Source organism: Crocuta crocuta, unplaced genomic scaffold, assembly GCF_008692635.1.
Source record: "Crocuta crocuta isolate KB4526 unplaced genomic scaffold, BGI_CrCroc_1.0 scaffold154, whole genome shotgun sequence".
NCBI classification, from domain to species: domain Eukaryota; kingdom Metazoa; phylum Chordata; class Mammalia; order Carnivora; family Hyaenidae; genus Crocuta; species Crocuta crocuta.
Genome location: NW_027530545.1, coordinates 4,324,510 through 4,396,598, shown reverse-complemented (window position 1 = coordinate 4,396,598; position 72,089 = coordinate 4,324,510). Strand labels below are relative to the sequence as shown.

At 37.8% G+C, this 72,089-nt stretch overlaps 2 protein-coding genes across 5 annotated transcripts in view; one reads left to right on the top strand and one right to left on the bottom strand.

Annotated features, from left to right (window-relative positions):
- The window catches only part of NMI (N-myc and STAT interactor), a 16,962-nt gene extending 8,306 nt beyond the window's left edge, over positions 1 to 8,656 (bottom strand). The window contains exons 1-4 of one of the 3 annotated variants that reach the window (XM_077767776.1): positions 8,577 to 8,656; positions 4,937 to 5,007; positions 2,972 to 3,060; positions 2,179 to 2,274 (exon numbers count right to left, since the gene is read on the bottom strand). In XM_077767776.1, coding sequence (XP_077623902.1) covers positions 2,179 to 2,274; positions 2,972 to 3,055 — 180 coding nt within the window. In that variant the 5' untranslated portion in view covers positions 3,056 to 3,060; positions 4,937 to 5,007; positions 8,577 to 8,656. Of the gene's footprint in view, positions 1 to 2,178; positions 2,275 to 2,971; positions 3,061 to 4,936; positions 5,008 to 8,437; positions 8,455 to 8,576 lie in introns of those variants that run through there. The other 2 variants (XM_077767778.1, XM_077767777.1) reach the window with 2 other exon arrangements.
- A 46,630-nt stretch (positions 8,657 to 55,286) lies between these two features.
- Positions 55,287 to 71,458, top strand: TNFAIP6 (TNF alpha induced protein 6). 2 transcript variants are annotated; one of them, XM_077767833.1, is made up of 6 exons: positions 55,287 to 55,430; positions 60,095 to 60,232; positions 61,930 to 62,091; positions 65,513 to 65,741; positions 67,708 to 67,748; positions 71,164 to 71,458. In XM_077767833.1, the coding sequence occupies exons 1-6, from the start codon at positions 55,337 to 55,339 to the stop codon at positions 71,331 to 71,333; spliced, it is 834 nt and encodes a 277-aa protein (XP_077623959.1). In that variant the 5' UTR covers positions 55,287 to 55,336; the 3' UTR covers positions 71,334 to 71,458. The 2 variants fall into 2 exon arrangements, with proteins under 2 accessions (XP_077623959.1, XP_077623960.1); XM_077767834.1 differs by lacking the exon at positions 60,095 to 60,232.
- The last annotated feature ends 631 nt before the right edge of the window (positions 71,459 to 72,089 follow it).

The window sequence follows — 72,089 nt, the reverse complement described above, 5'->3', positions numbered from 1 at the left end:
TAAAGTAATCAGATGCTGATTCTTTAATATTATTTCCCAGATGCAATTATAAGTATATAATCTCTCACTTTTTCTAATCAATGTTTAAACTAGCCAATATTGGATGGTGTTCGATTCTAACGCCTACATCATTCCTGTGGACAAGTACCTCTTAAACAACTATACTAATAATAGGGTATCCTACAAGGGTATCATTTGACAGTACATTTATTCTCATTACAAAGTGGTGTAAATTCAAGTTGCATATATACTAAGTTTATTTTAATAGCAAACCCACATAATTTCATCCAAAAACAAAGACTCTCCAGTTATATGATTTAACATTTGTCAAATTTAAATTCCCCCTTCCCCAACGTCTGCCCATCAACTTTTTAACCATTATGAAACTTAGATTTATAGAAATGTGAAGGGACACTATCAAGATTCATAATCTGAAGGGTAAAGTTAAGTGGTTATACTTACCTGTTTAAAATCATTGGGATTAACAGACATATACAACTATACATAAATGCACGAATGAATCTATTGTCTGCATTCCTATTTCCCATGATTATATTACATGCTGAAAGAAAATGTGTGTGTTATTGCAAAGGGATTAGAAATATCCAATGAGTTATTTGACCTAACCTCACATTTGTTCTGTATCTTCACATGTAACTTCAGTAGAATTTCTGATTTCTATAAGTCCAATTTCAAAACAATTGGCAGTATTTGAGAAAAGGCAGAATGTTTCTCAATAATGTGAGAAAAGTCGACAGCTGTCTGGAATGAAAGTGCCTGACTCTGGTCTTGGGCACACTTGGCCAAGAGTAACTCATGCATGCTCTTTGGACCATAGTTTCAGTTATCTGTAAACTGGATCAACTGAGCTGACTGGGTTCCCAAGATCCTTTGAGTTACAGGACTAACTGATTCCATCTTTAGTCTGAGAAGTAACTAGAATTGTAACTGTGTCCTACAAGTCCCATAAACATGGGAAACTCCACTTCCTGGTATTCAATATCCTATCCCCCATTTCAGAAACAACATATGACAATGCATTAAGCATTTTAACTGTTTAAAGGAACAGTATGGGGGCGCCTGGGTGGCTTAGTCGGTTAAGCGTCCGNGAAAAGGGGTGAAAGTTACATCTAATTCAAATATAGTAAAATTTAGGAGAGGATGTAAATAGTGAAGATATACGTCCAATTATTTTTAACTGCGAAATTCATTTACGTTACTTAGATGAGAACAAAAAAAGAACTTAATGAGAAGACCAAGAATTTGATCCAAAAGTGACTGATAATGACCATCACTTTTTTGTTTTGCATTACCATATATAAATAAATAAAAATTTAAAAACATACACATAAATATAAAAAAAGCATATTATCAGAAATGTACAGCCAGATGAAATTTTACAAAGAGATCACATGCATGTGACCAGCACCTAGATCAGTAAACAGAACATGACCCCAGAAGCCCCCTTGGGTTCCCTTCCAGTGTCTACCTGCATCCAAGGGTAACGAGGATGCTAACTTTTAACATTCTGCTGTCATGCTTTATTTAAATGGAAGCATAATGGAAACCAATCTGACAATAAATTATATTCAAATAAATAAATGAATGAATGAATATGAAAGCATATGGGGGCACCTGGGTGGTTCCATCGGTTAAGCATCTGACTTCAGTTCAGGTCATGATCTCGCAGTTTGTGAGTTTGAGCCCCACGTTAGGATCTGTGCTGACAGCTCAGAGCCTGAAGCTTGCTTTGGATTCAGTGTCTCCCTCTCTCTCAGGCCCTCCCCCACTTATGCTCTGTCTCTCTCTGTCTCTCAAAAATGAGTAAACAACATTTTTAAAAGTTTAATTAAAAAATAAAAATAAATGGAAGCATATGGTATATCCTCTTTTATGTTTTCTGGCTCAACATCGTGTTTCTGAAATTCATCCATGTGGCTACATATAGCTGTGGTCAGTTTGTTCTCATTGCTGTATGGTATTCCATTGTGTGAATACACCCCAGAGTAATAATTCAATCTAGTGGCAAGGGATGCTTGACTTGTTTTCAGTTTGGGGTTATTACAAACAATGATGCCATCAATGACTACCGTGTTTACAATTCTGTGTAACTGAATAGTTTTTCCTGAAAAATGCTGTCCATTAGAAATGTGATATACAAAATAATTAAAGAGGTACCTGGGAGTTTCTGGTGGTCTCTTGTAACTTAGCCTCAAGACTTTGGATCTCTTTCTTTAACTGGATATTTTCCTTTGCAATTTTATCAATTAATCTCTAAAAAATATCAAATAGCACCAAAAAATTAAACAGCCCCTGACTTCATTTTTCTAAACAAATTAAAGAAACTAAATTTCTATCACCGTGATAAAGGCAAAGAAAGACATCATCATCGCCTAACAATTCTCCTACCACTGACAAGTAGTAGTATCTCCATTATGCAAACAAGGAAACTACCTTTCACACTAGACCAAGGTCATGGACGTTTTTATAGTAGGGCAAGGATTGAGACCCAGATCTGAATCTCACTTCACTATGTATCAACTCCTTGCCTGGTTATTTGTGACAACAATATGACTTTTAAATTGCACTGTAATTGTGGACATATGTTACTCAACAGCAATTTTAAAAATGTTTTGCTATGATTCCCACAGTGCAGCTGCCTTGACATACCAGACATATGGCCCTGGTTAAGCGGCTTAAGCTACCTGAGCCTCCATCTCCTGATGGATCTGATCAGATGATTGCTAACTAAGCTCTTAACTTCTCAAATCAAAAAAAGGAGGGAGGGAGTGAAAAAACAGCTAATGTTATAAGCCTTGTAAGAGAAAGAACAGAAAGATGATTCTTTTTGTAAGGTTTGAATAATGGAAATAAAAATTCAAAGTGATATTGGACCAAAACATACAAAACATGCCTCACTGCAAAACTAACAGATATATATTAATTGTTAATAGTACCCAGTAATTTTTACCTCTCTTTGTTCATCTTTCATAAATTCTTCATCTAACCAAAGCTCCTCGTGAACTTGGTTTTTGTTATCTCCATCATCTGCCATGATTCCTAATTATTACAAAAAGTAAATATTTTAAGAATTGTACATATACACAAATGCAAGAAGAAATAACTTTTATTTTTTTACAGAAGAAGAAATATACCTTTGCTCTATTTTTTCCCTACCATCAAAGTTTTTATTATCATGTGGCTTATATTTTGAACAATGCCTATATTTCAAATAACTTTCATACCTATGCATACATAAAAGGGTTCTAGAAATCCTTTGTCTTCTGGGGTGCCTGGGTAGTTCAGTCGGTTGAACGTCCGACTTTGGCTCAGGTCATGACCTCATGAGTCGTGGGTTGGAGCCCTGCGTTGGGCTCTGTGCTAACAGCTAGCTCAGAGCCTGGAGCCTGCTTCAGATTCTGTATCTCTGTCTCTCTTTCTCTCTCTCAGAAATAGATAAAACGTTAAAAAAAAATTTAGAACTCCTTTGTTTTTCAACACAATAAGAGAAAATAACAGGGGCCCCTCAGTGGCTCAGTCAGTTAAGCACCCGACTCTTGATTTTGGCTCAGGTCATGATCTCATAGTCATGGGCCTAACTCTGCATCAGGCTCTAGGCTACAGCTCTTTTTCTCTCTCTATCTCTATCTCTGCTCCTCCCCTGCTCATGAGTGTGCTAAATCTATCTCTCTCTAAAAAACAAAGAAATAAACTTAAAAGGAAAAAAAGACATGTCTGAAATTTAAAAAAGAAAAAAAGAAAATAATAGGTATTAACATTCCTTTGAGGTTCACATCTTAATCATAACATGGTGCCTCATATTAAAAGACTGCTACTTTGGTCTTTTCAAAGGTTTTGATTTATCTAATTCTTCCTATTGTATTCCCCAAATGTAAATGGAGTAGAATGTCCCCAAACACCCTTCCTCTGCATGTACAGAAATTCTCATCTGGAGTTTTCACAAATCCTCCCCAGTCCATACACCTGAATAGGAAAAAAATTACATCTTTACTTCTAACAACCTCTGACTGAAACATATCTTTTCAGATATGAACATAAGGCAACAAGGCACACAGTATTTGTAGCACCTGGGCAAAAGTCACCATGAGGACAGAAATACTTTCATCAAATATCGTTAATTGTTGCAGAAGTCCTGAAATACTGTTTGTGTTTAACCTTGCTTCAAGAGTATGGTAGCTATTAAACTCATTACTAGGTATTGTGATATGCTGTAATATCATGATATATCTATTACTATATCAAAAACTTGCCTTTATAATGTTTTCATAATGTTTCAATATAATTGGTTTCTTTTGTGATTCCATATATATTATTTTATACTTAAAAATATTTAAAGGCCTATAGGCTTTATCAGATTGGCAAGGAATCCATGGCACAAAAAAAAGTAAACAACTTTTGCTTGCACATGAATTTACTAAGATGGAGGTCTCAGATCAAAACTGAGACAAGGAATATCACAACTATTTTTATTGCTTTAAAAGCATATTAAAAACTAATTTGTGATATAACCCTCTAAAATTTCAAGAGCCAAATTCTCACTATTCCTGTAGAAGAAACAGGAAAAACATTTATCCCTCCTTAAAAATAAAACAGGATATTGGGGCACCTGGGTGGCCCACTCAGTTGAGCATCCCACTCTTGATATCCGCTCATGTCATAATCTCATCATTCATGAGTTTGAGCCTCACATCAGGCTCTGCCCTAACAGGGAGCCTGCCTGGGATTCTCTTTCCCTCTCTCTTTGCCCCTCCCCTGCTCCCTCTCTCTAAAAATAAATAAATAAACATTTAAAAGTAAATTAATTAATTAAATAAAATAGAAGACTGGCAACAACAACAACAACAACAACAACAACAACAACAAAAAACAGTGTGAACACTAGCAGTGTCCAAAAACAGAGAGGATCATGTAGCACCTGGATCTTGATTTCTCCTCTGTTCTCCAATAAACAGAACCAGGGCTCCTTGGACCAATGGCTGATTCTACCTAGGGGACAAGAAATACACAAGATAAGCCTGGAGCTTCCAACAATCAAACATATATAAAGGAGATTTTTCAAGTAAGTAAATACACAGAAGATAAAAGGAGTCAGGTTTTTCATTGCCAGGAAAGGTAATTATAAATATAGAAAGACAGAAAACTAGAATGAATGCTATGGATTAGAACTGGAGATATAAGTGTAATCTCATGATTTCCAATAGGCAGAATGACAGAAAGATACAGAGATATATATACATGCTGTACATATCTGTCCGTATATATATTCCCTAGCTCTGCCTGCTGAGAGGGCCGGGAAGAAAAGACAACAGCAATGAGTACACCTAGCCTAGCACAGAATTTGGTTTCTGATTCCATCCTCCACTACACGGAACCAGGGATTTTCAGAGAAATGGTTGATTCCAGGACAGGAACATGAAAATACAAAATAAGCACCTAATGGCACCAGAAAGCAAAGAAGCGCTCAAAGAATGATGAGGCCATGTCCAAAAGACATGAAATCCAGCTTGAGGAGGTTCTCACTGGCCAAATCTGGGAATAAGTTAAACATAAAAATAAATAACGACATTGAGTGTCATTATAAATTAAGTATAAAAAAATGTCCACTGGGGCACCTAGGTGGCTTAGTCGGTTAAGCGTCCAACTTTCGCTTAGGTCATGATCTCACGGTTCGTGGGTTCGAGCCCCGCGTCGGGCTCTGTGCTGACTGCCAGCTCAGAGCCTGGAGCCTGTTTCAGAGTCTGTGACTCCCTCTCTCTCTGACCCTCCCCTGCTCACGCTGTCTCTCTCTCTCCTAGAAATAAATAAAACATTAAAAAGAAAATGTCCACTGAGTAAATTAAAAATCTATGAGTGCATACTGATATTCATACACACATAAATTTCTGGTGAAATTTCAAATTACTTCTAATTTCAAAATACTTCCACACAACATATTAATTTCAAAGGGGAAAAAGTAGCTTTATATTGAAGAAGCCAGGCAGATGCCATCATAATAAAATAATCAAAGTAAATAATGAGATAAGCCAAAATCATCTGCCATCTGATAGGGTGCACTTAGAACACAGCATGACTTCTATGATATTCCTGCCAAAGATACATAATCTGAAACTCAGCATGAAGAAACATTAGATAAACTGGCCCGTTTTCTTCAAAAGTGTTAAGTTCATGAAAGCCAATGAAAGGCTGAGAAACTCTTCCAGACAGAAGGAGACTAAAGGGACATCACAACTAAACGCAATACAGGTCTCTGAATTGGGCCCTTTTGCAACACAGGATATTATTAGCACAACTGTCAAAATGTGAATTGGATCCAAGGATTTGATGGCAGTAATGTATCAATACTAATCTGATTTTGATCACTGAATTTAATTCTGGAGAATATCTTTTTTGTAGGAAATATATATTCAAGAATTCCAGAGCAATGGGTCTTGAAGTCAGAATCTTATTCTCAAATAATTCAGGAAAAACTAAGGTTGTCTGTATTGTACTTGTAACTTTTCTGTATGAGATGGTTTCAAAATATATCAGTAGCTCCCTATTGCACCAACTGCAGAATCCTTTTAATGACACTCAACAGTCATCCAAGGTCTTACACAATCTAACCAAAACTTACTTTCTAGTCTTATTCAGACAACTTCTAGACTAAGTACCCTAACCACACTGAACACTCCCAGGGTCCCTCCTTTCCCTCCTGTCCCTCAATATGTCATGTCCTTCCTCTACTCTCAACATTAATGAAATTCTACTGTTCTTCAAGGTCCATCCCAAATTTCCCCCAAGTTTTTAAAGACTTTTCTGATTCCCCTAAAGGACAATTACTTCTCCGTCTTTTATCTCTTTTGGAGAGCTTTAATTATTTGTGTGCCTGTGTCATTTTCATAACTAGATGGTTATGACCTTGAGGCAAAGGGCCATGTCCACTTCTCAGTGCATCGATTCAGAGCACAATATAAGCATACACCCTGAAAACACTCAATATTTACAGAATCGTGTGGTATCTTAACTAGTATTTGTTCTGCTCATGCATGTGAAGTTCTCTTATTATATTTCTGGAAAGCAAAAATGGCAACATCTGATTGCTTTTCTTTAAATCAATATTCTTAAGAGTTTGCAATAAAGACTCTCAAATATTTAACTCGTATCAATGGTCTACTAAAAACTCCCAGAACTTTTTTTGATACATTTAGTGTCTGGATACCCTCCCTTATTGCTTGAGTGGGGTGTATAGTAAGAGACTTCCTTTTATACCTTCAGATGGTAGGCAAAACAATGACCCAGTTTCCCATGCCTAATCCCTAGAATCTATGAATATGTCAGATTACAATTAAGGTTGTAGATTGAACTAAGGTCGCTAATCAGCTGACTTTAAAATATGAAAACCATCCTGGATCATCCATGGGACCAATACAAATCATCAGGGCCCTTAAGAGTAAAAGAGAAAACAAGTATCATATGTTTGCACGTATAGGAGGATTAGGAGGAACTTAACTGAGGAACATGGGGGAGAGGAAGGGGGGAAATAGTGGGGGAAAGGGAGANAAAAGAGAAAAGCCGAAGAACAGAGTCAGAGTGCGATGTGACAACAGGATAATGTAATGTTCAGAGAGATGCAGTGTTGCTGCCTTTAAAGATGGAGAAAGAATATCACTAAGCCAAGGAAGGTAGGCAGCATACGGAAACTGGGGAAACAAACAAACAGCAACAACAAAACCCACAATAAAACAGATTTATCCCAGAAGCCTCCAGAAAGGAAAGCAACACTGCAGACACCTTGATTGTAGCCCAGTGGGATCCAGGTTGGACTTCTAGTCTATAGACTTTTAAGATAATAAATGTGTGGGTTTTAAGCCACTAAGTCTATGGTCATTCTTACCACAGCGAATGAAAAAACAATGCAAATCATCACCATCCACCTATCACCTATTTTCCCAATATACTCATATCACTTTGTGCCAGGCCTGATAGAATGGAATCCTTACATATGCAGCCTGGCAGCAAATGACAGGAAAGGAGGGGAAGGAAGAAAGGAAGTGGTTTTTAATACAAAGGTGGCACACATATATAGTTTAAAGCAGAACAAAACAAAACAAAACTCATGCATGTTCTAGAGACAGAAAAACAGCGTATTCTCCTCCGGATATCTCTTTCCAGAAAACCCTTGCATATTCCAAAAAGTGAGGCACAACTGCCCAGCCCTGCACCTGCCAAGGAGAGTAAATCTTAAGGAATCAAATTTCCCCTAAGAACTACCTCGGGAGAGACTTACAGGAACAGTGGGGAAACACCAACCATTTTAAGTTTCAATTTCCAAAATTAAGCAAACCACACTAAGAAGACAGGGTCAGAGGCTAGAGCGGGGGAGGGGCTGGCGGTGGACAGACGGACGCGGCCCGCTTCACTCCCGCCCCTCACCCACCCCGGCGGCTGTGTCACCGTGGAGACCCGTTGGATCCCTGCCGGGCGCTGCCCCCCATCTTGCGGCCCCGAGACCCGCCTCCCTCCCCACTCAGGGCCTCTCTAGGAGCAGGGATGGGGGGAAGAGAGCGTCCACTCACCCGCCTCTCCCCTGCGACGCGGCTCCCGGGCCCAGCGCGGGCGGCCTTTCCGGAAACCTCGCTGGGGCCGAGGGCGGAAGGAGCGTCGCCAGAAGCCGCCGAGGTCGCCCGCTGGGGCTGCCTTATTCCGAAGTGATCAACAGCTTGGTTGTAAAAACCAAAAGCAACCCCCTCCCCCCCAAAACACACACACACACACAGAAAAGGAGAAGACGGAAAAGAAAAGGGAAAGGGAGGGAAGGTAAAGAGAAGGAAAAGGCACACAAGAAATTGTTGCTCGTATGGAGATTTTCTTTGAAAGTAACCACTGTTCCTGAAGCTTTTTCTGCCCCTGGGTCCTGACCCCCTAACTTTAATAAAATCACCTTTTTGCACCGGAAGAAACACAAAAACAAACAAACAAAAACCCTGTTGGAATACCAAATGTGGTATCTCCAATGATGAATTACTCACACGTTATAAGTATTTTCAGTTTCGATTTTTAAGGCGTGGTTCTTTTGATACAGATAATAAACTATCAGGTATCAAAGTACAGAGGAGTTGAGTGAAGTAGGTGTACATGTTAGTACAAATTTCCAATTATAAGATGAGTAAGTCACAGGGATATTACGTACAGCATAAGAAATATACTAAATAATATTGTAATAACACTTTGTATGATGACAGATGGAAACTAAGCTTATGACGGGGAGCATTTCTTGGTAATGTCTACAATTATCAAATCACTGTGATGTACACCTGAACCTACTAGGATATTGTAAATCAACTATACTTCAGTTAAAAAAAAGTGGCTGGTGGGAATGTAAACTGGTGCAGCCCCTCTGGAAAACAGTGTGGAGGTTCCTCAAAAAATTAACCATAGAACTCCCCTATGACCCAGCAATAGCACTGCTGGGAATTTACCCAAGGGATACAGGAGTGCTGATGCATAGGAGCACATGTACCCCAATGTTCATAGCAGCACTCTCCACAATAGCCAAAACATGGAAAGAGCCTACGTGTCCACCAACAGACGAATGGATCAAGAAGATGTGGTTTATCGATACCATGGAATACTACATGGCAATGAGAAAGAATGACATCTGGCCACGTGTAGCAACATGGATGGACCTTGAGGGTGTTATGCTGAGTGAAATAAGTCAGGCAGAGAAGGACAAATACCATATGTTTGCACGTATAGGAGGACTAGGAGGAACTTAACAGAGGACCATGGGGGAGAAGAAGGGGGGAAATAGTGGGGAGAGGGAGAGAGGCAAACCATGAGAGACTCTTGAATGCTGAGAACAAACTGAGGACTGATGGGTGTGGGGGGGAGGAGGAGGGAGATGAGCATGGAGGAGACCACTTGTGGGGATGAGCACCAGGTGTTATATGGAAACCAACTTGACAATAAACTATTTGTAAAAAAAAAAAAAAAAAAAAAGTGGCTGTTTTGTTTTTGTTTGAAAGGAGTCTGTCTGAAAAATGTTCCTGCAAGTTGCATAAGCACTCATTTCAGGATGTGCTTTTAAAAATCACCTTCTATATGTGTATATTCCTGGACATATTGTTGGAAAAGTGGATAGAAACCAAATAAGGTCAAAGTGGAAGTCACTCTTCAAGATAGTGACTCTCACAATAATTCATTGGTCATTATAACTTCAATCTACAAATATGTACAGCCAGAACAAGGTCAATTTTTGTGTGTCTTTTGCAATGTCCTCTAGGCTATTTAGTTGGGGGAAAAACTGTGGTGTTCACTTGGTTTCGGTGACCCATGTCCCTTGAAAGCTTTCTTACAATCTTTTGTTTTGTTGTGAAGCTTGTAAATAAATGTTTTACTAAGTGTGGTCTTCTCCTTTGAAAATAAAAACATCTGGCTTATTTCAAGAACTGCAGTATTTCTTAATCCTACACAAAGAACCACCCCACAGCTGCACTTGCTCATAAATAGAGATCAGGGAGGAGATGTATCAAAATGATTCCCAGGCATACAGTCTAGGTTATAGTGTTATACAGTCATATGTAATAATTAACACAGTGGGCTAAAATTACAGATGAACAAAAATCAAACTCATTTATATCAAGAATACAATGTGAATAAAGTTGCTTTAGTGCATGACAAGGACTTTTGTGCTCATCAGCCCAGGTAGAAAGTACAAAAACTCCATCTGTTGCAGCCTGAGAATTATTTCTGTTCCCCCTTAGAATTTTAGAGAGCATGAACTCTAGAGGTTACTTAGTTCAAACATTTCTTCTTTAATCTTATTTTTGTTTTTCATAAGACAAGATAAGCAGAGGGACCATGGCCAGAATAAGACTGATCTAATATTGACTCATCCTGTTAAGGGTCAAAGGATACAGGTGGTAGGGAAGCATTTGGGCCACCTACATACTAAAGCTGAGTCGTGTGTAAGTCTTCAGATCCAGTCCCCTGCCGTGTGATGGGGCTTCTAACGATGAATAGTCAGCTCCTGGAATATTATTATTAACAATCATAACTGCTAACGTCTACAGGAGACTCCTGGACATTTTACAACTCTTTATTTTGTCAACAATATGGGTACTACCTGAATGTGTAGATGAGGACACTAAGGCTTAAGGAGGTGATGAAAATCAAGCAATTACTATGTGAAGACATCAATATCATATTTTACTCTCAGCCATGAAATCAAGTGTCTCCACACTGTGTTCTATAATGGCTGAAGAAGAAAGAATTCCGTGGCCAAATATGACTGAGAAATGTTGCAAACTGGATTCACTTTTGGAGACTGACAATGCACATCCGCACATTAAGAGTTTTAAGAAGTAGGCACCCAGTAGGGCAGCTGGGTGGCTCAGTTGGTCAAGTGTCCAACTTCAGCTTAGATCATAATCTCGTGGTCCATGCATTAGAGCCCTGTGTGGGGCTCTGTGCTAACAGCTCAGAGCTAGGAGCCTGCTGTGGATTCTGTCTCCCTCTCTCTTTCTGCCCTTCCCCCACTCACACTTTGTGTCTCAAAAATGAATAAATGTTAAAAGAAAAGTAAGAGTTTTAAGAAGTATTGCAAGAAGAAATTAAAGTACAAATTAAAGAGTTTAACTTTATTCAATCTTGAATTCATCAAACTTATTTGGCCACTAAACCCTCCACCCCCTCCCCCCATTAAGCAGCTATTAAAATCTCAAAGAGTTTCTAATAGTGCAGTTTGAGTGATGCTTTACTAATGATGGGGTTCAGGACATGCTACTTCAAAATATGACATATTGAATACTTTAAACTGAAGGAGTTAGAAAAAAACAGTAGAAGCAAGAAGGTCATTCTGATCTTTTCCCCTGCCACCACATTCTCCTCTGCAACAGGCCGTGAACACTCCTGTGTGAGGTGCCTTCCCTATACCTGGAGGAAAGGAGCATTCTTATCTCTGAAGACAAAGGGACAAGGAGAAGAATCCTAACAAGCAGGACTTGCTACGTTTCCCCCAGTTCATGATTGCCTCATACTTCCTGATCTAACATATTAATATGTGACTGTCCAGTGTTCATTAAACCTAGCATAAAAATATACAGGCCTGTTTCCTTGAGTCTTCATTTCCTTACAAAGTTTCCCATGTCACATAAAACTTACATTAAATAAATGTGTATGCTTTTCTCCTGTTAATCTGTCTTTGTCAATTTAATTTTCAGAGCCAGTCAGGGATCCTAAGGACATACGGGAAAACTTTTTCCTTCCCTACACTAAATTATACCATCTCCTAATACAGAGATTAAATTATAATCAGAAAAAATTATTGAGTGTCTGTAACACACTCGATGAATATTGTGTCACCCATGAGATGTCTTGGATATCTTATGTAAATTCGTACTTCCATGATATGAGATGTATATTATGTTACATATTTATCTCCCCCACCAGATGGCAAGGAACTCCTCCAGACTTTCATGTAAACGCACACAAGCACACACACATACACACACGCACCAGTGTTACCTACAGTGTAATGTGTGCTATGAAGAGGTAAGGGATGAGAAGGAACAAAACACAAAGGAGGGAGTGGTCCCCTCTATCTTAGGAGATCAGGTTCCTCTACAGAAGAAGTGGAGATAAAGTTGACTCTTAAAGTTACAGGAGGTAGACTGAAACCAAGGGGCAGCTGAAAACTTCCAGGGGCATAAAACAACTCAAAGGGCACCAAGACTTTTGTGGGCATGCAAATGAGGAAACTATTTGAAACCCATTATACATTATGCTCTTCCTTTTAGAAAAGGTAGAGTACCTCAAGCTTATGCTGCTGTTGCCAAGATTTTGGTGACCTGGCTTGCAGTTCCTCCTTGGGGAAGTTGGAACACTTATAATGTTGCCAGCACTGTGCAAGATCCTGGGGGGGTACAAAGGAATTATGTAACATCATTCTAGTTTTCAAGATGTTTGCAGTTGGAATATATAAAAGTAAAGGAATGTTGTTAAGGAAGTGGGTCTTAAATGTTCTCACCACCAAAAAGTAATGGTCATTATGTGATGTGATGAAGGTGTTAACTAAAACACTGTGGCGGTGATCATTTGGCAAAATATAAGTGTATCAACTCAATAAATTGTACACCTAAAACTTACACAATGTTATATGTTCTTTATAACAATAAAGCTGGAAAAAATAGCAGGTGGCAGATTATTTGAAAAGTAAAGCAAAATAAGTATCCCACCCCTTACTCTCTGTCAAGCAAGCAATACTACATAGCTAAGAGCATGATTTGGTATCAGATGGAGGCTTAAATACTAATTTCAAGTGACTGAAGTTTCCTACCCTCGGTTCCCTCATATGTAAAATGGAGCTGTTGTGAATGAGATACATGCTACATGTCAAGGGCTCAGCGCCATGCCCCACCAGAGCTAAGCTAAATACACAGTAGCTGTCACCATTTTACACATTAGTGAGATTTTCTTTTCCATTTTTCTCTTACACATTTCTTCTGCTTTGTTTTCCTACCTAGAGAAGTACTTTTAAGACAAAGGTCATTTTTAAATTTCTTTTGTGTCACCTACAGTTACTAGTCCAATAACTATCCTAGGACGTGCTATACAACTACTTATTTCTAATGAATGGTTAGATGCAAGAGTAGGACGCAAATGCTCTGGACCCAATGTTATAACCCCATTGTGTGGGTTTTTGCACTAATGTGTATGAATAAGTTTGTATATGTGAATAAAGTGTTGTGCGATAGATCAAACATTTAAAAATACGAAGAGAAGGAGGAGGAGGAGAAGAAGAAGAAAGGATATTATCTTCTTGAATCTTCCCTGGGCCACTCATTTATCATGTAAACATAATTGATCAGTCAGAAAATTCTGTTTTGTTAAAGTACTCAGAAAACTAAGCTACTGGCTTTGACAATGCTGGAAGAGGGAACAATTAAGTGTTCTACTCATGAACAAGAGGCTCAAAAATAAAGGTCAATCCTTAATATCCAAGTCTGGAAGATAGCAAGCAGTAAACCTCAAGGGTATATTAAGGAGACTATTTTAAGGAAATCTGAGAACGATGCTGATGTTTTCTTGCTTGTTTGTCTTTTTTTTTTGTAATGTTTAATTTATTTTTGAGATAGAGATAGAGACAGCGTGAGCAGGGGAGGGTCAGAGAGAGAGGGAGACACAGAATCTGAAACAGGCTCCAGACTCTGAGCTATTCCTCAGCACAGAGCCCGACATGGGGCTTGAACCCACGAACCGTGAGATCATGACCTGAGCCGAAGTCGGATGCTTAACCGACTGAGCCACCCAGGTGCCCCTTGTTTGTCTTATTAGAAACTGAATACTGCTTTTGACAGAATGCTCTTAGGCTGAACTGATGGAAGGGTAAACCAAACTGTTAGGCTTCAACTTAAAAATCACAAGAGAGAAAAAAATTTTTTAAATCTTGAGGGGCACCTGGGTAGCTCAGTTGATTAAGCGTCCAACTCTTGGTTTTGGCTCAGGTCATGATCTTGTCGTTTTGTGAGTTGGAGCCCCACAGTGGGTTGTGAGCTGACAGTGCAGAGCCTGCTTGGGATTCTCTGTTTCCCTCTCTCTCTGCCCCTCCTCCACTTGCACTGTCTCTATATCTCTCAAAGCAAATAAATAAACTTCAAAAAAAAAAATCTTGAGATTATCAGGGTGTTTAAAATGAACATAGCCAGGGCGCCTGGGTGCTCTGTTGATTAACATCCTACTTCAGCTCAGGTCATGATCTCACGGTTTGTGGGTTCGAGCCGGGCATCGGGCTCTGTGCTGACAGCTAGCTCAGAGCCTGGAGACTGTTTCAGATTCTGTATCTCCCTCTCTCTCTGACCCTCCCCTGCTCACACTCTCTCTCTCTCAAAAATAAATAAAATATTAAAAATTTTTAATAAAAAATAAATAAAATGAAAAATATTGGGAAAATTGAAATGCTAAATTCTGATTGTGTTATCACAAAATCAATGAGAAACAATCAGGCAAAGCATCCAAATGGATCAATGTAGCCTCTCAGGAGGTCAGCTGTTAAGAGAATATGTATAAACATAATGAAAACAGCTTAGAAAAATGTTAAAAGAAATTAATTTTGCTTACCATCTTTGTTTTTTGATATGGGAACTTCTAATTTGTTTTTGCTTGAGGGGCTGTATGAGGAGTTCTAGAAATCACCAAAAAGCAAAATTTGGGTTGGTGCTTAAGTAAGTTGTTTCTGATTATTTTGTTGGTTTAAACAGTAATCCACAAAAGGTGGCAAATTACTGCAATAAGGAAGTTCACTGATCTATCCGGTGTACTAAAAACAGAGCAGGCAAAAGAGCTCAACTTCTTATTCTAAGTTAAGTTTGCCTTCTTGGTATTAGTGAACCTAGTTATAGGTAAGAACAAAATTTCCACTAAGATATCTCTCAGTATAGGATATGATTTTGGCTGATTTTCCTTGCAGCATGTGCCAAAGGTACAGGAAAGAGAAAACAAGTTTGTGGGCAAAAGGACGTCTCCTAGACCAGTACTTCTCAAACTTCAATGTCCATTTGGATCTGGGGATTTTGTTAACCATGCAGATCCTAATTCCACAGGTTTGGGGTAAAAGTTCTGTATTTCAGACATTGCTAGGGGATGCAGATGAGGCTGGTTCTTGAACTGTACTTTGAGTGGCGAGCCTGTAGACTAGCCAGTTCACTAAAAGGGCAGAGAGTGACCATAAACTGTCATTCCAGTGTAAGGGTGCCACATGGCTCTCCTTGTCCTGGCTTAGTCAGTGAGCATAGGACCCTCTTCCTCTTCCTGTTTGCCATCCTGGTGGGTGGGCCATGGATGGAAGACAAGGCATTTCCAAACAACCATGGTAGAAAGAGCCACAGCTATTTCCTGTCTTTGGTGCCATCTTCTTTAGAGAACAATGGCTCCTTATCTGCAGCTAGGATGCCATCACAGCTATTCTAAAATGGAAAGGAAGGAATAAACCATGAGGGTGAACAGGTCATGATGATGCAAAAAAATGGAAAGAGGAAGTAAGGAGAGGACAGGGGAAAAAAAAAAAAGGAACAAGACTAGTGTGTCTGGAAAGTTTGAAAGAAACATTCTTTCCCCTTCATTAATTATTCATTTCAATTTATTCTAAACAGTGTGCTCTAATATACAATGTAATAAGATACAATGCTCTCCCACACAACATTCATTTTAATAATATAATATCTACTGGGGCATTCTGGTGATGTTGGATACATAAAACCAGAGGTAAATTTATCCCTTCAGCACTTAACACTCCTCCAGAGAAATTATAATATAAAAACAGGCTTCATCCCCAATCAAAATAAAACAAAAAAGTGTCTTCCAGATCTTATTGCTTGGTGACTTTATGAATTGGAATGGAAACATTATTGCCTTTTGGGAGGTTGACCTTAGCTGTTTTTCAACCATTTAAAGACTAAGAACTCTAGCTTGGGTGCCAATATTCAAAGCAAAGTTTTCTCCAGTGGATGAACAATGGCTGGTAGATTGGCTTGTCACTGCCTTAAAATCACCCAGAGAACCAGGCTGAGTCTCTGCTCTGACCCTTACTAGGTCTGCAAACCTGGGCATGTGTAATGAGTCTGGCCTATAATACTTGCTCCAAAACTGTGAGTTCTGACCGTATTCCAATTTAACTCTCTGAGCCAGTCTTTTCACTTTCTTCAAATGCAAAATGAAGAGAATAATGCCTACCTAATAATTACATGGTGTTTCTGAGGATTAAATGAACTAACATCGATAAAAATATTTTTAAACCATAAATGCAAAGTAAAATAATAATATTAATATTGTTTTCTGGTCTTAAGCTCCAATTTTGAAGAGTTGATTTTCTTTTTTTTTGTTTTTTTTAATGTTTTTTATTTATTTCTGAGAGACAGAGACAGCGTGAGCAGGGGAGGATCAGAAAGAGAGGGAGACACAGAATCTGAAACAGGCTCCAGGCTCTGAGCTGGCTGTCAGCACAGAGCCCGACGCGGGGCTCAAACCCATGAACCGTGAGATCATGACCTGAGACAAAGTCGGATGCTTAACCGACTGAGCCACCCAGGCGCCCCGAAGAGTTGATTTTCAAGAGTGATTGTGGGATAGGAGAAAATAGCTAGATAATTTAAATAAGATATAAGATCTCAAGTATCTTGAGTACCAACAAGGCAATTGCATATAACCATACTGGAGGTTCACTGTACAATGTCTCCCAGTGTTTCCTAGGATTGTGCAGTGTGTGCTAGGGAGGGATTCTGGGCTGCCAGGACTTGCTTCATTGCTGGTCTATTGGATAGAATAAGTAAGACCAAGTGAATCATATAATAAGTCTAAGATCCATTCATTCTCTCTCTGTCTCAATTATGTTTGTCTTCTCATTTTATGAATTTTATATATGAGAGACAGGTAACTGTTGAATGGCATTTTTGTGGTGTAGGTTCTATCCTTCTCCCCTGAAAATACCCCAAGCAACAGTGCAATTTTCCCCACTCTTCCCTTCCATGGGCACTAACCTCATCTGCCCTCCACCAAGGGCAATGTGACAAGATGCCCCAGGTTTCTTAAGTCTCCATTTCAAATATTCTTTATTCATATGCCACAGCTAGTTGTCTCTTTTCCTTCACACATTCTCACATTCAAATTCACAGTTGATTGTTTCATTTCCACAAGACTTTTCATGATAGATAATTTACAAGTGGAATTTACCCTGTCAATGATTCCCTTTGTCCCTCCATCCTGCACACCCCTGCCAAGTTATTCTTCTAAATGTGTTACTTTCATCAGGTCATTCCACACCTTAAGCACTTGCAGATGGCATCTAATATATACAGTCAAGCTCCAGAGCACAAGACCTACCCTCATTTCTATGCTCCCACCCAAACTGCTCGTACAACAAGCTGGCTACAGCCTGTCTTTTTAACTTTAGTATTCATTACACCCCTTCTCTGTGTCCAACTGATTACTCAGCTATCCAACTCCAGAATGCTCTTATCAGCAAACTGGGCTTCTTCTCCCTTTCACCATTTTCCCTTTATGAGATGTTGTCCCTCTCCTTCCTATTATTTCAGTCACATAGTTCTACAAGGGAACTTACAACAAACACATATTGCAATTTAAACGCAGTGGTGACATTCAAAATTTTAACAACTGATCAGTAGGAACATTGAACCATGAGAAAGGTTCTAGGCAATGTGCTAGAGCAGCATCTTGGAGAATTCTTTCTCAGCCAGGCATTAATCCTACAATTGTTGAATCCTGCAAAGTTGTCGGGTGGAGGGGAAGTGTTGGGAATTCCTGATGGAAAGAAAGATACGGCCAGGGCAGCGGAAGCACTGAGGTAGGCCTGGGGGAAGACTACAATCAACTGACACAAAAATATTTCATTATTTAACATCTAAACTCCCAGATCATACTGGCTGAATGCCAGGGTCAGGCTTTGCTCATTCATCTCCAGGCTCAACTTATGCTCTTGTCCAAGAAACCAAGGAGCAGTGATCCCCTTCCCCCCAGCCCCATAAGTTATTTTAGCATATTTTGCCCATTCCACTTACTATGCACATTTACAGCTTTGCATTGTTAATTGTATTTTAGGGACTATTGTGTAATGCATCCCAAGAAGTTAGAAATCAAGAGTTGTGCTATATCTTTGTCTCTTCCTAAATGTCAAATACAGTTAGACAGCCACTTATCCTATATTTATTAATGAAAATTGACTGACTGAATAATTGAGAACTACATATATCATAATGCAGTCATTTCAAACCACTTAAAGAGTGAGAGAGTGACAGACATCTTCCAGACTGTGATAATAGTTAGGGTCCCTCTTACCAGAAATGTACATAGCCACACAGAATTGTGCATTTACTTTCAGATATCTGACTTATCCCCTAAGCTCTTCATAGATTCTTGAGAGTCCATGCAACGTAGTTTAAGGACTGTGTTTTAAATGAAATTTTAAATGAAACTAGAAAACTAACCTAAAGAATTAACCGTGTAGGGGCTCCTGGGTGGCTCAATTGGTTAAGCACCTGACTTCGGCTCAGGTCATAATCTCATCANAATGAAACTAGAAAACTAACCTAAAGAATTAACCGTGTAGGGGCTCCTGGGTGGCTCAGTTGGTTAAGCACCTGACTTTGGCTCAGGTCATAATCTCATCGTTTGTGAGTTCGAGCCCCACATTGGGGTCTGTGCTGAGAGCTCAGAGCCTGGAGCCTGCTTCAGATTCTGTGTCTCCCTCTCCCTTTGTCCTTCCCCTCCTCTCTCTTTCTCAAAAATAAAATAAAACATTTTTTTAAAAATTAAGAAAAGAATTAACTGTGTGAGTGTGTGTATGCATCTTACACATTACACTTATTCACATCATAAGGAAACAGCACTTGTACGTCCAATGGTAGAGCAATGTCCCATGTTCCTATCCAACAGGGCTTTGCTTAAATTTACAGCCAGACTGACATTTCATCTGATCTGCACTCCAAGTAAAGCTGTTCATGATGACCAGGAACAAGACCAGGACTCAAAGTTTTTAAAGCTTTACTTTTTTTTATCAATATTCCCAACTTTATAAACTATGAAGACCATCAATGCCATTCCAAGACAAATCTCCAGGTAAATGAGTATAGTAGGGCTTCATGAAGGATCCAAACCTTTTTATTTATTTTATTTACTTACTAATTTTTAAACATCTATTCATTTTTGAGAGAGAGAGTGTGAGTGGGGGAGGGACAGAGAGAGAGGGAGACACAGAATTCGAAGCAGGCTCCAGGCTCTGAGCTGTCAGCACAGAGTCTGACACGGGGCTCAAATCCATGAGCAGTGAGATCATGACCTGAGCAGAAGTCAGATGCTTAACTGACTGAGCCACCCAAGTGCCCCCCAAACCTTTTTAATAAGCATCCTGGCATAGGATAAATGGCTCAGGCCACACCAAAGTCCCAACTACTAAAGACTTACCTTGATGTTATGTTGGTATTCCAGTAAGGGAGAGACTTCAGGAGAGCTCATCCTTTTTCAATCCTTGTATCGTAGTATCTAAGTGCTTATCTCCTTCCCTCTTTCTGGGGGGCAGAAGAGCAGCAGGACCCACATGTTTGCTGCTGTGGTCTAGTGTCCCCCAGAAATGTTCTTCTGCTAACTGAGGGCTTCAGCTAACAAGCACTTACTACCAGTTACACTCGTAGATGTCAAATAACAAATTCTGGTAACATTCTAAAGTGAGAGCATCTTTGGTTGAACTAATTAACAAGTACCACATGCAAAATTATGAAGAGCGTGATTCATGTCTAACTGCAGGGGAAAGGGACATACGAAAATGCAAGATCAACTTCGTCTTAGACAGGACTTTATCCATCAGGGAAAGCAACTTTGGTACATAAATTAAAGTGTAGACATGAGGCATAAAATAGTGAGATCATCATCAGTGAAACCCTGTGTGGAATTAACTCCCACTGAGTTACGCGCCGTGACTCAAAGAGATGGGACTTCCATCAATTCCCCAAAGTAGTTAACTAGCTTCTTTGTAATAAAATTCTCTCTGGAAAAAGAAGAGAATTTATTTACAAGGGAAGCTCCCTGCTATGCTAGAGACATGAAAGTCCAGAAAAATTACACTTCCTCATATTTCATGCTGATTTCCTTCACTTGTTGGGAAAAAGTATAAAATCTTCTATATACTACTAAACTTTGGATTGGTTTCTATTGTCTGAAACTTCTTGGAGCACACTACTACCACAAAGATGTTAGATATGGATAGCAAAGAGAATCCAAGAAGAAAATAATAAGGAAAAATTAGTTCCATAAATGCTGATTAAAAAGGGCTGCCTGGGTGGCTCAGTCAGTTAAACCATAAACGCTGATTAAAGTTAGAACCAACCTATGCTTTTATGGCCAAAACCAAAGTAATTTTACTGGGAAACACCAAAAAGTCACTGTTTTCCAAAAAGTCTTTGGAGAAATTACATCAGTTCTCTGGACTCATGTAGGAGCGAGGGTGTGAGACTGAGGAGGCTGTGACTCAGCAGCAGCCCTATTTTTCATCTGCTTTGACAACTGTGATAACATGTGAAAGTGTCTGAAAGGAGAAAATTAATTCTTGCTATATCATTCTGTATAATGCCATGCCTGCCCAACATATGGATAGATCCTTATCGAAAGTACCATGATGGTAATGCAAGATTCAGGGGAATTCAGAGTGCAAGGAAACAGCATTAGAAGAAGCAATCAACCTGGTCCTCCTCTGCAGCTAATTTAGAATATGCTTTCAAAGCCAAGCTATCTGAAGTGGGGTTAGGGGAAAGCAAAGAGGTACTCGACCATCTTAGGCTGTTTCTTGATTTATGGCAATACCTGTGTGTGAGTGAAATGCACAGCTTCTCTCCAATATCTACCTTGGCTATGTCATACAGAGTGTAAGGAGTATTAAGCCTACTGTTTTAGCACTTTATGTCCACTCTCTCTACCAAACGAGCATCTGGCCACTGTGGGAAGAGTGATTGCCAGAGTGACTAAGGCAGTACCTTCTACAGAGGAGTGACCTGAGAATATTTGTGGAATATGGTAATATGAACTAACTTATGGCCCTGATCTCACTTTTTTCCTATTTACACCACAGCCTTAACATGTCTTACTTCCTGGGAGAGCAGCAGCTATGTCTAAGAGTAAAAAACACCCCCAAAGAATTCTAGACTGTCAAATAAAATCTAGAAATGTTGGGAAACTTTCTTTTTGTTTTTGTTTTTTTTTTTAAGTTTATTTATTTATTTTGGGGGGTAGGGGAGGGAGCCGGGGTAGGGCAGAGAGAGAGGGAGAGAGAATCCCAAGCAGGCTCCATGCTGTCAGCACAGAGCCTGATGCAGGGCTTGATCCCATGAATCTCGAGATCATGACCTGAGCAGAAACCAAGAGTCAGATGCTTAACTGACTGAGCCACTCTGGTGCCCCTAGAAATGTTGGGAAACTTTCAAGTGCAGTGGTAGTAACTTTACCAGGTCCCAAAAGCAAGATGAAGTAATGCTATGGATTACAGGATTATCATTCAAAAAATTTTAGTGAGATGAATGAATAAACAAAATACAGTATGTATGCATGTATGTGTGTATACATATAGTATACATATATATACACATAGTATACTATACTACATACTATATATACATACTACATACTATACATATGTATATACATATATACACACACATACTATGGACTATGAACTATTATTTAACTATAAAAAGGAAGTAAGTTCTGGCATAGGCTATAACATGAATAAACCTTGAGGATATTATGAAATAAGTTGGTGAAATATGAACTAATACTATATGATTCCGCTTTTGTGAGGTACCTAGACTAGCCAAATTCTTAGAGACAGTAAGTAAAATCATGTTTGTCAGGGGCAGGGAGTTGGGGAGAATGGAGAGTTATTGTTTGATGGGTATAGAGTTTCAGCTTGGGAAGATGAAATGGGTTCTCAGGATGGCTGATGGTGATGGCGGCACAAGAATGAGAATGTACTTAATACCACTAAGCTGTACACTTAAAAATGGTTAATGGTAAATTCTATTTATGAGTATTTTACCACAATTAAAAATAAAAGTAAAAATTTTAGTCAATCCCATTTGCCCAAGAGTCTTTGATTAACACTGTAGAATGACATGGGTAAATTCAGTCACTGTTTGCTTGTTTGTTTGTTTGTATTGAAGATTTACTGTTTTCAGATTGATGGGCAAAAAGAAGACAGATTTGTTTGTCTCACATGGAACTTCCTCTCATTATTTGGGAAGTGAGCTCCAGTCATTTCATCTGGGAATTCAAGAAAGAGGAGACACAGAAAGTTGAGAGAACTTGATCATTCTGTATAAAAGTAAAGAGGAAGAGGAAAGAGAGAAGAGGAAGGAGGGAGAACAAGAGGAAGAGAAAATTCTTGACCTTGGCACTCCTCTTTTATGCAGATCTGTTCCCACAAGTTTCTTCTGATACACACTTACATTCCCAGCCTTGGATCCAAGATACAGATGCAACTGGGTTGGGTCTGAATTTCCAATCTAATTTCCCACAGTTCCTTCAGTCCCTTTAGTCTACAAATTCCTGTCTCTTGGCCTCAGTCACAGACTCTCAGAGATGGAGAATTCAGAGCACATTAGTCCAACTGCTGGGTTGGGTTTGCATCTTATTTAGTTGATTTTTCACTAATTTTTTCCAGCTGGTCCCATAGAATAATTTAAGAAAAAGCTATTCTCAAGGAAAAGAGAAAAAAGGAAATAAGCAGATTCTGATTTAAAATAAAAGTTAGGGGGTCAACTGGGTAGCTCAGTCAGTTAAGCGTCTGACTCTTGGTTTCTGCTCAGGTCGTGATCTCACAGTTCATGGGTTCCAGTCCCTCTGTGGGCTCCATGCTGACAGTGCAGAGTCTGCTTGAGATTCCTTCTTTTTTTTCTCTCTGTCTCTCTCTCAAATTAATAAATAAACTAAAAAAAATTAGTTAAAAAAAAAAGTTAAGGGCTCCTGGGTGGCTCAGTTGATTGAGCATCCAACTCTTGGTTTTGGCTTAAGTCATGATCCCAGTGTCATGGGATCAGGCCCCACAACAGGCTCTGTGCTGAGTGTGAAACCTATTTAGGATTCTCTCTGTTTCTTCCTCTGCCCCTCTCTCCAGCTTACACTCTCTTGCTCTCTATAAAATAAAAAAATTAATTAATTAAAAAAATAAAAGTTAAAGTTATTCTCAATTATTCATTATATTTTAAAATAATATTTAAATGTAATTTCAGGATATTAAGTCTGCTGGGATCCCATTTTGGTCCCCTCCCAAATGTGCATGTGTGTTTGTGTGTGTGTGTGTGTGTGTGTATGTGTACAAGAGAAAAGTCTCTACATGAATATAATGAAGTTCTTTTGCAAGTAAAGTCATCTCTTTATTTTCTACCTTTGTTTATTTGTATTTTCTAATTTTTATTCAATTAAGGGTTGTGATTTCTTCAATAAATGAAGAAAGTATTTATAAAGTGTGTTTATTTACATATACGAACAGAATTGAGGTGGAGATTAATCATCAAATGATACAAAACTTGCAACAGAACAAAAAAATGAATTAATTTTGAAATTAATTTCAAAGGAATTTGGGGAATTGGGCTTCATCCAGCAAATGGAGTGAAGAAATTGATCCTGATCTCATGTTTCCAAGGAAAGAAAGATTATCCTTAATGGGATCAAAGCGAAACCATAATACAGAAACTTGAAGTTGAAGATACGGAGCACAAAGGGCTGGGTACAGTCCAAGACTATTGGCCTTTATTCTCTCTGCTTGTGCTATTTATTCAACACATGTTGAACCCTAGCGTTTATTGTATGCCAAGTGTAGTGCTAAACCTTAAGTAAGAATTCAAAGATGACTAAGGCACCACCCTTGCCCTTAAGGCACTCATGCTTTTCCTGTGTAGCTAAAAAAGTAATCTGGTAGACAAGTTGATGCTTCTATTAAAGGATATTTTCAAAAAATACTTTAATGGGGTGCTTGGGCAGCTCAGTTAACTGTCCAGCTCTTGATTTCAACTCAGATCATAAGAGAGACTGAACCCAGCATTGGGCTCTGTACTGAGTGTGGAGCCTGCTTGAGATTCTCTCTCTCCCTCTGCCCCTCTCCCCAGCTCATGCTCTCTCTTTCTCTCCCTTAAATTAAAAAAACAAAAATTTTTAATTAGCCCTGTCTCTTTGTCTCTCATGTTGGCATCTTCAACTTCCGATATTGCTGGTATGGGTAGATTCTATGCATCTTAATGCTGGTCTGTATTACTATCTGCCTTGAGCATAGTAAGTACTCATAGACAGGGTCCTCCCTTCATCAAGCGAATACTCATGGACAACTTCCACCCAAGGACACACTCTTCTCCACCTTCCCATTCTACTCAATAGCTATGAAAAAGATCTTTGAATCTGCTTCTACACCATTTTCTTTGTTGATAAACTCTTACTTAGCTGGTTACAAGGTGAATAAAGGACTTGGACTCATTCAGTTATCCTTGAAAGCTTGCATCTCTTCATTCTGCTTATCAAATTCAAGAGCAAACTCCAAAATATTCCCCCAAATCAATACACTGCTTCCCATTCTCCATTGCTACCACCACCTGCCCAGGCCTCATCCCACCTCCTCTCCCTGGACAACTGTAGCAGCCTCCTTACATGATTCCCCACGTCCTCTCTTAACCCACCATAGTTATTCTCTGAATAAACTCTACAGGGATCTTTTAAAAACATAAATTAAATCATGATATCTCCTGCTTAAAAACCAATAGCTTCTGGGGTGCCTGGGTGACTCAGTCATTAATCATCTGATTCTTGATCTCAGCTCAGGTCTTGATCTCAGGGTCATGAGCTCAAGCCCAGCATTGGACTCCATGCTGGGTGTGAAGCCTACTTAAAAAATGAAAAAAGAAAAGAAAAGAAGAGAAAAGAAAAGCCAATAGTATCTCACCACACGTAGACTAAACTCCATACTCCTGAAATGACTTACAGAACCACACAGTACTGGGCATGGCCTGCTTTTCCTTCTCATTAGCTCCATCTCCTTAGTCTGTTTCTGTTACTGAAGAACAGACCAAGTTCATTCTTGCCCCATAAATTTTATTCCAGTCTTCTGCATGGCAAGCTTGGCCACTGATCTTTACAAGACTGTCTCCTTCACATCATTCTGATCGAAGCTTAAATATTGCCTAGTCAGAGAGATCTTTCCTGATCTTCTTTTCTAGTGGCTACCCAGTCTTTCTCTATCATATCTTTCCACAATGAGGCTCTGCAAATCACTTATCATTATCTGATAATATTTATTTGTTGCTTTATTATCTGTCACTGCCACTAGAATGTAAACCCCATGAAATCACGAATTTTTTATGTCCTATTCAAGCCATGTTGGGACTGATGCCTAGCATAAAGTAGGCATGAAACAAATAAATAAATAAATGATAAATGATTTGCTATATGTGTAAAAGAAGAGGTTGTCACTCCAGAATTGGTGAACTTAATCTTGTGTCTATGACACAGGCTCATTTACACAATCATTTACTCAAAAATTTTTATTGAATATCTATTATATACCAGGTACTATTTTGGAAACAAACACTAATATAACTAAATCCTTACCCTCCTGATACTTAGGTTTCCTCTACTCCAGAGTGGGGAATACAGCCAAGAAAAGAGTTATAATAGTTATAATATGATGTGCTGAATGTTACATTAGTGATGTGCAGAAGATCTCCCAACAATAAATAGTCATTGAATCCCCATAAGGAAGGGAGAGAAAGAATAAGACAGAAGTATGTGAGGGATTAGTGGTCAAGAATTTTCAGCGTTTCCAAGTTGGTGAACACATGGACGTGTAGGGAGAGTGCCTCATCTGGGGAAGGCATGGAAACTCCATGCAGCTTCCCACATATTTGCCCTGTACATCTCTTCCAGCTGGCTATTCCTGAGTTATTACCCTCTATAATAAACCAGTAATCTAATTACACTGACAATGATTGGCTATGGAGACAAAACTAACTTGGTTGGAAAGATCGTTTTCTGTGGGCTTTGCACTCCTTGGCATTTCTTTCTTTGCGTTCTTGGCTCAGATTTTGCATTAAAGTGAAAAAATAACACCTGGAGAAAAGCTGTCAGCCTCATTCAGAGCTATGTTTTCCAATCTGTGAATGTAGAAGTTATTCCATGTATTTCTTGTATCCATTTAGGCACCAAGTCCTGTCTACATGTGGAACCAAGATGTATATCTTACACATATCTAGACCACTTGCTCTCAGAAGACTGAGGATACTGTTGTCATGAATAAGCTCAAATTGATTTAAAATCCTCTAAATTTTTTTCTAATACTAATTTAAAAAACAGATCCAAGAAGGTTAATAAAACTTAACAGTATAAACACAAAACACACCTAAGAACATTACAGTCCAACTGCTGAAAACTATAATAAGAAAATCTTAAAAACAAACTAAAAAAGACATATACACCGGGAAATAAAAATGTGAATTATGAATGATTTCTTATCAAAAACAATAAAAGCCAGAAGACAAGGGGATAACATCTTTAAAATGCCAGGAGAAAGAAGCCTCTCAACCCAGAATTCAAAATATACAAAAAACAATTTTCAAAAACAAAGTCAAAATGAAGACATTTTCAGGCAAAGACTTAGAGAATTTCTCTGCAACAGATCAGCACTACAAGAAATGGTAAGAAAATTTCTCAAGCTAAAAGCTGAGGAAAATGTTATCAGATGAAATCCTGGATCTCCAGGATAGAATATAGAAGACCAGAAACAGTAAACATTTAGATAAATATGAGATATCATTTTAAATTAAATATATTGCTATCATGCTTGCTATAAATCATATCTACAAACCATCATACATTCCTATTGTTTTTCCCTTAAATATACTTCATGGGTATTTAAATATATTTCAAACAAAAATGTATAGCAGCGTATTATAGGAGTAACATGACAAGAGCACAAAAGGTAGGGGGAATAAATAGAAGTACACAGTTGAAGAGTCTTACATTGTTATATAGCATAATATTATTTGAAGTTAGTGATAAAGATAGATATTGCAAATGCTAGAGCAACTGCTAAAAAATAACACTAAAGAGATGTTAATAGATGAAATAGAATAAAATTTTGACATATTTTCTTTAATCTACTTTGAAAGAGACTGTGTACATGTACACATGTAAGAGAGTATGGGGGAGGGACAGAGAGAGACAAGAGAGAGAATCCCAGGGGCGCCTGGATGCCTCAGTCGGTTAAGCGTCCGACTTTGGATCAGGTCATGATCTCACAGTTCGTGGGTTCGAGTATCGGGCTCTGTGCTGACAGCTAGCTCAGAGCCTGGAGCCTGTTTCGGATTCTGTATCTCCCTCTCTCTCTGATCCTCCCCTGTTTTCGCTGTCTCTCTCTCTCTCTCTCTCTCTCTCAAAACTAAATAAAATATTAAAAGAGAGAGAGAGACAGAGAGAGAGAATCCCAAGCAGTCTCCATGATGTCATCACAGATCCCAACATGAGGCTTGAACTCACACACCCCAAGATCTGACCTGAGCTGAAATCAAGAGTCAGATGCTTCACCAAGTGAGCCACCCAGGAGGAGCCCTAGAATAGAATTTTAAATAGTGATTGATCTTGCCCCCCCAAAAAAATTCAAGAAAAAAGAAACATAAAAGAACAAGTGGAACAAATAAAAAAAAAGATGATGAAATGATAGTTAAATGCAACCAACACAATAATTATATTAAGTTCAAATGGACTGAACACTCCAATTAAAAGGTAAAGATTGTCAGACTGGGCATGGTGGAGAGGAAAGACCAACTACATGCTGTTTTCAGGAAACACATTTTAAATAAAACAAGTTCCAAAAAAAGACCAAAAGAATATTCATAGAAGTCTTATTTTTACAATAGCCAAAGAATTGGAAGCAACCCAAATGTCTGTTTCAATAGTTATCTGCTGCTGCATTAAAAATATATACATGCAAAACCTTAATGGGTTAAAACAACATTTATTATCTCATAGTTTATGTGGGTCAAGAATCTCAGCAAAAAGCAGCAGTCTCCTCTCACAAGACCAGTGAAGCTGTTGATTGGGGCTGCAGTCATCTCAAGGCTCAACTTGGGGAAGGATCTATTTCTAAGCTTACTCCCGTGGGTGTTGGCAAGATTCAGTTCCTCACAGGATGCTGGAATGATGGCCTGAGTTTCTCACTGGCTGTTGGTTGGAGGTCTCCCCCAGTTCTTTGCCATGTGGACCTCTCCATAGGGTAGCTCACAACATGGCAGCCTGCCTCATCAGAGCAAGCAAGCAAGAACCAGAGAGAGAGAGAGAGAGAGAGGAAGAGATTGAAGTCAAGTCTTCTATATCCAAACCTTGGAATCAAAATTCCATCATATTTGCCATATTTTATTCATTAAAAGAAGGTCATGAGGTCCAACTCATGCTCAAAGGGAGGGGATTCCTCAAGGGTATGTATGAATAGCAAGATGTGGTGAGGATCACTGGGAAGCATGACAGGAGCTGCCTACCATAATTATCCACTGGAAAAATAGATTTAAAAACTAGTATTTTCAAACAATGGAATACTACTAATTCTAAAAATATATATATAAACCATGAACAAACAGAGAAACATAGATGAATCTCAGGTAGTTTTACTGAATTATAATGAGCTAAGGAAAGTAATGATACCCAACATTCTGAACTCTTTTAGCCAATGTTAAATAAAACACATTGGTCTAACATCATCTTCTTCCAATCCAAGAACCTAGACATCCTAGAGCAATAAATGAGAAAGATGTTGAATCACCAGAGAAAAACTGTATTTTTAAATGCAATCAATCTGCATGATATCATGTCTGACTAAAATGTAATGTAAGAAATCATTCCCTTTTTCACTAGTAATAAAAAATAAACCTAAGATTAGTCAACTACCAAGTGGACCATAATGGGTTTTTTCTTCAATATTTTCATATTTTAAAAAAATCAAAGTTATATGATACATAAAAGATCTTTTTTGAAAGGGTTCCAAAAGCAGAATAAGAATTTTCCACTCTAAATCTTAAAGAAAAGATGTTTTGTTTTACATGAAATATAAAATTTCTCAGGGAACCTGGCTGGCTCAGTTGATAGAGCATGACTCTTGATATTAGAGTTGAGTTCAAGCCTCATGTTGGGTGTAGAGATTATTTAAAAATAATAAAAAAAAAAATCTTGGAGCACCTGGGTGGCTCAATTGTTTAAACGTTTGAATTGGTTAAGTGTTTGACTCTTGATTTCAGTTCAGCTCATGATCCCAAGGTCATGAGATGGAGCCCCATGTCAGGCTCCATGCTGGGCATGGATCCTGCTTAAGATTCTCTCTCTCTCTCTCTCTCTCTCTTTCAAAAAAAAAAAAAATCAAAGTTAAAATTAAAATTTAATTTAATTTAAAAATCTTTTTAAAAAAGAAACAGAAAATGACTCAAAGGAAAATGTTATTCTTCATAAGCTCTCGCTCTCTTTCTTTTTTTCCTTTCTTTTTCACCCTCCCTCTTTATGACTATTCTCATATTCTTGACTTCCTTAACAAAATACTGTTGTTTATCATGTAAGATATTGCTTTAGTGGCAGTAAACCAACCAAGCAAAAAGCAGTAAGAGAAATTTGCACAAAATAGACATTAATTTCTCTCCAACATCATTTTCCAAGCATAAGGATATGACAGCACCACAGTGTCAAGGATTCAGATTTTCTATCTTGTTGCTCTGCCCTCTCTAGCATGCATCCTTCATTCACATTGTCCATGACTGTGGTCCAAGTAATAGAATTAGCATTAACCAATTCTTTATATTCCATTGGCCAGAAATTAGTGGAGAACAATTAGTAGACTGTGCCACAGATGTCTTCTGACACCCTAAGAATATGGGTGCTTGATCATTTGGAAACAACCACCATTCATATTTACTAAATTAGAATATAAAAATGCAAATATGAAAGAGTAAACCACCTGTTTACCACCATCGTTACCCAAAACTTCACTGAAATGACAGTAAAAAAAAATTATTTAAAGAAAACCTTAAAAATCCACGAGCAAAGGTAAAGTAGATAGTAGCAGGCAAGGGATGTCACCACAATAGACAGTACAACTGACCTTGCAGACTAGAGAAAAGTGAAATGAAATGTCTGAAGCAAGGGTGAGGATGGAGGATGCCAAGAAGCAAGCTGATTAGGTTGCCAAACCCTGCAACACCCAGGAATTAGAATCACAGGCTGTCTCAGAAGCAGGAAGCAGATGAGACTGAAAAGAAAAGGTCTGGTTAAGGCTGGCATGAAGGCAATTCAAGCACCAGATCTCATGGCCCTTACACAGCCAGGTAAATGACCCTCCCTCCTTGGTAGAGGTCTTGGAGAAGGACGTCTCCAAGCAAATTTGGATAGTTTAGTTAATATGCTTACCTATGGTGAAAGCAATTTTCGAAGTCTGTGGGAAGTTTAGAGGTGAAATAACAATACATAGAGAAAACTAAGCAAATTTTTTAAAAGGCAATTATTATCTTCAGAGAAAAACAAAGACTTCACAAGAATGGATATTGGGGCAACTGGGTGGTTTAGTCAGTTAAGTGTCTAACTCTTGATCTCGGCTCAGGTCATGATCTCAGTCATGGATTGAGCCCTAGGTCAGGCTCTGTCCTGAGCATGGAGCCTGCTTAAGATTCTCTCTCCCCCTCTCTCTCTCTGCCTCTCTACCCTGCTCATGTGTGCTCTCTCCTCTCTCTCAAAATGAATAAATACTAAAAAAAAAAAAAAGAAGAAGAATGAATACTTAACCATAGCAAATTACCTGGTTCTGCAAAGGAGAGTATTTACATAGCCATAAGAATATAAGAACTCAAATATTTGTCTCCATTTCTGACATTACTACATTGGGAGGATGGGAAGTGTTAAGTGACAGGAAGGAAATAAGAGAGCTAAATCCTTACCTTTCTTGATAGAAAGTCAACGCATAATAACTAAACGTGCGCAAAGAAAGAAAATGCAGTATAAACCTATTATAACAGAAATACAGAGGTAAGTACCTAAAGAAATTACTGAAAGAATCTAAAATATTGACTCTGGAAATAGGAATTGGAGAGGGGGGTGGAGAATTTTTTAAAATATAGTTTATTGTAAAATTGGTCTCCACACAACACCCAGTGCTCATCCCAAGTGCCCTCCTCCATGCCCATCACCCATTTTCCCCTCTCCCCCACCCCCAACAACCCTCAGTTTGTTCTCAGTATTTAAGAGTCTCTTATGGTTTGCCTCCCTCCCTCTCCTTGACTGTTTTCACCCTTCCCCTCTCTCATGGTCCTCTGTTAAGTTTCTCCTTTTCCACATATGAGTGAAAACATATGGTATCTGTCCTTCTCTGCCTGACTTATTTCACTTAGCATAATACCCTCCAATTTCATCCACTTTGTTACAAATGGCCAGATTTCATTCTTTCTCATTGCCAAGTAGTAGTCCATTGTATATATAAACCACATCTTGATCCATTGGTCAGTTGATGGACATTTAGGATTGTTCCATGATTTGGCTCTTGTTGAGAGTGCTGCTATGAACATTGGGGTACATGTGCCCCTATGCACCAGCACTCCTGTATCCCCTGGGTACATTCCTAGCAGTGCTATTGCTGAGTCATAGGGGAGTTCTATTGTTAATTTTTTGAGGAACTTCCACACTGTTTTCCAGAGTGGCTGCACCAGTTTGCATTCCCACCAACAGTGTAAGAGGGTGCCCGTTTTCCACATCCTCACCAGCATCTAGAGTCCTCTGATTTTGTTCATTTTAGCCACTCTGACCCATGTGAGGACAAAGTATGTTAAAGAGAGGTCAGACAAGAAGCTGCTATATTTTAAGTCTTATACAATTGTCTGATTTTTTAACTCTGATAAAAATTTAAAATTAACTTTAAAAAATCAACAATGTTGACATGAATGTTTCCTTTCCAAGAAGAAATTTTTCTGAATGTAGATTTGAAGATATATGAAGATATACTGTAATTTTTTCATTAATTGATTTTTCTGTGAAATATTGAACAAAACTGCCTTCATTGTGCCTAGCATTTTTTTTCCATTTAATTAAACTTTTAAGGAAAGTTTGGGAATTTTGAGAAAATTATAGATTCATATGCAAATTGTAAGAAATAATACAGGAAGATTGGATGTGTCCTATACCTAGTTTCCCTCAATGGTAACATCTTACAAAACTATAGTACAATATCATAATCAGGATATTGACATTGATACAGTCAAGACACAGGCAATTCCTTCACCAGAAAGATTCCCAGCATTGCCCTTGAACAGCCATACCTACCTCCCTGTGCTCCCCCCACTACACCCCTGGCAACCACTATTCTGTTCTCCATTTCTATAATTGCTTCATTATAGAATACCTTATAAATGAAATCACATAGTATGTGAATTTGGGGGACTAGCTTTATTCACTCAGTGTAATCCTCTGGAGATTTATCCAAGTTGGTATGAGTATCAATAATACATTCTTTTTTATTCCTGAGTAGTACTCTAAGGTATGGATGAATCATAGCTTGTTTAATCATTCACACTTTGAAGGACTTAGGGTTGTTTTTTGGTTTTTGGCTATTACAAATAGAGCTGTTATGAACATTGGTGTATAGGTTTTTAAGTGACATACATGTTTTCAGGGTTCATTCACATTCTAACATATATCAGTACTTTGTTTCTTTTTATGGCTGAAAAATATTTTATTATATAGATACACCACATTTTGTGATCCATGCATCAGTGGGTAGACATTTGGATTGCTTCCACTTTTTGCTGTTTTGAATAACGCTGCTATGAATACTCATGTATAAGTTTTGTATGGTCATCTTGGGAATATCTGACACTAGAACTGCTGGGTCATATGGTAACTCCATGTTTAAATTTTTGAGAAACTTCCAGATGCTTTTCCAAAGTGGCTGTACTATTTGACTTTCCTATGAGCGGTGTATGGAGGTTTTGATTTCTCCACATCCTTATCAATACTAGTTTTCACCTGAGTTTTTGTTTCTGGCCATTCTGGTGGATATGAAGTGGTATCTCATTGTGGTTTTGGTTTTTATTTCCCTGTTAGCTAAGGATATTGAGCATCTTTCCATGTGCTTATTGGCCATTTGTGTATCTTCTTTGGAAAAATGTCTATTCACATCCTTTTCTCAGTTTTTAAATTGGGTTGTCTTTTTATTGATGAGTTGTAGATATTCTGTATACTTTTTGGACACTAGACCTTTAACAAATACATGATTTGCAAATATTTTCTCCTATTCTGAGGGTTGTCTTTTGCATGTTTAGTTTTATAAGAAACTACCATTCTGTGTACATTTTATATGCCTACCATTTTATATACATTATACTAGTAATGTGTAAGTGTTCCAGTTTATCTGCATTCGCAACAGCATCTGATGTTGTCATATTTTTAATTTTAGTCATTCTGGTAGTTGTACAGTGGTATCTCATTGTATGATTTTAATTTTGCATTCTCTAATGGCTAAGCATGCTGAGTATCTTTTTGATGTTCTTATTTACCAATTGTGTACTTTGTTCAGTGAGTTATGCATTCTGTTTATGTATTTTCCCCATGTTTTAGCTGGATTATTTGTTTTTTTACTGTTGAGTTTTGAGAGTTCTTTATATATTCTAAATATTAGTCCTTTGTCAGATCTGTGTATTTCAATGTTTTCTCCTAGTTTTCATCCTACAAACAGAATCTGTTTTTTTCTTTTTGTAGAGAGTGCACATGAGTGGGTAAGATGGGTAGAAGGGGAGAGAGAGAGAGAGAGAGAGAGACAGAGAGAGAGAGAGAGAATCCCAAGAAGGTTCCATGTTCATCAGGGAGCCCAACACAGGGCCTGATTCCACAACCCTGGGATCATGACCTAAGTTGAAATAAAGAGTCAGACACCCAACTGACCGAGCCCAGGTGCCCCAAAACAGATTTTTCAAAGAGCAAAGGTTTCTTTTTGTTTTTTTTTCATTTTGGTGATGTCCAATTTATCAATAGTATAAACAAATAATTTTACAACAAAGACATGAGGAAAGATGCTCAAATGCTCTAGTGCATAGAAATACAAGTTAAAGTCATAGAAAACTTTTTGAGGGGCAGGATCATTCATATTAAATATGCACAGTCATTAACCAGCAATTCTACTTCTGGGAATCATTTATCATACAAAATATTTAAATGCATATAGAAATATATAACATAGGATGTTCATATTAGCATCGTTTAAAATAAAGAAAAATCCAAACAACCTATGTTCATAAATGTGGGACACACCAAGTTAATTGTGTTTAACACCATGCTATATAAACCATGTAGTCTTTAAAAAAGATGGAGATCTATATGTGTCAATATGAAAAGATTTCTAACATTGTATAAACGAAAAAAGCATGTCACAGAGGAAAATGTATAATGCTACAAATATGTAAAATGTGTATCAATAAATGTGTGTAGAGATTTGTAGGAACAAAAAGTCATTGCTAGGTTGGGAAGAACACATACATCTGTTAACAGAGGTTATGTATGGGGAAGGAATGGCATTGGGGACAGATTGGGGAGGGTAAGGTGTAGAGAAGAAGCCATATAGGTTTATTTTATATTTATTTATTTATTTATTTTTATATTTTTATTTTAGAGAGAGCTCAAGTGGAGGAGAGGGATAAAAGGAAGGAGAAAGAGAGAGAGAGAGAGAGAGATTGAGAGAGAGGGAGAATCTTAAGCAGGCTCCACTCAGTGCAGAGCCCAATGTAGCACTTGATCCCAAGACGTTGGGGGATCATGACCTGAGCCAAAACCAAGAGTTGGACACTCAACCCACAGAGCCACCCAGGCACCCCTTCACTTTATATTTCTGTATTGTTTGAAATTATTTTACAATAAGCATGTTTCAGACATCTTCTGTAGGACTTACGATACTTTAAGATATGTTTTTTGTGTATGTGTTAGATCACTAAAAACTCATATAACTCCTACCATAAGTGAAATCAAACCTATAGATTTATTTGATTATATAAAAATGATATAATATTGACAGCCTGAAAATCAATTTAATTTTCCACCTAATTTATTAGTCTCTTTTAGATTTGTGCTGTTGTTTTCAGGGATTGCTCCCAAATATTACTAAACAATTCCCTTAGCATTTTAGACAAAGGCAAATCTGGTGCTCATTAGTGAGTCATTCCCTTTGGCTCTGATTAAGCAAACACGGGATTTCAGAGGCACAGAAGTAAGCATTGACCTACTCCTAGACTATAAGCAGCAGAGATTGTAAAAAGTCCACCATTGTTTTCACTGAGAGAGGATACTGGTAATCCATTCTTAATGGGGCAAGCATTTTAAATTTATTTTCTGAAAACTTGTTGAATTTGTATCTATACATTCTGGAAGCCCACCCTCCTGTGGCACTTGCAAATTGCCTTCCTATGTTTGCTGTGTTTATCAGTCAGGGCTTTTGTTTGCAAGCAGCTGAAACATCACTGGCTATCTTAAGCAAAAGAGCAATTTATTAGAGGTCATCAGGGCTGACTGAATTGATGAGAGGCCAGATGGCCAGGCTTGAGAAATGGGAATAATCTCAGGGAGGACTGTATAACCAGGTTGAGCAACAGAAACCCGGCAACGGTCACCCAACAAGACAACAAGGTCTCTGCCTCTATGACAAAGCTGGCCCTCATCTGTTTCTACATCCTTGCGTGACAAAATACAAGGACAGAGTGTCCAATAGGAGGGTCCAAAGTCATATGTCTTCTGAATCTGTCAAGGTCAAGGTGGCTACTACCTCCACTGGAAATACACATATTCAGAGATTACTCAATGGGTAAATGAGAATGCTAAACAAAACGCCAATTTGCTTGGTGGCCATGACCAAGGGCAAAATTATCTAGCCCAACTATGGACTCATTATTAACTTGCTAATACAGTGCTTGGACAGCAGTATCATAGCACAGTTTTTGAGTTACCTCTGATTTTCCACAGTATCACTCATTTCCCTAGAAGAATAATGTATCTTACCGATCTCAACAATTATAAAGTGGTCTTGTTTCATTAGCAATCAATAAGCAGCCAAATATTAGAGAAGGGAGGGCTTCAGTGTATAGAGAGTGCATAACAAATAAACAAACAAACAAAAAGGAAAAGAGACTCATAACTACAAAGAACAAGCTGGTGTTTGCCGTGAGGAGGAGGAGTTGGGCAAAATAGATGAAGGGGATTCAGAGATACAAATTACCAGTTTTAAAATAAGTTAGTTAGGGGCACCTCGGTGGCTCAGTCCATTAAGGATCTGAATTAATCTCAGGTCATGATCTCATGGTTCATGGCTTTGAGCCCCACATTGGGCTCTCAGTTGTCAGCGCAGAACCTGCTTCAGCTCCTCTGTCTTCCTCTCTCTCTCTCTCTCTCTCTCTCTCTCCCTTCCCTGCTCCTGCTCTCTGTCTCTCTCTCAAAAATAAACATTAATTTTTTTTAAATTTAAAATAAGGCATTTACACAAAAAAGGTAAAATAATCAAATAATTCAGTCATAGGGATGAAAAGTATGGCATAGAGAATATTGTCAATACTATTGTAATAACTTTGTATGGTGATAGATGGTAATCACACTTATCAAGGGGGGCATTTTGTAATGTATGTCACTGTCAAATCACTATGTTGTACATCTGAAACTAACAGAATACTGTATGTTAACTAAATTTCAATAATTTTTTTTTAATTTTTGCAAATAAAGTATATAGAAAGCAAAGAACAGGCTATTTTAAGATCTCTTTTCTTCAGACATAAGAAGTTTTAATTTAAAAATGGGTAAAGATGGCAGATTTAACAAATGCTTTAATATTCTCTCTTAAAATGTCTTTAAAAGAACATTATATGATATATTTTAGAAGATCTTTAGTGGACCCTGGATGGCTCAGTCAGTTAAGCATCCAACTCTTGATTTCTGCTCAGGTCATGATCTCTTGGTTCATGAGATTGAGTCCTATGTTGGGCTCTATGCTAACTACGCAGAGCCTGCTCAAGACTCTCTCTTTCCCTCTCTCTGCCCCTCCCAGGGTGCACAGACTGTTTCTCTCTTTCAAAATAAGTAAACTTAAAAAAAAAAAAGATCTTTATCTCATATGAAGATTCTGGAAGCTAGAAAGCAGACATGAAAGTAGCTTATCAGCTACTTTAGCTAACCTTAGCAGCACAAGGAAGCTACCTGGGTGGCTCAGTCAGTTAAATGTCCAACTTCAGCTCAGGCCATTATCTCACAGTTCACAAGTTCGAGCCTTGCATTGGGCTCTGTCCTCACAGCTCAGAGGCTGAAGCCTGCTTTGAATTCTGTGTCTCCCCCTCTCTCCTCCCCTCCCCGCTCATGTTCTGTCTGTCTATCTGTCTCTCTCTCTCTCTTACTCTCTCTCAAAAATAAATAAAAAATATTTAAGAAAGAAATAAAAAAAAGAAAGAAACTAAATCTTATCCTAGTAGTAAAGGAATCTGAGAAGTAAAACTACATTGTAGAAAAAAAAGAAAACAAAAACTCAGGAATTGATAGTACCATATACTTGTAAATGTGGCGAAAATGTGAGGATGGATTGAAAGTGTGTTGAGGAATCATCATAACTCCCAGATCCATGCCCTAATCCTGATCAATTCAGCCACTGCTCTTCCCCTCCCCACTATAGAAGACTGGAATGTGTTTTTTACTTGTTTGTTTGTTTTCCTTGAAGGGGGCAGAATAGAAGATCACTGGACAGGACAAAATCAGTTATAATGGAGAGTGGAAGCAATGTACTAAAGACAGGGGATTAAGTGGATACTTCCATAATGAATGATGAGGCCCTGTCCCCTTTCCCCACACAGCCTCCAGATACGGCAGCCAGCCTATAACTTCCAGACAAGTCATTTGAAGATCCTTATCTGGAAAACAGGACCAATCTAAGAGCTCAGGCCTGTATTCCCAATAATACAGCCCAGCCAGATCATGACCTACAATACTCACACAAGCACTCAGGGCTTCCATTCATGTTTTTACTTCCAATTCTTAAATAGGGAAAACATTCAAGGGTTGCCAGAAATTAAGGAAGCATTTGATATGAACAACAATGATGACAACAAATAACAAAAAGAACTTGGAAGAAACAGAGACCAAGCAGAGAAAAGAAAACTCCAAAATCCAACATAGTCAATACCTTCATACAGTATAAAGGAGGTATTATATCCATGAAATATAAATGCTGACTTTTAAAATGGTTTATTCCAGGGGGGAAAAATGACCTTGGAAAATTTTTTAAAAATGATGGTAGATGGAAAAAGCTCAGTAGAAGTGGTGAAAGATGAGTGAGGTAGATCGCTCAGAAAGTAAACAAAAAAGACAAATGTAAAAGATAAGAGAAAAAAAATCAGGAAAACTAGAGGTTAAAACAAGAAGTTCCAACATCTCATTCACAGTAATATGAATGTTGGAAAGAGAGAACTTGGGAAACACAGACGAAAAAATCAGCAACAAAATAATCAAGAAAAATTCCCAGGGTGCTTGGGTGGCTAAGTCAGTTGAACATCTGACTCTTGGTTTTGGTTCAAGTCATGATCTCACAGCCTCACATTGGGCTCTGCATTGATGGCAGCATGGAGCATGCTTGGGATTCTCTCTCTCTCCCTCTCTCTCAGCCCCTCCCCTGCTCATGCTCACTCTCTCTCTCTTTCTCTCTCTCAAAATGAATAAACTTAAAAAAAAAAGAAAAAGAAAAATACACAAAACCATAAATTTTCAGATTCTTAGAACCCATTGTCCAAACCATAGTGGAAAAAGTTTCTCATGAAAGACAGAGGGGTGCCTGGCTGGTTCAATTGGTAGAGTATGCCAACTCTTGATTTTGGGGTCATGAGTTCAAGCCCCACATTGGGTGTGGAGCCTACTTAAAAAAATAAGTGAAATAAATAAAATAAAATAAAACAAAAAAATCTTTAATAAATAATTTCTTTTTTTAATGTTCATTTTTCAGAGAGAGTGAGTGTGTGAGTGCAAGCACAGGTGCATGAGTGTGGGAGGGGCAAAGAGAGAGGGAGACAGAAGACTCAAGCAAGCTCCGTGCTGTCTGCACAGAGCCTGAGGTGGGGCTCAAACTTGAGAACCGTGAGATCATGACTTGAGCCTAAATCGGAGGCTTAACCAACTGAGCCACCCGGGTGCCCCAACAAAAAAACTTTCTAAATAAAAAAGAAAGACAACTTTGTATAATTTCTCAATATCAGGGACAAAGAGAAGATTTAATAAGGTTCTGGGGTTGGAAAGATAGAAATTCAGGGATCAAAATATTATCAGAGTTCTCAACAACACTAGAAGCTTGAAGCAATGAAAAGATGTCATTAAGATTCTGAGGAGGATTCTTTCTAACTGATTATTCTATAAATTATCGATCAAATGTGTCAACCAGGATCCGGGCAAGAAAGAGATGGTGAACCCTGGGAGCATAATGGCGGAGCTTTAATAAAGGGACTGGCTGTAAAGGTTTGGGGAGAGCACTGTTATCACAAGAGGCACAAAGGGAGGAACAAATTACCAACACGCAGAGCGTCGCTGCATGCAGAGGGCCACGGGACAAGGGCACATCCTTTAGTAGAGGAGGCAGACAATTGCCCCAAACTGGCAGGAAGGAGGCCAGGAAACATAAACCTCTCTTCTCCTGCCTCCCTCCAATCTCCTGCTCATTCTTCCCACTGACCAGACACCCTGAAGGCCAGATGGCAAGTGACTGCAATACGTTGTCTATAAACCTCAGCCTCCCAGGAAACTGAGTAGGGTGGAGATGGGTAGGGTAAATAGTAAAGACTAAATCTGTCAAAATGTGTCAGACCTGTAGTATAATGCTCATCACCTTTTAAACACTCAATATATCTTAGCTAGACTGGTGTTGTTAGTTTCATCATTGTTATTGTCATTAAGAAGGAACTATTAAAGTTCACATGAAATCAAACATTCAAAAACTCCCTAACATTTCCTAAATCCTTTTCCCCTTTCCCTGATAAGATTCTTCAACACAAATATACAAAATGTATTATAAAATTTTACTAGCATAAGAAATACAATTTTCCTCGCACTCCCAGGGACTTTTCAAATTTTCTCCAGATTTATTAGTGATAGGTCATCTGGAATAAATTTTTATTGGACTTACTGGTAGTGTTGTGTAATTCAGAAGTAGTGTGACTGGGCAGAGATAACTATGAAGTACTGATTCAGTGCTACCATTTTCCAGGAAAATGTTATGGCTTTAATAGTATTTTCCCATGAGGTAATTTAATCAGACTAACATAGTGCGATGTTTTGCGAAATAAGCATTGTAATCCCCAGAAGTGCTGAATAGGATGGGGTAGGAGGTTTGAGATGGGTGGGGCATATCACAATAAAATAACAGAATTGGATCAACCTCAAAACAGGATTAGTTCAAAACGCAAATAGTCACTACTATATAAAACATATGGCTCAATGTTTCATCTCAAAAGTAATCAATGTGCTGTAAATTTAAATGATAGGGAGATGCAAATTCTGCTCTACTCAGTTAGCAAAGATTTTAAAAATTAGGCTATCCAGTGCTTGTTGGAATGGAGGTAAAATGAAACTCATACTGAAGATGGTGTACACATTAGTGCAAGCCTTTCTAGAGGACAAGCTAGTATTACATATTAAGAGTTCTTAAAACATACATACCCATCCCAATCTACATGGAGTAGAAAGATAAGTATAAGAATATCATACTGTGTATAGTACAGATGTGTTCCCTGTTCTATGGCAACACAGAGGCAGAAATGATTCAAGTAATAAGTTGTTCAAGAGAAGCAAAGATCACATCATAAAAGAGACAGCACTTAGATAAAATTTTGAAGTAATAAAACTTAACATGACAATGTGAATAATACCAGTAATAGTCAGTTGTCTTCTGAATCACTACACAAACATAAAGAGACATGAAAAGGCAAGGCTTTTTCATTAACAGTGAAACTACTGATGTAGATGGAGAGTGAAGACAAAGTCTCATCATGTGAAAACCAATGGACAACATGAAGAGAAAATCAACTGCTTTTTAGTTAGGCGAGTATTGTTTTTAAAGTCATAATGTAGAGAGAGGTTAAGCAATTGCCCATCTACAGCATTCCCTCTCACCAGGCACCAAAAATCCCTAGTTTGGCACACACACAAAAAAAAGATAAAACAGCAAGGCTGACATAGAGACAATTATGAAAATAAAGTGGAATTCATCCCATGCTAAAGGACAGCCAAGGTAGCATGGAGTGGAAGGATGGGTCTGAGGTGTTCATTATATTTCCTGTATAGTAACTATATTGGCTATTTTGAGAAGAATTCCATTTCAATAAAGGAGTAATGTTTGTTATTTTTACAAATGAACTTCTCTAACCATTCATCCACAAGCACACCAGGAAAAGTGACAGAATTGGTAATTTGCATTTTTTTTTTTTTTAAATAGCAAGATGTGAATGCAGCAGGTAGCAGCTGGTAGTAAGCGGTATTAACTAAGGAAAAGGAACAGCAGATGTCTGCAGGCATTCTGAGCCTCCTCCCCTCCTCTTCTCCCCGGGTTACAGTGGTTTTCTCTCTCCTCCTTCAAAAGCCTCTTCTTCCATCTGCCCCATCTCTTCTTATTTGTCTTATTTGGAGAATCTCTGACGAAGAAGGGGAATGGCCAATGGTCCGAGTACAGTGCCCTTCTGGACACCCCACCCCTCACATCCTGCCGTGCACACTCCTGACTTGCTAGGAAGGACAAAAACCAAGAAGGGAAAGAAAGAGAGGAAAGTCCACTTGGGAAGTCCCTAAACTCATGATTGTCTCTTGGAACAGCTTCTTTTTATTTCCTCAAGCAGTCTGTGTGTGTGTGTGTGTGTGTGTGTGTGTGTCTGTGTGTCTGTGTGTGTGTGTGTCTATATGTGTGTATCTGTGACTGTGTATATATGAGAGACAGACAGACAGATAAAGAACAAGCAGAAGAGAAGACCAAGCAGAAGAGAAGGCCAAGGAAGAGGAAAGAGTAGGAGGGAGAGCAGGAGAGCAGGACTTGGGAACAAGGGAGGGAAAAGAAATTTGAAGTTACTCAGTTGCCGTTAGTTTGCAATCTTGCTGCCAGCTTCTCCCTGCTCTTTTGGTGAGGGGGAGAGATGTAAGGATGATTACAACTTAAATAAAAGACCTTTTAAAATATGGACTCACATTTTACTCTAATTTGTAAATAAAATCTTCAGGGGCTAGTTGCTGTGGACCCTAACTAATTTTCCCAAATTAAGAATGTTATCTGGATTCTGATACCCCAGTGTAATACTTGATGATAACTTCTTTGAAAATGTGCCATAAAGCATCAAGGGAATTAGTAGCACTGGGTGTGGGTTGTGTACCTGATACCGGAAGGCATTCTTTCATGTTAGTGCACTCACAAGAATCCTGCAAAAAGCATATGCACCCTCATTTTACAGACAAAGTGGACTGAAGTCCAGTGAGATAAAGCAACACACTCAGGGTCACAAACCTAGTTTATCTGACTTGGAATCTGTTTTCTCCCCAGTATCATACTCTCCCTCTCATACAAATTATCATTATTATGATGGTTGTTATGCTTCCCAGGTTGAAGGTGCTATGTTTCAAGCCACACCTATGCGTTCAACGGAATAGCAATTATGTCGGTGAGAGACCTTTTGCAGAACAGGGTTGTTTTCAAACAAGCCTTAACATGTGTCAGTGATATGCTGTGAATTCATTTTTGATTCAGAAAATGTTGTTATCATAAGGATGAACTCTTGTAAAGAAAGTCTAAGAGAAAGTGTTTTTTTTTAAGTTGGTTAATTTGTTTGTTTGTTTGTTTGTTTTGAGAGAAAGAGTGAGCTTGAGCAGGGGAGGGAAAGAAGTCTCTGCAGGCTCTGCAGTTTCAGCGCAGAGCGCCATGTGGGGCTCGAACTCACGAACCCTGTGAGATCATGACCTGACCAAAAATCAAGAATCAGATGCTTGGCTGAGCCACCCAGGGGCCCTGAGAGAAATTAACTCTACCTGGGCAGGATAAAGGAAAGTTTCATGATGAGAGAGAGAGCAAATTTTTGAATAATAAATAGGTTATTTTTCTGGTGGAGGGAAGGGAAACATAGATGGATGTGGTATGTTTAGAAATGGCAAATATCGGGGCACCCGGGTGGCTCAGTTGGTTAAGCGTCTGACTTTGGCTCAGGTCATGATCTCACAGTCTGTTAGTTCAAACCCCACACTGGGTTCTTTGCTGACAGCTTAGAGCCTGGAACCTGCTTCGGATTCTGTGTCTCCCTCTCTCTCTGCCCCTCTACCGCACATGCTCTGTCTCTCTCTCTAAAAAATAAATAATAAACGTTTTAAAGAAATGGAAGATATCAACACCCAATGAAATATGGCAAAGGTTGTGTGAAAGACAATGTGCAGGTCTCCAGCACTGAAACTCTGAGTGGGTCCAAGGCATGTATATTGAAACATAATGAAACCTATACCATTGTGATACTTGAAATCCCTTGTATGATCATGAGATGAATTCATGGGTGCTGATATTTCTGATCTTAATTTCCTTCTCCCCAAGCCAAAAAGGGATAAAAGGCCCAAGAACTGGGATATCCTGTTCTGAGGAATTCTACATTCTTACAAATAGCCCAGATTATTAAATCTTGGGCATGCTTCCATAGCCTTAAAGAGCACTGGAAAGAAGCAAGTCTGCAACATTGTGTCCTTGACCTTGTGAGAAGGTACCTCAGCCAGTCTCAGTCACCCTTCTTGTCAATCCCTAAAACTTGACCAGCTCTAGTGGTTCAGTCTAGCAAAAACAAAGACGTTCCAGAACTAGAAATATAAATGATCAATAAACACACGAGAATATATTCAACTTCATTGTTTTAGGATCTACCTAGGTAAGTGTGGAGCTGTAGAGCTATAAATCATGCCTCAACATTTCTCATATTTTTCATAGTTCTGTCCTTTTGCACTGGGCTCTGAGATAATTTCCCTTTTAAATCTTCCAGCTTTTATTCAGTCTTCAATTGTGTCAATTCTGCTATTCAGCTCATCTATTGAGTTTTCATTTCAATGATCATTACTTATCATTACCATCATCATTCACTGGTTCTCTCCCATAATATTCTGTTCTTGTTTGATGGTTACAATCCACTCTTATCTCTATAAAGTCAGCTTCCTCAGATACTAGTTCTGTTAGTTGAGTTCAGTGTTTCTATTGCACGGTTGTGATTTTTACCTTAATGGTAAAATGTTTTCCAGTTCATCTGTGTCTTTGAGATCCCATGTGTGTCCGTCTGAGAATTCTGCCTCTGTTAAACAAGTCTGTACCAGTTATTGCTGGGAAGGGGTAGAATCTGATGCCTATTGAGCATCATAAGTTAAGTTACATAGAAGATAAGTTACATAGCTTATCTTCTGTAAATACCAGTTCCTCTTCCCTTCTGAGGGTAAAAAATCACTCAGGGTACAACCCTGCCTCTGGCCCAAGTGCCCACCACCACTGCTCTAGCGAGGCAGGAATAGTCCTACTGCCTTCCTCCAGTGAGGACAGAGTTGACTTAGTTGAGAATTCTGGATGCTTCCCCAGTCACACTAATGATTGCTGGAGGGATCTTTTCTATTTGTTAAGACATTGCTATGCATTCAGAGCAATCCTGGAACTAATCCCACCTTTAATAGAAATACTTTCCTGGTAATGCATTTTCCTCTACTTAGCTAACCACATCTGTTTCTCTTCAGAATTTTTAAAAAATTCTCCTTGATGATGGCATTGTTTCCTGGTTTTAGTCCTTCTATGAATATACTGTTTTTGCATTTTTTGTTTTGTAGCAGCTGTGGAATTTCTATATAAGAGAGATTTAAGGGCTACAATATGTTTCTATGGAGGAGACTTTGAAACTTAATGGTATGCATTGGATACCCATGTGCTTTTGAAGCACGGGTAAATAGTTATTTTTATTTTTTATTTTTTTAAAAATATTTATTTTGAGAGGGATAGAGAGAGAGAACAAGAAGGAGAGGGGCAGAGAGAGAGGGAGAGAGAACCCCAAGCAGGCTCTGCACCATCAGCACAGAGCCCAACATGGGGCTCCATCTCAGAAACTATTAAGATCATGACCTGAGTTGAAATGAAGTGTCCGATACTTAACCAACTGAACCACCCAGGTGTCCCATCAATTATTTTTAAACGATGCACTTAGGGATGCCTGGGTGGCTTAGTCAGTTAAGCACCTGGCTCTTGATTTTGGCTCAGGTCACGATCTCACATTTCTTGAGACTGAGTCCCAAGTCGAGCTCTGTGCTGATGTCACAGAGCCTGCTTGGGATTTTCTCTCTCCCTCTCTCTGCCCCTCCTCTGCTCATGCTTGCTTGCTCTCTCTCTCCTCTCAAACTAAACATTATAAACAAATAAAAATATGTATAAGTTTCTGTATATGTGTGTATTTATTTTAACTTATCTATTCTCCCAATAAGACCTGATGGCAAGATACACCAAATATATGATAATACACACACATACACACACACACACACACACACTTTGCCATTAGATTAAAAGGTCTCTTTCTTTAAAACAAATTGCTGTCCTTAAATCTCTCAGATAAATGCACTTGTCTGGGAAGTCATAGAAGTTTATGAACAAGGGGTATCCTGAAAAAGAGTCTTGCAGGTTGAAGTAATTAAAGAAAGAAACATGCTGTAGACAGTTTCTTGGCCCTTAAGAACTGTCCTCTACTTCCAGAATAGCATTCAAACTCTTCAGGTTTGCAGAGACTTGGCTTGTGCTCCCCTCCGGCCTCCTCCTGACCACTTCCCCATCCTCCGAAGCTCCCTTCCCCAGCTTTGCTCAAGAACTTGCTGTTCTCCTGAGGAATCAGCTGTTTCAGTTTCTGAACTTCCATGTGTATGCTTCTCTTTGCTTGGAACATTTTGGCCCTAGCAACATTCTCTCATCCAAATACTAACAGTGTTTAAAGATAATTTTTTATTTAAAGAAACCAACTGGTAGTGAGTTTATTATGATTAGCTACCATGTTTCAGCCTCTCTATCAGCAATATTATCTTCCTTTTCAAGCATGATATATGTGCCAGCCTCCCCTTGATCCTAAGGCCATCAAAATCTCAGAGCAGTGACAGCATATTAGATAGGTATAAAGAAACGGGGGAAAATCCCACACATTGACTTTATTAATAAAGTGTGAACAAGAATCACTAGACTTGGGTCTTAGTCCAGATTCTGATAAACATGACCTTGTTAAGCCAGAAGTTTAATGTCCCTGGGCCTACATTTCTGCACTGAGGATGTACCCTCTACCTAAGGGTGTTAGAAAGAGTTTCCCCGAGCCCTCTGTCAGGTTTCAAACTAGATAACAGATCCAATAAATTTTGTGGGTTTTTTTTTAACATTTCTATATTAATTTAATTTTAATTATTCAATGACTACTTTATCATGTAACTACTTGAATAACACTGATTTAAAAAAAAACGTCCCTCTTGAATCTTGGAGTTCTTCCTTTTCATCCTTTGCACTGCTTCCCAGTATCCCATGATACGGCCACACTGCTAGTTACTTAATCATTTCTTTGTCTATTGATATCATGGTTGCTTCTAATTGGTCTTCTTACATACAATGTTAGAGGGAACATCCTGGTAAGATGTTGTATGTTTTCTAAGATATCTCTGCTCTACTTATAGCAAAAAGTCCGTGCTCTGGACTTTTTCCCCACCACAAATTGGCTAAGAATTAAAACAAAGGTCTCCAGTGTATGCAGAAAAAGTCCCTTTGAGATGGGACCTAGAGAGTAGTGTCAAAGTGTTTTCCCTTGAATGTCATAAAAAACCTGACAGCTGCAACCTAAAGGTAAATGAGCATCACTGTAGGCAGTGGTCCATCAGTAAAGGATGTCAGGATTGGGAGGGGGCTGACTCCCTTGAGGTCTGGGCTATGGTGAAGTACTAACTGGGGCTTAGAGGGAGGACCAGTCCTTATGAGAACCTCAGAGCAAGGCGAGCTGCTCAGTTTGCTGGGTCACTGGAGCTAATGAGACAGGAGACAACAGACCATTCCTTATTTTGCTCCGTATATAGTACAGGTCCTGGGAAAGACACATGTGCAATCACTGGCGAGAATGAAAAGAAACCTGTAGGGTTTTCTCTCCTGCTAGTATGGAGGCTGCTGAAGGAGGTCAGTGACCACCCTAACCTAAAGACTTTAGTGACCAAGAGGCCCTGTACCAGTGGAGGGCGGCACCAATGAAGAAAATAGCAAAAGGAAAAATAACAAGACCAGTCCTATTGAAAAGGCCATAAAGACTGTTGAAGTGACTTCAAATGTAACAGGAAATCTGTACTAAACACTACGGGATGCCAGCATGGAGCTATGGGCTTTCAGAGTCCACACCTCCTGCAGTCCTCACCAGTACCCTCAGAGGGCGGTATTACATATCCCAGGGGACAAATGAACATATAAAGACTCTAAGAGGTCTTTCCTTCTCTCTTGCTTCCTCCCTTTCTTCCTTCCACAAATATTTAATTTTTTTCAGAGTCTATGACATATTGGTGACTATTGTTGGCACTGTAGATACAGAGGTAAACCAGGAGGTAAGGCCCCTGCTTTCATGGACCTATAGTCTAGTAGAACATAACAAATAACAAAACAAATGAGGGAAATTATAAATTAATACATAAACAAGAAAGAATGTTAGATTGCAATAAATTTAATGCAGAGACTTAAAATAGGATAAAATGGAGGGAAGTTTGGGGGGTGATGAAAGTGCTCTACATCTTGATTATGGTGGTTACACGGTTGCATGCATTTGTCAGAATCCATTGAGTAGTATACCTTATAAAAAGTGACTTTCCATATGTAAATTATATCTCAATAAACCAGACCATTAAAAAATAGGATCCTACCCCAAAAAAGCAACAAGAGACTACAGTAGATTGAGCAACAAAGGCCTTGTTAAGATACTAGTAATTAGGTTGAGATTTGAGTACAAGAAAGAAGATGAAGTGAAAGATCATTTCAGAGAAAGGAAAGAGTAACTGAAAAATCCCTATGGTGGGAATGAGCTTGACCTGGTCAAGTTTCAGCAGCGTGGGGGAGGTTTCAGGGGAGGTTGCAGATATGAATGAGAGAGAACCAGAGTGGGATGGGGTTAGAAACCAACATCAGGAGACTGATGTTATTTTCAGAGCCACAGGAAATAGGTTTTTAAGTAGGGAAGTTACAAGTTCTGATTGGTATATGCTTTCAAAAGATCACTCAGGCTGTTTTGCAGAGAATGACTTGTAGGGAACAAGAGTAGACAGACAGAAATAGGACAGTAGTAGTCCATGCAAAAGAATATGGGGTCATGGACTAGGGTGGAAGCATACAGATAGAAGGAGGCAGATCTCAGCACTCCTGGGTGGCTCAGTCAGTTGAGTGTCAGACTCTTGATTTTGGTTAAGGTTATGATCTCCACAGTTTCATGAGACTGAGTCTTGTCCTTGGGCTCTGACAATGCAGAGCCTGCTTGTGATTCTTTCTCTCCCTCTCTCTCTCTGCCCCTCTCCCCATCTCTCTCTATCTCAAAATTAATAAAGAAACATTAAAAAGAATTTTTAAAAAGCAGGCAGATCTAATACAACTTGATGGTAGTTTATTAGTTAGGATAAAAGTAAATCCTGATCTCTGTGGCTTAACACAGTAGAACTTTGGTAGGTATTCCTGACTGGTATCTGGTCACACAGAGAATGAGGCTCCTTCCACCTTTTGAACATAGTTTCCTCTAGGGCCACAAAAGTTACCATTTAGTCATCAGATGCAAATTGAGTGACTGCTTGTTGAGATTTCTATGGCCCTATTCTGACACTGGTATATATCAAATTAACCCACACTCTATTAACTAGAACCTAGCCACATACTGCATGCACCTAGAAATATGTAGTCAATGATTGTATCCAGATAGAAAAGGAACCCAGTTTGGTAATCATCTAACAATTTCTGCCACCATTTTGTTTTGGAGGCAGAGACCACAGGACATGGAAATGGATTGGGTGAAATTGGTGAGAGAGAAGACTTCTCTCGCTAGTGGTGCTTGGTAACCATGGGGAAAGAATATCTGGGAGATATGCTCGATTCCTCTCCTTCCTACAGCCCTACCTGTTGTACTAAAAGAAGGGATGATGAGTAGAAGGAGGCACAAAGATCTTGCCCATAGCAACTGAGCAAAATATAAAGGCGGAGAAGGAGGAAATTACTTCCTCCCACAAAAGTGAAGCTGTTTCCATGGTATAGAGCATTTCTTTTAAAGAAGGATGTACTCACCTGACTAATTATACCTAATACTTCATGAGCAAAGCTACCACCCTTGGTGGCAGGAGGCAGCAGCTGCCCTTGTCAGTGTTATCAGTATAAAGATGCTAAGACCAATTATCTTCCTGGTACATTCTACCTTCACCTTGTCAGAGGACATGGAAAGACAATGGACATGGTGTACCTGTAACTAAACTCCTTTCAAAAACTTCCAGGTGAAGAATCAAGCCCACTTGATAATTTTCCAAGTAGGAAATTATGAACTCTTTGAGATCCTGTTTTATTAATCTTTATATCCCCACCTAGTATACAGCATAATACTTAACATAAAGTATATTCTCTGTAAACATTTGTGAAGAATTTAATATTTATGTGTAGGTTAAGGTCAAGACTGACTATATACAGCAAGTGCCCTGGAGAGTTATCCAAAAGCAACCATGTATGCCAGGCAACCTCAGCATGAATTTATGACAATGGTTTGGCTTTGACTTTGATCACATTATGATTAATCTCATTTTCCTTGGAAAGACTGCTAATCTTATGTCTCATTTATCTGGTAAAATACACAATACTCAACTTCTCAGGTACTTGTAAAATTCTGTTTTAATATTCTGTTCTAGTTATTAGGGTTTTTTTGTATTCTTTAACAGTCTCATTGTCATGTCAATCAAATTAATATCTTCAAATATGTGTATATGAATCATAACTTTTTGCTCACTCCACAAATAATATGTATTTATTGGAAAAAATGTATAGAATACAAAACAAAAAACTAAAAGAAGAAACTAGGAAGTACCCATAACTCCACCATGCAGAGATATTTGGCATTTGTATGTACATCCTTCTGGACTTTCCTTTCATATGTATTTATACCATATCCTTCCTTTATCAAGATAGGATCACTCTGAACTTAATATTTCTGAACTACTTGAAAAAATATTTAAAAAGAAAATTTTAAGTGAGCATATTTCAAGGTTGTTTTCAAATATGTGTGCTTGTTTCTTTGTTCCAGCTTTAGAGGTCACAGTCCTTTTTCCTGAAAGCAGGTGTAATTAAGGCTTATTCTGTGGGCCTCAATAACAAAAATGAGTCAGAGTTTAACTGAAAGTTTTCACATCAACAGAAGAAGGGCAGCATAGCAGGGATTCACAAGACAGGTAAAATTCAAGCCAGGTGATCTCTAAGTTTCCAACTTAGAGGATCACAACTTCACAATCACAAAATCCCAGCTTTCTGTGATTGTCTCACTAAGAGTCAGGGGAGGGAAAAAGGTGGGGACAAGGAGGCATAGTTTGCAACACTTACCAGAGGTGTAGGAACAGTTTGATTGGAATAAATGCATATGAGGGAGTACCAGTAAATAACCTTGGAAGGCAGATCAGAGGCAGATTTGGGGAACTGTGTTTTGTAAGGAGGTGGGATGGGGCGGAAGGAGAATATTAAGTACATTAATCATTACCTCCGTCTCCTGTTCTCTTTTCCTCTTTCTCTTTCTCCTTCTTGTCTTAACTTTTGCATCTGATTGTCCTTAAGTCCCCAACTTTCTGAAGTCGGCCTTTGCTTTAATACCCATATATGATTACTTCTTCCTATAAATCAGGAAAGATCAAGTTATGCTAACAATAACGAACAACCTCAAAATCTCAATGACTTAAAACCACAGAGGTTGATACTTTGTTCAGGCTATATAACATCAGGAATCAATCAGGAATCCAGGTGATGGAGCAGCCACCACCTCAAGCATTTTCCTCCGTGCCAGAGGGAAAGAGTTCTGGAGCATCAGCAATCAAATGCTTGGCTCTGAGATAACATATAATTTCTGCTCACATCTTATTGGCTGGAAACAATCACATTTTCCCACTAAACCCCCAAACAACATAGAATGCAAAGCTACCATGCTGCCAGAAGGTGCAGATCCAGAAATACTTAGTGGGCAGTACTAATGACTATCATGCTATATACCTATGGGAAATCCAATGTCAGTTTCAGATCTCTTTCAGTGTCACATTCACTTTCTAAAAGCTTTCTGATATAAAACAATTAAATCTTTCACTTTTCCATATATTTCTCATAGTTCTACGTTGGCCCCAACCTGCTTGCTGGCCCTGTAAAAGTTGGCAGCATTCCACTTGAAGATTTGTAAGCATTTATTGAATGAATTGAGTAGAATGTCACATATTTTATTTCTTTAACTTTGTTCTATGGTATGCATTAGAATTTCTCTCTGATTGTTTTAAATTACGCTGAAGGGAATGACCTCAGTTTCCATTATTGCCTTTATTTTCACGTAAGTCCATATGGAGATCTTAGGGTGGGTGAGGCATTCCTGTAGTATAATTTCATGGTCTTACTGGAAATGTTCTTAAAGATGTCTTCTATTGACATATTTTGTAATTCACTGAGCTCCACCCTTTTCTTTTCCTCTTGCTTTTTCCTTCTCTTTCCAAGATTGCAAAATATAATCAATAAATGATATAATTTATGTTTTAGTTTTCATTCTGTGGCCAAAGAATCGTATTTTCCTACAATGCCTTGCTATTCAAATCCAGTCTTTTTAAAGTATAATCAGACATGTATGTGATGTCTTAGTATTTGTTTCTCTTCTCTCCTTTCCTTTTCTCCCCTCTGTCCATATCCACCTGACATTTCTCCATACTTTTTCCTGTCAGCCGAGACTGAGTTTATCAAAAAAGGTTTTAATATGCCTCCTCTCATCCTCTGACAGATATTTGAAATTCTACTTTAAAGTCTCTTTCTCTCTCTCTCTTTTTTTTTTTTTTTTTTTAAATTACGGTGCCGGCCTAGGAGAGCTCAAGCTTGATCAGTTCAGTCTCAGCCCAAATCATGTGTGGAGTTCTCTCCACCATGTTTTTAGGGTATCTAGTAGCTACTGAGCTATATGGGCAGTGGAACATTGCCGAAAAGCATCAAAACACAGACTGCCTTTACCAGAAAAGAAAAGAAAAGAAAAGAAAAGAAAAGAAAAGAAAAGAAAAGAAAAGAAAAGAAAGAAACAGAAAGTGTTGCTGGATTCTCGGCCATTAACTAACTGGCTCAAAAGGAGCCACTGTATACCTTAATGGACAGATCAAGAGATTGGGAAGCAGGGACGTGTGGCATGGCATTCATCTAAGAAGATACAGCAATTTGGTAGTCTACGGAGCCCTTGAAAGGAACTTTTCTAAGTGTACCTTCTCTCAGCCCCCCAGACATACCCTGGGTAGTATGCACTGAGAGTTGGTCAGGGGATACCTCCTTACCTTAGGCACAAAGGTAAATTCATAGGCCACACTCCCTTTGCTACTCCTCATCTCCTACTTGTCTTCCTCTTGATCCTCACCCATACCCACTACATCTTTTCCATATAAAAACTTCACCTTCCTCTTTTCTTCCACAATAAAACTGAATGCCCTCTCAAAACCAGATACCACATCCATCTAGGCACTGTTTTCTATTTGCTTGATGAAAGAGAGGACAGGATTTCCAAACACTGTACAGAAGTAAGGGGAAATATTTATACTTTAACTGGGGAGTTGGGAGAAAGGAAAAGAAATCCTCTACCCTGGATTGGGTTAATCCCTCAAAGCCATCATTACATTTTTATGTTAAAACAAATTGAACATTCACACCTTTCCATACTTGGAGCTTCATTAAAAGAAATAAAAAAAATGGGTATCTGTTGTTCGTTATTTGACCTAAGTAAAGATTCATTTCCAACCCTTTTCTGAGAGTAATGTTTGATAAATAAGAGTCAGGAGAAACTGGGTATTTCAAAGAAATGCAGAAAAGACGCAGCCAAAGAAATATGCCCAGACAAAAAATGGGGACAGCTGTGATGGTTTTGCTGTAGTTTTGCACAAGTTAAGTTATATTTACTTCGTAAACCACAAACTTAAAATACTCATATAATTCTACTTTCCAGAGCAATATCATGGTTTGTTCCTTCTAACTCTCTATTCATCCTGTTCTCTCTGGCCATGCCTGTGGTCTTCCCAGTTACACCCACCTGGTCTAGACTATATCCTCTTTGCACAAATGAAACTCTCTAACCCTAACAGTGGGCTGTGATACAATTCCCTTATTTCTCATTTGCTGCAGGCCCAAAGCAGAGATTTTGAACCCTAATAACGTTATGCATACCTCAGTGACCATCCAGTAAATTCTGTACCCTTAGCCTACATCCCCACAACTGTTCTTTCAAGGAGAGAGGAGATGGGACCAAGCCTTCAGTGTTCAGTGCAGAGCCACCTAAGGGAGCCACCAGGCTCACTTCAGACCGGGCGTGTCCAGAAAGTTGGCATTTTCTAAGGATTCCAATATCATTGTAGGACCTAAGGACGCATGAGAGAAATGAATATGAAATCAAATGGTAAGCAATTTGGCAGCAAGAGTAGAAACACTAAATAGCAAAGAATGATGTATAGGAAAGATAGGCAAACGCTGCCCCAAAATGGCTCTCGATCAACAGAAAATGCCCCTAGTATCAGGGCAATGGGGATATTACTAGTCCCATGGACTCTACACAAAACAAGTGGAAAGCTTGGATTATTTTAAAGCATGGTGACTTTACTACTAATAATCATTACCTATCATTCTGATCATCTTCACAGAGTGGTTTGGGGAAGCTAGGGCCATATTTTTATTAACTTTGACTATCTACCCACCCACCTTCCTCCCACAACTTCAAGGATTTGTGGCCTGGGGATATTTGTGTTATAATAAAATACCCCAAAGCTACTGAAATGTCCTAAAGCACTGAAACTGAGCTACTTTTCTGGAAGTTGATGCATTTACCTGCTGACCACAATAATAAGCCAAGGACTGCAACAGATCCATCCCAGGACAAACACAGAGGGTAAAGAAATTCTACCTCACTGGAGATAGTTTAGGGTTTACCAGACCATGCCCACCTTTGTTTTAAATTTCTATACAAGCTTGGCAACATTTAGAGAAGATTACAGTAAACTTATCGTCAAGTTCAAGGTAAGTGTTTAACCCCAAACCCCACACTCTATAATTGACTTACTGCAATTAAGACATTCAAGGTTTTTCTTAAAATTCCTACTGAAGTTTTTTTGGTTTTGTTTTAATCACTGCTGAGTCTGCACCAAGTTACACAAACTTCCTAAGAGAAAAGCGTCTGTGACAGGCAGAATAAACGAACCACTTTCTGAGTAAATGAATTTTAAAATGTTGATGATCATTCTATATCCTTCATTTTGGTTGCCAATGCAAATGAGTCAGAGGATTTGCTCCAGACACTGAGTTAATTGTGTAACTCTACAGCAAAAAACGCCATTGGAGAGTACTTGCTGACCTCACAGTTGAAAAAAACCATTTAAACGATGTGGAAACCAGATGTTCCCGTCACATTTCAGCCTCTGCTCTGAGAACTTATCCTGAGCAGCCCCAAACAGGCTATAACTTCTCTACAACTGAGATATGATCATCTTAATTTACTTATTTGTCTTGCTGTGGGAAGAGGCTCACGGATGGGGATTCAAGAATGGAATTTTTCATAACTCCATATGGCTTGGTAAGAAACTTCACTCATGAGCTTCTTATTGGTGATGTTACTTCTTTGAATTCATGGAGAAGTGAATCAAAGCAGTAAATTTTTTTGTTCTGTTCAAGGCTGATGTTTTCAAAGAAAATGCTGAGCAAAAACAGCTATTGGAAAGCATATACCTCTTTTTAAAGAAAGCTATCCTTGCCTTCTAACTTAAAAATAGTTTTTTATAAAGTGAACTATTCCATAGAAAATAGAAGCTAATATTTATATTCCATGTGAAAATTTTAACATTTTCAAAGCAGATGTGATGGTAATAGTAGGGAAAATTTAGCAAAATAAAAACATCATTTTTTTTTTATTTTGATGCATTTTCATTCAGATTTTGTAACAGGTAATCATATCAGAAACATAACAGGTAAGTTGAATATACAATAATTTTATAAATCTTTGCTCATGTACTCTGACCTATAAGGTATATCTTGCTATTTCCAAACATCTTTTGACTAGTTGGATGCGCAGCCAGCTTATAATACAAACAAAAAAAAAAAAAGGAAAAGGCTTGTATTTCTGAATGTAGTCTCACCACTCTGATTTCTTTTGTTTGAACTATCCATGTAAATACTTTTCTACCCCTTTTGTTAGACAAGGAAAGTTTCTTTTGTTATTTTGTTTTGTTAAATGTAAGGAATGGTATGGGCCTAACTATGCATATAAATAGACAAAAAAAAAAAAAAAAAGACCAGACAGAGAAAACTCAAAATACCCTGTATAGTACTCTAAACAATGCTGTCTCATGACATAAATTAATATGGCTTTATGTTCATTACCGTGTTTCATAGTGAAAAAATTTTCAATTACTTGAGAAGAAAATTGACAAATTCTTGTATAAAATAGAGAAGTAAAGAGAAAGCAAAATTAACCTAGATCTTGGCTTTATGCTTGCTAAGCTGCACATGGACATGGAATATTTTCCCTTTCAGCATGTTTCTCTCTGGTAATAACTGCAGCCATGCGGATTTCATTAAAAAGCTCGATTTGCAATGCAGAGCCTTGCCCCCTCTTTCTTCAGCTTGAGCCAGTGAACTAGTTTCATGCTGAACGGTGCAATCCATTTGGTCAAGATGGTGTTTGGGACTTTCTCGATGAGTGAACAAGTCTCTTTGTTTATTTTCCTTGCACATCATCAAACTCAGGAAATAAACACACATTTGTTAGAAACAGAAAAAAACTGCCATAAAGCTAGTAACAATTAAATCCATATGCATAAATCTTGAAACGCTGTCAAATTCTCTAATGATCAAGTAATTTGGAGCTTTTTTTTTAAGTGATGCTGTATATTACAAAAATGTGAAACTAGACAATAGAAGTTCTGTCCTAGAGGTAGAGAGGAGCACACCCAAATGTTAACAGTATGCTGGAAATCCGAGGCTCGGGGTAATTGCAAATTGCTTCAATCTGGGACAAATTATTGACCAGTCAGCCTAACACAAATTGTTTACAGTTGGTTAGGTCAATATGGTATTAGAAACTATTTAGAGAGGGAAGAGAGTTGGGCAGGAAGGCAGGAATCTGCTAGCAACTAACCCAAACAAGGCATTTTAAACTCTTGGTGTCAGTTCCACACTAGTAAAACGAAGCAGGGGATCCTTAAGATTCTTTTGTAACTCTGATATCTTCCAGTTCCTTAAATAGTAATTAATATTCCTTAAATAGTATTTTTTAATAGTAAGGACAAGACACTTCAACTAGTTTACATAGATTATGAAAATCAAAATTGCACAGATAAGCAATTCCTTTCAACCACTGTATTGAATGTCAAAAAGAAGGACAAGTAACATTATCATGAACTCCTACTAGGATCGAGAAGTTATATTTGTGAGTTTTAATGGTCTATTTATTCCAAAACTAGCTATCATTATTCCCACTTGATAGATGGGGAAACTGAGGCTTGGGCAGTCATACACCACTTGTCCACTGAAGAACCAGGTGGACAAACCAAAGCCAACAGGCTACTATTTTCCCTTTGTAACCAAAAGAGAAACATGTTGGTTAAATAGAAATTCAGTTTTAATGAATGACTATGGATGATAAAAATCAATAAATTATTATTTCTTCTGAAAAGTAAAACTGTTAAAATTAGGACTCGGGGTGCCTGGGTGCCTGACACTCAGTGGGTTGAGTGTCTGACTTTAGCTCAAGTCATGATCTCACAGTTTGTGATTTCAAGCCCCTCGTCACTTGGCTCAGCATGGAGCCCACTTCAGATCCTCTGTCCCCCTCTCTTTGGGCCCCTCCCCTGCTAATGCAGGTTCTATCTCTCTCAAAAATGAATAAAAACATTAAAAAAATAAAAAAAATAAAATTAGGACTCATTGTACAAGGACCATCTTAGTAGTTTAAAATTCTGAATTGAGGAATACTTCCAAATGAGTGTCTGCTTAAAATTGTCAAATATTACAAGAGTTCTCAACCTGTTCATAAGGCAAAATAATAGAAGTTTGTTTCTCTTTCAGGAAAAATGTGTGATATTAATATTATTTAATGATTTTAAAATGATAGCATATTTAAATTATTATCTTATTACTAATGAGTTCTAGTACGAGAAATTTTTTTAAGTTACTGGGAGGAACACAAAATTATTTTTTAAAAACCTCTGTTCATTAATTTTTTTTCCTATAAACATCATCTTTTGATTAAGGAGTAAAATACCAAGGAAATCTTAGTTTGAGAAATGTTTGCAAACATTAAAATAATTCCTACTAATAAAGATCTCATAGTATATGTTCTCAGGGAATAGATACAATTTTGACATTTTTGATAATCTGTTATGATACATAATTAAGTTCAAAATGTACTCCTTCTCTACTAAAAGCCCTAGTACTTTTGTACTTCAAAATAAAGGTATCCCCATTGCCCACTAGTGTCCAAGTTGCCTGAGAATAGGACTTGATTCATAGAACTTAGCAAAACTCACATATATTCTCAAAATGACCAAACTGGCAACTGGAGAAAGGTCAGTTAATGAGGCTTTACCATATGAAGGACACTTGGGCAGCAGGCAACTTTCAAGCAGAGAGATAAGTTTGATGTTTCTTGTGTTCACTGCCCCAAGAGCATCAGATTGACTAAGTGTAAGTGATGGGACTTTACCATAGAATATGTAAGAGCAGGATTCCCCTGCAGTCCGGGGAAAACAGGACAGATGCCAAGCCGCATCTCCTATTAAACTGTGGGAATGTCAGCTTCAGTTTAAAGAAGAGAGTAAGCAATGACTTTCCTAACACTAGATTAGTGTTAGCTTGTGTCGTGCTGCACGCCAAGGAATATGTGTTTTCATTGGAAATGATCCCTTTCTTTTTTTAAGTTTATTTATTTATTTTTGAGAGAGAGAGAAAACATGAATGGGGGAGGGACAGAGAGAGAGGGAGAGGGAGAATCCCAAGCAGGCTCCCTGCTGTCAGCGCAGAGCCTGATGCTGGGCTTAGTCTCACAAATCATAAGATCATAACCTGAGCCTAAATCAAGAGTCAGTTGCTTAATGGATTGAGCCACCCAATGCCCCCCTCATTGGAAATGATCTTAATGGTGGCTGATTGTACAGGTCAGGGTACAAAGACTTAACTATAATCTGATAGTCTACACAGAACTATTAGAACTAATGTTATGATTATTGTCCTGGAAATATTTTCTCATTGTTTCTATGGCAAAATGCACTCCAAACTCAAAACAATTTAAACAGTGATCTACTGGAAGACAATCATTTATGACTTAGTCCCTAAAATATGTTGGGAACAACATGTGAACTAAAAAACACAAACCGGGGGCGCCTGGGTGGCTTAGTCGGTTAAGCGTCCGACTTTCGCTCAGGTCATGATCTCACGGTTCGTGGGTTCGAGCCCCGCGTCGGGCTCTGTGCTGACTGCCAGCTCGGAGCCTGGAGCCTGTTTCAGTCTGAGACTCCCTCTCTCTCTGACCCTCCCCTGCTCACGCTGTCTCTCTCTCTCTCTCCTAGAAATAAATAAAAATAAAAAAAAAATTATTAAAAAACACAAACCGGATAAAAGAACACACCAACTGGTTGTTTGGTGTGCCCAGTTTCTTCTCTGCTGTGTTTGAATCTATTTTTTTCCGTCATGCAATATTTATTTGCTTTGGATTCCTTCAAACCTTTCCTTAGTTTTTGATTTGTTTACTAAATTCTCAATTATGTTGCATTAGTCATTTGCTTCAAATAGATATTTTAGATTATTCTCCTCAATCGTTGTGATCCTGCATAATGGATCCATTTTCATTTTATTTTTGCCTTCACCTCCTTTCCCCCTATTGTTTACCTTTCTGATTTTTTATTTAACTTAAAACAAAGCTTGAAAAAGTCAAAACTCCCTCACCTTTTGCTAGTATAGAAATACAATGTTGTATTACAGCTTTCCTTCAGGCTATCAGTTCAGAAACATAATTTAGCCTCAAGTTTCTGTCTCTGTCCTGAAATTTCCCTAAAATTCCCCTCATTCTAATTTTTTTTCCCCAAAGCTTTCTAACAATGAAAACTTAGCCACCCAAGGCCACTGATCCAGGAAACACTTTGGCAGGAACAATAGCTGATGTAACCTTCTAGATGAGACCACAAAATTTCCTTTGTTTCACAAGAATGGATCATAGCGCATTCATGGCCTTTTGTGAATTCACAGAGCAAGCAGCAGGTGTATACCACAGAGAAGCACGGTCTGGCAAATACAAGCTCACCTACGCAGAAGCCAAGGCGGTGTGTGAATATGAAGGTGGCCAGCTTGCCACCTACAAGCAGCTAGAGGCAGCCAGAAAAATTGGTAATTGATTTAACAATGTTATTTCTTCTTTTTCACCTTTGGGGGGGAATCCCACCTTTCTGGAACCCCTTCATAAGATTGCTCTCTCCAGTCCTTCTGATAGTTTCTCTAAAGCCCTATGACATCTCTGCTGTCTGGCTTCTCCCATCTTGTCTCCTTGAGCTAGTGGAAAGTTCTTAGTACTAGCAGCTTATTTGGGGTCACAAGCCATTGGGAGCTGATATAATAAAAGCCAAAGGAAAACAAAGATATCACTATGTCAACATCATTTCAATTCCTCATTAATTTTAATGCCACTTCTATTTATTTTTATAACAGTCTGTCTCTTCTTAAAGTCCAAGTGTGGGTTTCCTCAGCTGTTAAATGTTACTATGTTGAGTTTTACAAAGAAATTTGCTTAGTAGAAGAAATATTGAATTTAGTGGCTTTTTTTCCCCAATTTTTAAAAGTTAAGTGAGATAATACATTTGTACTTTAGGATCAAAAGGAAGATAAGCAGGTTGTAAGATGACAGAAAAAAGAAACTGAGAAGATGATGTCAGGAGACTCGGTGTAAACCCAGTGATTAACTAATGCTAGTTGCTTCTTTGAAAAAAAAATGCACCACAACCATCTTTCCTGGACAAATAGGAAAATCCAAAAGGCAATCCCCATTCAGAGCTTTCTTCTCCATGGAAGAAATCCCTTTGCTGGAAGAAAAATACCTGGCAAAGCTTATGCTATTATTACATATTACTCAGGATAAAAATAAAGATGTTCTCTAAAGTCCCAAAAGTCTCTCCAGCAGATTGCTCTGTGTAGACCCATAGGGCTGTGTGTAACACAGCAACAGAAAGATGCATACAAAGGCCAGAGCCTTTACTGACCCTGGACCTCTAATAAAACTGCTCTTGGATGGCAGTGGCAAATATTTAAACAGCCTCTGTATCTGAGCAAGGAAAATGGGGCTGTGGGTTTGTTCGAAATTTATAAGCACTTTTAGCCCTATTGAGATTTGCAAAAATATTAGCAAATGTTAATTGATTCTAAAATAGAAATTAATTAAATTATCATTAGAAAAAAAAGATTCCCAGGATTGATGGGTAATTTCAGAAATTACTTCATGCCACTAGATAGGTCATTTGTGAAAAGAAGCCAGCTCTGAACATGGATTGTTCTCATATTCATGGTATTATGATATCCAGTCCACCTGCCTCTTTTTTCCTCTTAATTTTTGTTAAGTTTATTTAGTTTGAGAGAGAGACAGAGAACAAGCAGAGAAGGGGCAGAAAGAGAGGGAGACACAGAATCCCAAGCAGGCTCTGCTCTGTCAGCACGAAGCCCAATGTGGGGCTCAAATTCACAAACCATGAGATCATGACCTGACCTGAAACCTAGAGTCAGACACTTAACAAATGAAGCCACCCAGGTGACCCTCCTCTTGGTTTTTCAAATAAAATGTCATTTTCTAGTACATGTCAGATGTTATATTTTATATGTATTTAAACTGTATTTTATTTTTTAAGAAAATAAGAAAGGAAGGAAGGAAGGAAGCAGGGAAGGAAAGAAGGAAGGAAGGAAGGAAGGAAGGAAACAGTTTTTCTCCTTTTCCATAACTGGATTTGGGCAGTTGAGAAGGGGCCATTTTTGTTAAGCTGACCCTCACTCAGCTGAGGGACTTTACCATTTAGGTCTATAAGCTTTTCCTTCTCTTGCAGGATTTCATGTCTGTGCCGCTGGGTGGATGGCCAAGGGCAGAGTTGGATACCCCATTGTGAAACCAGGGCCCAACTGTGGATTTGGAAAAACTGGTATTATCGATTACGGAGTCCGTCTTAATAGGAGTGAAAGATGGGATGCCTATTGCTACAACCCACATGGTATGGTAAAAATAATAATTTTATACTTTGCAAAACCAGTTGACACAATAACAACAAGAGAAATTATTTTTAAAAAAATGGCTCCTTCTTTCAGAGATAAATCAACTTACTGATGATAATTATTAATAATAACAACCATTCAGGGGCGCCTGGGTGGCTCGAGAGTTATGCGTCCGCTGTCAGCTCAGGTCATGATCCACATTGGGCTGTCTGCTGGCAGTGCAGAGTCTGCTTAGGGTCCTGTCTCCCCACTCTCTGCCCCTCCCCCATTTGCACTCTCTCTTTCTCAAAAATAAACATTTAAAAAAAAAAATAACAACCATTCACAGAATGCTTATGCCATCCCAGACACTGACTCATGCTCCTTCCTCATCTACACTGTCCCAGAATACAACAATTGTGCAAGGAGCTACCGTTATACCCATTTTAGAAATCAGGAAATTGAAAGTCTAATAACTGACCCCAATTCAGACATCTAATAATTAACAGGCATGTAGGATCACAGACTCAGGCCTTTTCTATGCTACATCTTTTTCTATTCCCAACCACAAAGGGGAGTAGGGGGGAATCATGGTTAATTAGCTAACACAACAAAGTGATACTACAAATGTTACCTGTTCAAAATTACCTCTTTGATAGAATGGGAAAAAAAGACAAAATAAACTCTTCCCCTAATTTCTTTTTGTACATAAATTCTTAAACTACCAAACTAAGCAACTCTCACTCTGTGATTTGTTTTCACAATTATATGCTGTATATACTAGTTATCATTATATAGTATGTTTTTATTCATATTTTTTTCCATGGTTGACTGTGGCTAGGAAAATTTTAAAGAGAAAATTCATTCAACATAATGACTCGAAAGAGTTATTCTTTATTCATGTTCTTGGAGAAAAAAATAGATTATTCTTTTTGGATATATTCTCCCCAGGATGATACTACAAAGAATTATAACGTGTTACCAAGTCTTTCTCACATTTATAATCACAAAGGTATTGCCTTATTTGGATCTATCTTATAAGAAAGTCCCTATAGTGAAGTTATAGTGAGTTATAATGAAGTTCTAACATATTATTATAGAATTTATTATTTAATCATATTAACCATTGGAAAATGGTTTCTCATGTTTGTAACTAATCTTTATTTCAAAATAATGTATATTCTAAGTAGAAAAGAATTTTGCCTAGAGCCATCATCCATTCATTTCCACTCGAGACAAAATATGAATAAATACTTACAGTGCATTTCTGTAGGACTATAATTTTTAAATCACTTTCACATACATTAAACCTATGTTATATTCAGTTCTATATTTAGGCATTATTCATAGTTCATATATCTTCTTTTCCTCCCTGTTCCTCTCTTCCTTTTTCTTCAATATATTTATAAAAGCAACTTTCTGCTTACTCTTAACAGTAACTTCTATTTCCAAGTATATTCCCTGATTCCTCCTTTGCTTGATAAACTTTAGGATCTCTGAGCATCTATTCAATCATTTCCATAGGTCAAGATCTAGGGGAGATAAAGAAGAGCTAATGGGGGGTGCCTGGGCAGCTCAGTTGGTTAAACATCCGACTTCAGCACGGGTCATGATCTCATGGATCGTGGGTTTGAGCCCTGCATTGGGCTCTGTGTTGACATCTCACGGCCTGGAGCCTGCTTCAGATTCTGTATCTCTCTGTCTCTCTCCCACTCATACTCTGTCTCTCTTTTAAGAATACATAAAACATAAGAGAGAGAGAAGTGCTAATGGGAAGGTTCTTATAGAATTCTCTTGCCCTTTTATAAGCGCCACCTTAACTTACAAATTTTTATAAATTGCTTTTGTTTCTCATAGACTCTGGGAATATTAGTACAGAATCCTGAGAGACTTGTTCTTACTCAATTCTCAGCTTATTTTTGGATTCAGTGACTTGCTGATTTTTTAGGATGTGGTGAGCCTGAAGGGGCATAGGGACCACCTGAACTAGCAGTGGGAGAAGAACAGTTCACTGAAAAATAATTGGAATGAAAAAATCATAACAGCATCACAAAAATAAAGCAACATTATCAATTAATCAATAGAGAGCTGAATAGAACTAAATAGACAAATTTTTCAATATTTGAATTGTTTCCTAATCTAACTGTAGAGACAACAAAGATAGGACAATATGGGACAGAGCAAATTACTCCAAAAGCTGGCACTGCACATGCTCATGCACACATATAAACTATGTGTTATATAATATGTAATAATACAATAGGAACCGCTTACATTTTACGTAACACCCTTAAGTTATCTTCCATGTTACTATCCTAAGAATTATCCTAAGAGGTAGGTAATAGGAGAGGCATGATTATATTTACTTTACCAATGAAGAAACTGAAGTATCCCGTGGTCACAGAGCTCAGACTAGATCTCTGACCTTCTTTCTTTTGTCATTCTGTATTTCTAAGATTTTTGGGAGCCTTTAGGGAGATAAGCTTCCTTAACTTCTATAGTACTAAGGATTCTAACCCAATTTTTTAAAAAAAAATAGTTGTTTTTTTAAAGGATAACATTCGTGGAAAAAGCCTCTAAGTGATACAATGAAAGATATTCAAATGTTCCTCACAGTCACCACCATCACCTCCACTCATGTTTCTTTTGAGTTTCCAGATTGTACTTTTTTTCAGGACACAAGACACTTATCTGATCTGAAATTTAAATTAAACACGGCCTTTCATACCTTTCCTTCAAGGTCACCCTGTAAAATCACTGGCAGAGGTTGTTGGTTTGTTGGTTTGTTCTCATACCAGGTTATAAGGCATGACAGAAATACAGAAAATGATAAATTACTTGAAAAATAACGAACATGAATATCTCCACCAAATCCTCAAATATGAGGATTAAGATGTTAGTTTAAAGCCAGTAAAAGGAGTATAGGATGATTATAAATTATTCTTTTTAACTAAATTACAGTGACCTCCAAGGTCCCTTGTGATCCTGAAATTCTATATTGATTTTCCAGACAGAGTTTATTGGACTCATTATTCTAAATGTTCAAAAGCCTTGAAGACACACTGTTGACACCACAGGACAAAATTCCAGCCACCTTGATTAGGCTGTTGGTAACAGGGGGATATGTACTCATCAAAATATATACACATGAGACTTGTACATTCTAAGCTGAAAAGATAAAAAGGGAAAAAAGTAAACAGGAGCACAATTAATTAAATTGCTGTTTTTTCGTGTTTTACTTTTTTAAAAAATTCCATGTATATTCATTTGAGAAAATTTAGCAATGAATAATGAAAAAATTCATTTATTCTTTAATAAGTATATATATTTAATATTTCATTAAAGGAAATAAATAGGCACTAAGAAGTGCATATCAGTTTAAAACAAAGATAATATTTCTTCTAATTCTTTCTTTCTTTCTTTCTCTTTCATCCATTACAGCAAAAGAGTGTGGTGGTGTCTTTACAGAATCAAAGCGAATTTTTAAATCTCCAGGCTTCCCAAATGAGTACGATGATAACCAGGTCTGCTACTGGCACATTAGACTCAAGTATGGTCAGCGTATTCACCTGAGCTTTTTGGACTTTGACCTTGAAGATGACCCAGCTTGCTTGGCTGACTATGTTGAAATATATGACAGTTACGATGATGTCCATGGCTTCGTGGGAAGGTACGTGTTTCCCCATATAAAAAGCTAAAAATACATCCAATATTTTGTTTGATGGTTCTTTAATTTTCTTTACCTGTTCCCACAGTTATTGATTTTCCAGTATTTATACTTCTCTGCAACACTATATTCTTTAAAAAAAAAAATTGTGCTTTATTTTTTTAAGTTTATATGTCTTTAGAGAGAGAGACAGAGGGAACACACACGTGGGATTGCAAGAGCCAAGGAGGGGCAGAGAGAGAGAGAGAGAGAGAGAGAGAAAGAATCCCAAGTAGGCTCCACAGAGCCAGATGAGGAGCTTGAACTCACAAAACATGAGACCATGACCTGAGCCAAAATTCAGAGTCAAACGTTTAACTGACTGAGCCACTGAGGCACCTCAACACCATAACCTTTTTTAGCAAAGACTTTTCTTAGCATGTTATGCCAGTCAGCTGCTACATGTTCATATTTTTAAAATAGTGATAGCTACCTTTTGATTACTGTTTAGTAATTAGCAGTAAGAATTATATAGTCTATCTAAAAAGACCTCAAGATTTAATTAACAACAGGAGGAAGAAGACACTTGTGAATTGAGAAAGTTTCAAAGTATTCTAATTTCTATCAACCTCCTAAAAATAATTATAAATCCAGTAATTATTGCCTTTCTTCTGTGTACAAAGTATTGTGCTAAACATTATGAATGTAAGAATAAGCAAAGTATAGCCCCTTCTGTCATACAATTTACCTAAACATACAATGAAGATCTTCTTTAAAATAGCTTTCTTTGCCTTAAAACACGTGCTCCTTTCCTCAGTATTTCTCCCTTGGTGTTTCAAGGGAAACAATATTTGCTGGGACACAATATTTCTGTGTTCCCATCCTAAATCTTCAATATAGTTTAAACTTTGAATGTCTCTCAAAATATTACAAATCAAAAAGTATATAAGTATGTGTTTTATAGCCCCACTTAATAATGTATATCTTACTATCCATTATCAATAGACTTTCAGTAATCAATTTTCTATTATCCATGACAGTAATTTAATGAAAGAAAATGGTAGCAGGGACAATTAAAAATGACAGACACAGTAGTTTGCTGTGACTGTGAAATGTGTAATGTAAATGCAAAGAAAAATCAAGCATTTCTTGCATAAATGAACAACAATTTTTAGAGGGAAATTGTTTTGTTTTGTTTTGTTTTGCTCTTTGGCCGACAGACTACTGTAACAGAAAAAATTCAAATAGTTTTTAACAAACAGGTTGGAGAAGATATGAAGCAGGGCTGGAGAAATTATGAGCTAAGTACTTATTGAAAGAATGGACATCCTACCTTGAGAATCAAGATGATATTTTTATTTTAAACCTAGTTTCAGAAATCAATTACAGCTCTAGATATAATCACATATTATTTTTAAAGGATTTTCAATAGACTGATTTGTTATTTATTGGATTTATATTATGTCATAAATCCTTCCCTTTAATATAATGTGTAAGGGAGTTCCTTTCAACTCATGATTCAGATAAAAATCAATCCCTCTTACAAGGTCCAACATAATTTTCCACACTTAAATTAGTCTACTCTAAAATTCAGAATATTAATACTATCAGCCATACACCTATTCCTCTTTAACTGAGAAGAAAGCTTTACGGGATTAATCGGGAACAAATTTAAAAATTTTTCAAATATGTTCAAATTGTCGACTGCACAAATAGTTTTACAAGTACACAGAGTAGAAATGCCACATGTCCTTTTTTTTAAGAATCTCATTAATACTGTGAGGTTATTTTAAACAACAAACTTTGTTTTTACTCCTCTTCTCTCTTATAAATTCAAGTTTTAAAAAACCAAAACAATAAAAAATATAAAATAATAGGAAAATGAGCTTATTTAGGGAAAATGAAGGCCTCTAATTATAGGTGAGAGCCACTTGTAATAGCTGTGTAATATTCTTTTGTGTGACTTCTCTTTTTTTAAATTCCCTTTCAGATACTGTGGAGATGAGCTTCCAGAAGACATCATTAGTACAGGTAATGGCTCAAAATTGAGGTGTAGGATTATGTTTTCCCACAGTGTCTCAGAAAGTGAAGAACTTCATAGTTACTACTATTTTCTTTCAAAAGTTGAAAGAACAATTGGAGCGGAAGTAGCCTGCTAGCTTGTAAAATGCATAGTTTATTTCTTCTTAAAGACTTCTACTGGGGCGCCTGGGTGGCTCAGTCGGTTAAGTGTCCAACTTTGGCTCAGGTCATGATCTCGCAGTTTGTGGGTTCGAGCCCTGCGTCGGGCTCTGTGCTGACAGCTCAGAGCCTGGAGCCTGCTTTGGATTCTGTGTCTCCCTCTCTCTCTATCCCTCCCCTGCTCACTCTCTGTCTCAAAAATTAATACACATTTTAAAAAATTAGAAAAAACAGACTTATGCCACCTCCTAACACTAAAAATGTGTAGACTCATCATGTGCAGGAACACAGTCAGAGATGGTCTTGGAAATCCCTGAATGATGCAGTAGTTTATGATTTCCATAAAATCTGGTAATAATAGACCAAAATTTTTCATCAACAAAGGATTGAAAAGTATTCTCAAAAGCATTAAAGCTGTTAAAAAATACTTCCAGTAAAAAAAATTTTGTGCCATACTTACTGCATTTTTATCATAGTACAGCATTCTCCAGAGTGTTATAAAGAACGTAGTTCTAGGAAACATTTTTAATACGTGTTGAATGAGAAAAGAACTCTCAGGTCAAGTAAATTTGGGAAACATTGGGTTAAACAATGTTAAACAAGTCTCTTTAATGGAAGATGTCAGAGAGCTTTTAATATGCTAATTATGTAAAGTACATGTCAAAAGGCGAGCTCTGGTAGGCAATGGGCTCCAAACCTTTTTAACTACTGCAGATGATTCTGTACTTTGTTCCATGCAATCCGCCTCAAGCAATGAGCTTGTAGTCCTATATATTTAGTTCAATAAGCAAATTCCACTGTCATTGCCCCAAACTGCTATTTTCTAGCTAAGAACCTTTACTTCCTTAGATGTTTTTACTTTTTTCTTGTTATTTCCATCCCCAGCAGTAGTAGTTGGCATTCTTACTTGCTCTATTTTTCCTCCAAGTTACAAAATTATCACAATGTTTCTGCAACTAAAAACAACAAAATACATCGAATTACAATTTCTAAGTAGTCCTTAAGCTCAGACACCGCTAGCTAAATTATTCCCACACCCTAGCCTGGAGGTGCATGAAATTCTTATTTATGCATCATTCTTACAAAAGATGGAACTTCGTATTCCATTCTTGAATGATTAATGCTTAAATGTTATTCATTCATTCTCTATGTCACAATTTCCCTAGTAAGGGCAACTTATTAAATTATTTATATCATTCTTTTCTTGAGATAATATTTTACGTTAACAGAAAGTTAAAAGGAAGACGTGATCTGTAGGAGGTAGTTGGGGGATGAGAATCCTATTGAAGAAGGAAAAAAAGAAACAGGGAGAGTCAACTGCCTGAAACTTGACATTTTTCTTGTTTTGTCTAAAACAGACTACACTTACTGCAAACATAAACAAATCAGTGTCTTTCTAGCACAATTGCAAGAAACTAAAAAGCAACAACATAAAATTTATGGTTCAAAGAGAAACAAATGAACACACAGAAGAAAACAGTGTTTTAACAGCCAAAGATTTAGCAAAACAGCAAGAGGGGGGAAATTGCTAACAAGTAATAGAAAAACACTTAAAATACATTTGAAGTATAATCCTATCAGTCAAGTATAATGCTGTTAACAGTTGATCTAGTTTCCTTTTATTAAAAAAATTTTTTTCATGTTTATTTATTTTTGAGAGAGACAGAGTGCGAACAGGAGAGGGTTAGAGAGAGACAGGGAGACATAGAATCTGAAGCAGGCTCCTGGCTCTGAGCTGGCAGCACAGAGCCCCATGCAGGGTTAGAACACACAAACCTTGTGATCATGGCCTGAGCTAAAGTCAGACACTTAACGACTGAGCCACCCAGGCGGCCCTAGTTTTCTTCTTAAATATGTCCTCGTTCACTCCAGAATATTTATATTAAAAAAAAAAAAAGAATGAACTAAGAACTAGCCATAAACTATATCCCTTTAATAAAAGGTATATAGAGTAAGAGTATACCCACTCTTCTCATCTGTCTCCACCCAAGAAAGGCATTGGATAACTGTGTAGTGGCCATCCTTTCAGGTGTTTTCCTGTATTATGTAAACATTATATACACACATACCATGGAAGTATTTCCAAGTCAGCATATAATATGTAGATCATTCAAATTCGTTTTAATGACTGCCTAGTAGGTAACTGTATGGATGTACTGTATATAATTTGTCATGTACCAATATTTAACATCCTACAGATGGTTGTTTCTTTTTTTTTTTTTTCTTACACTATTTAATGTTTCACTGGATATTTTTAAACCTCTACTTAGTGGTGCTATTTTTTTTTTAAAGAGAGATTCCTAGAAGTGAAACTTTGGGGTCACAAGTGATTTCATTTTAAATGTTGATAGACGCTGCCAAGCTGGCACTAGTTGCCAATTTGTATATCAACTAGTTGAGTAATCTGTAAAATGTGTTTTGTTTGTTTGTTTTTAATTTAGGCAACTCTTCCAAGTCTGAGAAAAGTGTAGTGGATCAGAGCATGAACTGACCAAAGCAGAGACTGCCTGGGTTCAAACCTGGTTCTGCCACATTGACTTTGTAGCTTTGGGCAACTCAGGCTCTCTGTGCCTCGATTTCACCTAAAATTTTAATATCCACTTCATGATGTGGTGGAGAATAAATGAGTTAATAGATGAAAGGCACTTAAAGCTGTGCTTGGCAAACATTAGAATTCAATTTATGTGAGTTTTTTCCTGGAATGAATTCTGGATTTTTGATATGGATGAAGAAGGCCTTTACCTCCTGAAAAAAAAATATATATATATATACCTATATTTTATTTTATGTAATAAATTTTCCCTTTTAGCACATTTTGGTCTTTAATGCAGGTAAAACGTATTTAGGTACTCTATGTAAAGTAGGGAGTTAGCCTTGTGGGTTTGTTTCTTACAATTGGAAAGCTTGTTACCTTAACATCATTTATAAATAATCCATCCATACCTCACTGGTTTAAACTGCCTGCCATTCTTCTGTAATTCAGTGGATGTTCCTTCTATAAAGAATACTTTTTAAAACAGAATAGACAAAATTTCCCGTAGGACAGATTGAAAGGCCAGAAGAGCAGATAGGGAAGTAGCCCACCCTGCTATACTTGACAATGGAAGGAAATACAGATTCCACAGCTTCAGAATCCAGCTCTGAATCCTGGGAGTCTGGTTCATGAATTTTTATATTCTCCTATAAGAATGATGAGTCCTTGGACTGTCAGCCAAATCAAAGTAGAGTAACATCTTTGTTCTTTTGCGCTCCCCCGTCTCCCCAGGAAATGTCATGACCTTGAAGTTTCTAAGTGACGCCTCAGTGACAGCAGGAGGTTTCCAAATCAAGTACGTTGCTGTCGATCCTCTATCCAAATCCAGTCAAGGAAAAAACACAAGTACTATTTCTACTGGAAATAAAAACCTTTTAGCTGGAAGATTTAGCCATTTATAAAACAAATAAGGACATTCAAGTGTTGATGTTTGTATCTTTTGGAACCCCTTTGATCTCACTTTCACATTATTAGTAGTAGCATTTATTTATTATTTTTCTAAATGTGAAAGGCAATACCTGGTAATTTGGGGAAAATTGGAAAATACAGAAAACTTTAAATGAAAAAATAAAATATCTTATAATCCCACTACATAAAAATAACAAGTATTAATGTTTGTATATTTTTCTTTTAATTATTTTTCAATTTGTGGTATATGTATATATGTATCTATATGTATTTGTAATTGAAATTTTGGAATCCTGCTCCATGTACAGTTTTTATATCTTAGTTTTTTTTAACCTTGAGCTCTATAGCTAAAGCATTTTCTCATATCATTGATTATTCTGCAAAAACGTAATTTTGAACCTCTGTAAAATAATCCATGGCGTGATTATTCCATACTTTATTTAAGCCTGTCTCCTTTGCGGGAATTTTAAGTTGCTTTCATAAATACTGCTGCAATAAATTTCCTTGAACATGTTTATTTATACAGCTCTCCACTTATTGGGGAGAGGGTACTAGAAGTAGAATTACTGGCTCAGATATTAATTAAAATAGAATTTTCTTCAGGTCCCTGGCTGGCTCAGTTGGTAAAGCATATGACTCATGCTCTTGGGGTTATGAGTTTGAGACCCATGCTGAGGGTGGAGTTTACTTTAAAAAAAATTAAATAAATGTACAGCTTTAAAAAATAGAATTTTCTTTTTTATAAGCAA

What these genes read in the sequence shown, in the direction of transcription:
- TNFAIP6 (XM_077767833.1), top strand. Translation starts at nt 55,337, where the DNA reads ATGATCATCTTAATTTACTTATTTGTCTTGCTGTGGGAAGAGGCTCAC. An exon ending in TCATAACTCCATATGGCTTG is followed by an intron (nt 55,431 to 60,094) that starts GTAAGAAACTTC and finishes GTGAATTCACAG; the next exon opens with AGCAAGCAGCAGGTGTATAC. An exon ending in GTCCATGGCTTCGTGGGAAG is followed by an intron (nt 65,742 to 67,707) that starts GTACGTGTTTCC and finishes ATTCCCTTTCAG; the next exon opens with ATACTGTGGAGATGAGCTTC.